This window comes from Poecilia formosa, unplaced genomic scaffold, assembly GCF_000485575.1.
Source record: "Poecilia formosa unplaced genomic scaffold, Poecilia_formosa-5.1.2 Scaffold150, whole genome shotgun sequence".
Classification (NCBI taxonomy): Eukaryota; Metazoa; Chordata; class Actinopteri; order Cyprinodontiformes; family Poeciliidae; genus Poecilia; species Poecilia formosa.
Window position 1 is genome coordinate 1466333 of NW_006800089.1, and position 62123 is coordinate 1528455.

Genomic DNA, 62123 nt, shown 5'->3' on the forward strand with positions numbered 1-62123 from the left:
AGAAAGCTGCGAATAATTAAGTCCTCCTCTAATGTAACAGCCTATTTTAGTAGCTCAAGCACTAAATATATCTTAACATCCACAGTGGAAACCGGACTGGCACCGCCACAGCAGCTAGCGTCCATGGTTTTCCCTTTTTCTGCCTTTGGGGCAACAGCCAATCAGCACCAAGGAAAGTGAATGACTTTATCAAGCAGGCATTTAAGCGACTCAAGCTCTATCTTTCTTTCAAATATTTTAGATAAGCGCTCCGAAATAAATCTGCAAATAATGAAATGCATATAGTCAGGGACCCACTGGAATCAGTTCCGATAGAATTTATCGCCATTCAGTAAAAAACTGTTCAGTTTATATTAAGATTTAATCAGACACAGTCCAGTCTAATCCAGTGGTATCAGATAATGTTAATTTGCACATAGTTGTCTAATTTGAACTGATTCTTCACATCAGGGCAATCCTAAATCAAAAACATGTCAGGGGCGACAGTGGGAAGGAACAACTCCATGGTAACAGGAATAAACCTCTAGCCCAACCAGATTCAGGACAGGAAGCCATCTTCCCTGAATAACAGGAAACTGAGATGACAGGAAAGAGACTCTGACCAAGTTTCCATTACAAATTTGAGAAAAACTTAGGCAATGTCGAAAAAACCCCGGAACTTCAGTGTTAATTAGGAAACATAAATAAAATCACACATGAACACGTTTGTTCACACAATAAGTCATTCCAAACACATGCGGTGCCATCATCCTCCACCCACTTCCTGCCGGCTTCTTCGTCATCATGGCAACGTCCGGTTGATGATCATGTGACTCGTGTGACACAAAAAAGTGTCTCCATTGCAGTTCTGCGAAATAAACCAATTTTGACACAACCAAAAAAATTTTTCGTCAAGCAAATTTACTTTAAAAATGTCAAATTGCGTCACTATATGATCAATGTGAATGAATGCATCTACATAAACAAACACTGCAGAAAGTATCCCGTCACTGAAAAACAGAAATGTTATGTAATTGTATTTAACCAAAACAAAAAAAGAAAAAGTTGAGCAACACTAGCTGCAGATTGCTACCCAATTAGTCCGCCCCACTTCTTATTCATCATGCAGACCCTATTTGATGTTCTTTTTCTTTTCCTTCTTCTTTTTTACGTTCCCACTCTGAATCTGAGTCATCTCCTTTCACACAGAAAGCAGCTCCTGCAGCGTGAAGCTGCCTGCTGGTGTCAGAGCGAGGGTGTGTTTGTTTAAAGCCCTGCATGGCGGGCTGAGAGGCTGTCGAGTCGACGCAGCGCAGGATACGGGACCGCAGAAGGCTGCAGCTGGAGGCGGCTCACAGGTGTAAAATGACGCTGGACGCACTAATTATTTTAATTATGCCCCTCGGCTATGGATTCTCTGAAAATACATTGGTACTTTGGACTGAGTCAACAGCTGCAAAGCTAAATGCTTGCCAAGAAGGGTTTAGGTGAGCGTGTGTTCAGCGAATCTAAACCGTGCCATGAAATGGAAAGCATAAACTAAACAACTAAGTTTAAACAGAAGATTTTGTCGTTAATTTGCAGGTTGGTTGCTCTATTTATGTTAGTTAGACGACAAACTACAGGAAGTCGTCATTTGCTTCACTTATGTATTTAGTGTTGTATTTTCACTTCAGTTGCATGAAAGGAGAACAACAAGCAGCTAATTTAAAACTTAGGAAAACGGATTAGGCTCAGACTACTTTCTGGAAAATGACTTTCACAGTTTGAGCTTCTAACTCAGAGGTGGAGGTGCACTAATCAGAATTTTGTCTGTAATTTCCTAAAGCGTTGACCTTCTCCTACTGACTTTAGGTCATTTTGATTTCCATTTGATAAAACACAAGAAAATGATTCAAAATATTTTCCTTCTAGCATTCAGAAATCACTAACAAGGATTTAAGCCTTTCACATGGGAGAGAAACAAAGGGTTTCTCTCTGGTAATTAAACATTCTAAAACAGCCGAAATAGTCGATTAAGAAGTTAGCATTTCAAATTAGCTTCTTCACATTTTGTCTCAGCAGTATGACGCTAATGCCAATCTTAATCGCTGCTAATCGCAACGGGAACTCTTAGATTTATGAAATGCTGCCAACATTTCCAAATTTCAGCACGGTTCATAAGAAAAACATGTCAAAAACTTCCTGTTACCTGCAAAAAGTCTTGCTTTCTCTCGCACTCCTGCAGCTTGAATAAACCGCAGATTGGTCTCAACGTAACGGAAAAACATGATTCCCTTTCCATTTCTTCTGCCTTTGTGTGAAACGGCTTACTGACACTGAAGTTATCATCGTCCACACTAAAGAGTGAAGTGAACAACACGGCTTGACAGAACTTAGTATGATTGGTCCATTCATTACAAACATATCTGATTTTGTTTTGCCATTTAATCAAGACAGTCTCAGAAAATGTTGTATAAAGTTGAGCTCCACATTTTTGTTTTTACACATCCAGTTTTCTTTGTCTGTTTTCCTCTCTGTGTAAATCAGAAGTTGCCTGGATAAGAGGAAGAAGAACACATTAAATTTCTGCAGGATTTTAGAAGTGAAATGTTGTATAAGTCAGCCTATGAATAATATATGAACAACCTCCGCTGTAAGCAAATAACTACGGAATATAGATGGGAAATCAAACCGAAACGTCTGACGCGTGAAAGTGTCACGGAATGAGACAGACAGAAAATAATCAAACGTTCAAAGTGGAAACTATTATTTACAGGTCATTTAACCCGCATTGGGTTAGCGGTTGTGTTTTATGTGCTTATGTGAGAATTCAGCAGCTTCTTGTGCCCACAAATAAATCAGTAAATAAACTTGTGTGACATTAGCTAATAGTTGCATAACAATATAAATGAAGTCATGATTATGAACCAATTTGAATTTATCCAATGCAAATGAGACCCTGTGCTAAACTGTAAAACCCTTAACAAGCCACATCTTTGAATGATTGGTTACAACACCGTATGTTAAACACCTGATGATTTTTGATTGGGTGAAATCCCATTTATGTTCTCCAGATCTGAAGGGTCACTTTGACCCCTCATTTAAAGTCACACGGCGCACAAGTTAAAAACTCCATTATGCGGCGCTGAGCCGTAGAAACAAAACCAATTCCTGTTGATCTGCTTCCTGTGGGAACAATAAAAGGTGCTCTTACTGTGGCTGGATGTCACATAGCAAACCTGAGAAACTTGGTTGCAAGGTCAAGTCCATACATGTTTATTAAAATGATTTTATTTTGTCCACAATACAAGTCACAGTTTTTTTATTTTCCAGTTCTCACTCTGGTCTTGGTTGTCTTACAGAACAGGAGTCGCACACTTCGTAGACTTTGTATCCCTTTGTCGTCCTTTTTTTTCTTCTTATCAAAAACTTTTTTTTCATGACGAACGCTAAAAAACATTTTGAATTTGATGCACTTTTTACCTCCCCACCTACAAACTTTGTGTATATGAACAGAGGAGCCTTCAATCGTTGTGGTTGAAAACAAAAAAATGGCCTTATGAGTTTACCCTACTTGCCGTGAAGAAAAGAAAAAACAATAGTCCTATTATTCTTGTTTTTGGATTTGCTTTTTCTTGTCTTATTTTATATTAAATTTATACATTTGTGTTGTATTTTGTACAAGTGTGTTCTAGTTATTGTTCACCCAAAACAAGTTGAAATGATAAGGGACAAATTTAAACATAATGTTCCAATGTGATATTGTTCCAAGACCGAACAAAAGGGTTCAAGCTCTAATTTATGTGAAAAAAAAGAATAGAGATGTTGAAATAATAATAATAATAATAATAATAATAATAATAACAATATAACCCTTACAGGGTTTTAAAAAAAAAGAAGAAACTGTACATTTTCAAGCTGTTTTTATTAGAACTTTCCATCATTTTCTCAGTAATGAGAAGTGGATATGGGTCGCTCTCCTTTTGACAACAATCAATCTGTTTTGCCGACATTAATGAGTGGGCGTGTCATGGTTGAGAAAAGACAAACGCTTTGTCTTGAATCTAATATTTTCCATTCAGGAGAGATTTTAATTTGTGACACAGCAAAAAAATAAATAAATAAAAAAGTGTTTTAAAAAGTGCATCTGCATTATTATTTGTCAGAGATTGCGGGCCAGATTTCAACCAGTATTAAATTGCAATCATAAAGATATGGCTTTATCTTAATTATTTTTAAGAAAAGTCAGTAATGACACCATAAAATGGACATTTGAGTAGAATGAAATGAGATACAATTGGAAACTTTTGTTTTAATTCAGAAAGTGAGTCTCAAAGGCCTTCATTCAAACTGCTCTGATCTAAAACTGAACTCTTCACGTATCGCAACGATTCGGGACACGCCTACCTTTCTAGTAAAACGCTGGGGGAAAAGGTCACTGGTGTCCAGTGTCAGTCCTGGCAGCATAGTAAACTCAAACCCTGAATATTACAGATTAATAAATGAAACACTCTCTAACTAGAGCACATTTTAACAGGAAGTAATGATGCATTTCTCAGTTAACCATCGTTAGTTAAGACACAGCTGTTTACCCCTCTGACCACAGATGTACCCAAAAAACTCCACGATTAGCGTTAGCATTAGCAGCTTCAGGTGGCCTGGGATCCTCCTGGCAGGACGCAAATCAACACGAGCGGCTTAACAGCTGACACCCAAACACACACATCATTAATGTTATTGGCCTGAAATAAACGAGTCAATACTTTGGCCTAAGGAATTGTTAGCATTCGTTACACCAGGACAATGTCGAAAATCCAAATAAACGTGAATTATGCCTTTAATGAATGGAGTTTGTGTGGGGTTTTATGTGTGTATTGATTAATCCATAAGAGCCTAAGTAAGCTTCAGAGCGGTCTGCCTGTCATGCTCTTACTTGCATTGTAGGAGTGGAGCAGAGCGATGAGACGCTGAAGGCAGTGTGGGAGATGCCGACACAGGTAGGCGCTGCTGAAGCTGCTTTCTCTGCTGGAAGACAAATAAATACAAACAACTTAATATCTCTGTAGAAAGAAAGGTACATTAACTGTATTGCAGGAAAAAAACATTTATGTTCCGTTTATTTAAAACTCACTTTTACAAGATTTTGATAATTATTTGACACCGACAGTTTCAGATTGTCATCTTGTCAAGATGGTTTGCCTCTGCAACATAACTGATAAATCTCTGTTTTTGTTTTGTTTGTTTTAGATGTTAGTCCCGAGATCATTCCTGCAGCTGCAATGTTTGTCATGTACGGAGCCCTCCAGGGGACATGAGGAATTATTTTTCTTTTGCGTTCCCTCGCAAAACTTTTGCGTTCGCTCGCAATAATCTACTAATCAGTTCATGCAGCATGATTGATTCTATAAGCCTTTTTTATGGTGGCCGCCATACTTTCTGCTTTAATACACGCTTATAAGGTTTTTCCATGGACTATTGAGTTATTATCGCGGGGTAATAGGTCATCTGATTGTGTCTCCATTGTGTTCTAGTCTGAATGGTTTAACTGCTTTCAGTGCCGTTCCATCTCAGCCTTAACAGACATAAACATGCAGTAAATAAATCAATTTTCAATCAGTTTTTTGCACCAAAGAGTTAATAATAATAAACACGTTTTCACTGAGGCTCTGTAAGAGCCATATGAATGAAATAAGTAATTATTGATATGACAGGAGCAGCGGCTTTGACACCTGGTGGTGGGCGTGTCGATGTGGGAGTGACGTCATCAAGTATGAATGGGAAGGTGACGCTGCTGGCTGTGTGTGTGTGAGGAAGCAGGTGAGCTGGGGGGTCAGTCCTCGCAAAGTTTGGAGCATGATAATAAAAATTAAATAAACCGATAATTGTGACAGAACAAAGGTTAGGAGTTGATTGATACAAGGACAGATGAGATTCCCAGAGTTAATCCAGTGCGGCCCTCTACCACCATTAGTTTGCTGTGTTTTATAATAATAAAACATGTTTATTATTATTAACTCTTTGGTGCAAAAAACTGATTGAAAATCGATTTATTTACTGCATGTTTATGTCTGTTAAGGCTCAGATGGAACGGCACAGAAAGCAGTTAAACCATTCAGACACGAACACAATAGAGACACAATCAGATGACTTATTACCCCGCGATAATAACTCAATAGTCCATGGAAAAACCTTATATAACCTTGTATTAAAGCAGAAAGTATGGCGGCCACCGTAAAAAGGCCGCCATACTTTTTACGGCCTTTCTAATGTACTACGGCCCCGTGTGTTATTCTGCGCAGTATCAATTATGCCGCATGAACTGATCAGTAGATTATTGCGAGGGAAAGCAAAAGAAAAAAAATTCCCCATGTCCCCTGGAGGGCTCCGTAGACATATACCACGGTGTTATTAGGGCCTGTGCAGATAGGGCGAAAAACTAACAAAAAAAGAGTACATTTCTGCCAAAAATGCAGAAATTTTGAGATTAATTTCAGAAATTTTCTAGAAAAATTTAGACATTTCTGAACTTGAAAAGTCAAAACATTTCAAGAAGAAAATGTAAAATTTTGAGAATGATCAGAAATTTTCTACAAGAAAATGTTGACTCAGAATTTGAGACCAATCAGACATTTTTGACTTTTAGAAATTTTCTGAGTTTCAAAAGTCAAATATTTTTGATTTTTCAAACTCAAATTTTGCGATTTATCTAAAAAAAAATTCCAGACAAAGCTTTGAGTTTTAAAAGTTGACAATTTTCTTATTTTCAGAGTGTCAAAAGTAGAAAAAAAAAAAGACTTTTCAAACGCAGAAACTTCTACGTTTTTTCTTCAAAATTTCTGTGATTATTCTCAAAATGTAGTTTTGGTTCAAGTTTACTCCTCCTTTTTTCTTTTCTGTCTAGAATGGCCCCAATATGCTCCCCAGGTAGCATGGTTGTGCACCATAAACTTGAGTAAGCGTTTTTCTTTTCTGAAATCGGCTCTAGTTGCCTTTATTTGGGAGAGCAAGCTATGAGAAAGAGGGAAGACATGCGGCGGGACTCAAACCTGTGATAACTGCGTCGAAGCCAAAGGATATTTGTTGTGCGTCCTACCCATGCACCACTGCATGCAGCGCCCATAAAGCATCTTTCTATGCTTGATCGTCTTCCTGCAGAGTCAGAATCGTGTCTGTTGTGTCAGCAGAACTAATCCATGTCGTTGACCAAATCTCTGGTGCTGACGATCCGTCACAGAGGCGAAGCTTAGCACTTCTCATTTCACCCCCGTGGTTTTAATATCCACCCAGGAGAATATGGCCTGACCAGTGAGGTTATTAAGATATGAACCATTAGCAGGTAATGTGTTGGGGAAATGGCTCATGACCTCCACCTTAGTGTTTAACATTTAAATGTACTTTATGACTTATGACAGACATTTAGAGAGAGAGAGAAATGGGGGGAATGAATGGAGGAAATGGCAGCAAAATGTCTTTTTGAATTACAGGTCGGATGGAGGTGAGTCAGGAGTTTCTTGGGCGAAATTAATTTTTAAAGCAGCGGCAAATTCGTCAGTTCATCAAGCAGTTTTATGGTACGAGTTAATGTACTACGGCCCCGTCTGTTATTCTGCGCAATTATTTGACCTTATTCAGACTTTCATGTCGACGTCATACGGAAGCGTAAGCTTGAGAAAATTAAGCGCACGTTGTGAAATATCAAGTTTAAAAGTGCCATTTCTTTTACGAAGGATGTGGAATTTGCATTGGGATGCCCTGATGGCACCATTTCAAAGATTAAAGTGATTTCTGTAATTATGGTTAAAAGTCCGTTTTATTCCTTTAACTCAAGACGATTTGCATAAGTTGTGCTCACAACATCCAAACCAGTGTTTTAAACCAACGATTGCTTTCAATACGGGGGAAGTGAAATGTTTATGGTATTCAACACTTAAAAAAACCCAGAGGTGCATTTCTGTTTTTGAGGAACTATAAAAAGTATTTAAAATCACTATTTTTATTTTAAAATAGTGATTTCACCTACTGTAAAGTTCTCAGCGTGCAGAAGGTTGGTGTAAAAGTAAATTGTATCTAGTTAAATAAAACATTTACAGCAAAAAAAAAAAAAAAAATAAAACAATAAAAAAGTGAGCATGACATTTTATTTCACAGATGTGTTGCCACTGCTTATTCTGTAGGATGCTGCGTAGTTGGACTGATTTTTTGGAAATATTTTATGCTATTGTGTTTTGATGCGCAACCATAGCAACAGGGTTTCATTTCCTTCCCTTCCTTTAAATCATGAGTTGCTTTTGAACCAAAATAAATGAAACACTGACCAAGATATTTGATATGTCTCCATGATTTTGGTCATCAAAATGTCACGTTTGTCTCTACATGGTATTTGTTTTTATGATGAAGCATTTCATAAAGCACTTTGAGCCGCTTTGTTACTGTAAAGTGCCACACAAATAAACTTGATTGACTATTTAATTTCCCTTTGGGATCAATAAAGCATTTTTGATTTTGAATTTGTCAAGTTTTATTGATTTTCCATCTAAGTCTCACCAGTCTGAGTAGAGGATGAAATAATTACCTCTTCTTTGTCTTAAAAGGTGGGATGAATATTATGTAAAATCTATTTGTTTTAGTTTTTGATTATGTTATAATGTGATTCCCTCATTCAAAACCGATTTATGATTTGGGTTCAAAGGGTTCAGCTGAGTTAACCAGGTCTAACCTACAATCAGCTGTCCTCCCTTTAGTGCGAATGATCATTTTACGCTCTAAAATGATCATAAACCAACATTTTTATCCAACACAGATGTGTCGACAGTTAAACGAATGCAATCATTTTTACCCACACATCTCACTTAGGTCTGCTTGAGCTCTTTATGCTGCGCTACTTTGAGCAAAGTGACTGTACGTCGTCGTCGTCACTGCGAGCGGCTTTTAATAGATTGCTGGAAACTGTGAGGCTGTGATTTCAAAGACAAAGATGCTGTGGGAAGAGATATTCACAGCTCCGATTGTTGCAAAAACATCTGTGGTTTTCGCCTTGTTTTATTAATTTATTTTTTTTAAGAACAAAATGTCTATGAATAGTAGTATGGGCAAGAGGACTTCAAACAAAATTTAAAACACAAGAACAACTCGCGCTTCTTAATGTATTCGGCATTTGAGCAAACAGTCTGGGTTTACGGCGCTCTGTAGCTTCTTTGATGATGTTATCGACTGTTTTTCCATCCTTAGAGGCTCCAAGTTGTTTTTTTAGGGCATCTCCCAGTAATGTGGGAGTGATTGGGGTAGACACTCATTGGGAATTGAAAAAAAATTAAATCCAGTTTGGGACTTGGTTTAACCTTCTGAATTACCTTAATTTCTTATGACAGATTCAAGAAGGTGCTAGAACCGTTCCTTGGACATTTCTGGTCTGTAATGATACAAGAGCGTCACGCTGTTTCTGCGGATTTGTCACCTGGACATTTAGGAGGAGATGATGAAGAGCTGGAGTTGTTGTCGGTCAGAGTGGTGACAGGAAGGTGAGTGATTTTCGGAGTTGACTCGTCTCAGCGCCGAGCGTTGGAGGGTGGACAGGCGGTGCAGATGAGCTGACAGGTAAGTTTGTCGTCCGGCTTTCCAGAGTGAAGAAGCTGCCAGGTGGGGATTAGGCGAGTAATCCTAGATGGCATTTTGCAACTTGTGTTTTTGAGGTTCCCTGTTGGAGTTTCTCACAAGAAAACTTAGTTGGAGGACACTTTACGTTGACCTTCATGTTGACCTCCACAGCTCCAATGGGTCATACTTGGGGACACGCATGTCACGTGGAAACTGTTCAGATCTGCTGTTTAGTGGTGGTAAGATGTAAACCTCAACGAGAAACGCCACAAATACCTGACAACAAACCCCGGGCCATGACAAATGGGTGATTAAATCTGTTTGTGAATGCATACTGGTACGCTAACATGGAAGAATCAACAAACTTTCAAAAGTAATTATTTTTTATGTCCATTTACAACCTAATTTTGAGGAACAAAAGACAGAATTTTGAAAGCCTGTAGGTTTAAGAGGAGGACTTAATAAATCCAGCTGCTTCCTGAAGGCGTGGACTCTGTTGAAGGTTTAAATTTTACCCAATCGCTAACGTTTGGCTGTTCATATTATAAAGTCACAATAATATGAAAATAAAGTCATAGTATTAAAAGACTAAAGTCACAATATTCTGACTTTATTCCCATTATTATGGCTTTATTCTGGTATGATTTTATTAGCTTAAAATCAAAATAACATGAGAATAAATTATAAATAAGTCGTATTAGAATAATAAAGTCATAGTATTATGACTTTATTCCTGAAAGAGTATTATATTATGACCATTCTTGATTTATTTCATTTTTATTCCAGTATGACTTTATTCTATTAATATTATTTTTCAGTTTTTTTTATTAGCATGGCCCTGGTCTCCAAAACTAAAACAGGCTTAGAGCAGAAAATTTGCACATTGATTCATTTTCACTGATTCTTCTGGGAGCTTAATGTGATTTCTAATGATGGAGGAGCCGGGACGTTCTCCTTCAGGCATGACTGGGAGTAACGGCGCCTCCAGTCACACCAGTTTACCTTCCTGAACAGCCGATGGCCCTCTGAGGCATCATTCCAGGAACTAGCCTGAGCCCAGCTTCCTTTTTGTCTGGGAGAGACAAACTTGTGAGAGAAATATCTGAACGAGGAAATGCAAACTCCCTGCTGAATGCTGAAAGGCCACAGCTTTGCCTATCATAGACACAAACACGCATATTGTAACAGCTGAGACAGACAGAACCGGAACATCGTCTTACCACAAACCAGCCACAGAAGAGTTAAAGCTGTGACAGTTTTATATGAGAGACATTCATTTCTGATGTAAAAACAATATAGTAAAAATACCATCAGCTAAGTTTTTTTAAAATTAAAAGAAAACATTGTCATGATATGTTGCCTTAATGCTTATGCTGCAATTCACTCTGGGTAGACAACATAAGCTAGCTCCTACAATGCTAGCTCCGTCCAGCGGTGACTCTTGCACAGTGAGTAACGTTCAGCTCTTTCAACCTTAACTCTAGCGCTGAAATAGAAGACAGTGGAGAAATGACAAGAGGAAATGAAGATGAGGAGATTCGTCCAAAAAGAAAGAAAACAAAAAACTGGTTTCTGCGCAGTTTCTAACTCGAACTGTTTACGGTTTTCACAGTTGTTGACTATGCGATGCGTTTATGATGTTAAACACTTTGAACTCCCATGTTGCTGTGATAACCTGTACCAATTTTATGGACTAATTTGGTGTGATTTCTTCATGTGTGTGGACAACTTGGGTTGTCGGAAACATTTAGTTTGAATTCCCTGTCAGGCGAATTTTTACAAACATATTTACAGAGAAAAACGTTCAATACCCAGTGCAAGTATCAGGGTCCAAAAACAAAGAGGAGGGAATCTGGAGAGAGAGGCCAGACAGGAAGGTGACAGGCCCCACCAACCGCACGCCGCCATCTTTGCACTCCTCCCACTTCGCCAGATCCGTCTCATTTACATTTTCTGACTGGAGCAAAAACACGAGGGCGTCTTTATAGTGATAATCCGTGATCTCCTTTCTGTCTCTATCCCGAGATGCTAAGTGCTCATTACAGAGACGTGTTGGCGCCGCGCACTTTCCAGAGATCACCCGTCAATCACGCAGCATGCTCCCGCTTCTGATAAGAAAGTTTGGCTTTCCGTAGGCGGTGCTGCATTCTGTGTCTTCTTCTCATTCGTTGGAGGGGGCTGTCACCGCTCCTGTTAACTACCTGCTGCAGAAGTTCTCCTGCAACTTTCACAACAATCTTGAAACAAAACTGCATCAGGATTTCTGGGATATAAAAAAAAAGAAACAAGAAACCACATGCTGGGAGAAAGTTTTCTCCATATGAACCAGATTTATATCACACCGTTGTGATTAGTTCCCGAGAAGTTTGCCAATAACTTTTGCACCTCTCTATCCCTCTCAGGTGTCATTCCAGTCTACGCTCGCTTCCATTTCGTTTTCGTTCGGCCTGCGTTTCGTTTCCCCGTCTGTATTCTGATCAAATATGAAGCAATAACTGAAGCTCACGAGTTCGCAGTGGGCTTGTTGTCTTGGTTCCACTCAATCTGTTCTCCAGTTCCAAGCCGTGGAGCTGGGTGAAAGAAATATTTCACCTTTAAATTGTAGATTTTTTTTTTTTTCATTCGACAATCTCTCCCCCCACACTGCCAAGAAATCTGGTGGGGGAAAAAATATCAATGTTTGTATTTTTCTCAGCTTTTGCTACTAACAGGTTATAAACAGTGTCATAAAGTGAAACAATATACATTTTTCTCTGTTGTACATGAAATATTTTGATGCATTTAGGACACAAGTTGGTTTACATTTCACCCATAAACATACTTTGCTAAATGCATACAGTGTAATAATGTTAAAATACAGATACTCCCTTATTTAGGTAAACAAGGGTTCAACAGATCAATAACAACAACAATAATGATAATAATAATAATACATTTTAATAACACACGTGACACAAGTTTCAAAGTTTCACAATCAATAAAAAAATGTATATATATATACATATATATATAAATTTAAATGATGTGGATATATATTTGTGTTTTTTTTTTCCAAAACCAACTGAATATTTTCAGAAAATGAACACAAACCCTGTAAATACTGAGTCAGCCAGGATGTCGACACTTATCCTGTGTGTGTTTGTCGAGAGCAGTCATGGTTCTGAAGTGGTAACAGCTGCTGGGAGGAAGGATCAGTGATGACGCTCCTCTGTGCACACATCGGACGCAGCTGCTCTCCAGTTCAACAAGTCGAGACGAAAACGTCTTGATAATGCAGCTCATCACTCACTGTGTCTCCAGTTAACTGTGTGGAGCCGTTAGTTACAGTAACAATGTTACAGTTCACAAAATGAAACATTAAAACGTGTCAATAACCTAAATAAACCACTTCTATAATGCAGTATTAGTGGTTTATTATATGATGGTGTATTACTGCCACACTATGATGGAAAAAACAACATCATAAGAACAAAGACATTATATTACGACTTCACTCTTGTAGCACTACGACTTTATTTCTGTTATATTGACTTTATTCTTGCAACACTGCGAATTGATTCTAGTAATATGACTTTATTCTAGTAATACTAATTAATAATTCATTCTCATAATTTCCTTTTTTTTTAGTGAGGCTCTAAGGCACAGAAACATTGATGTAGTGGAAAAAAAAGAAAAGGAAAAAGAAAATCAAGACACTTGTGCTGTTATTTTCTACTGCAGTACAACAGTGCTGTTTTATTTTGCTGCTAAGAATTCTTCCTCGGTTAAGTAATGGAAATAAAATGGTGTTTTTCCAGACATGGGGTTCCTGTAGATTAAATGAACTGACTCCAGATGCCACAGCCATCCTAAGACTTTCTCCCCCAGCCCCTAACGTTTGGTAGATAAAAGTATTATTCCTGCCAAGCAGCAAATATACTTTTTTTTTGACTTTGCAGTCAATATCCAGCCCGCCCGTGTCTCTGACTTTCTGCAGACTCAGTGTTGAATGTGAGGCAACATCAATACTCCTCTTCTTCTTCTTCTTCTTCGGCACGGCGGAAGTCAGCAGGAAGTGGTGAGCGGAGGCAGAGGTGGTGTCAAGCATATTCCACAGGATTCTGCACTTGGATATACTGCTAAAAATGTCCCCGAAGGGCCCGGGCAGAAATATGAGTTTTCAGGCAGTGGATTATTGTGTTGCTTGTTTACTCCGGTGTCACAGTAGATTCCAGTCTCCCTGCTTTCTCTAAATCTCAGAAAATCTATTAGATCAGGGTCTAAATACAGTCGTATTTTTCTTCTTCTTCTTCTGTTTTTTTTTTTTTTAAACCAATACATTTGGAGCTACAGCTAGCTCTGACCTGTCTGTGTTTCCCCATTTCAAACATTGACGTTAAGACAATGAGATTTGTAGGAGCCACTTTTTCACTGCAGGAAACACTTACAACCTCATTATAGTGAAACGAAAGCCAAAGGTGCCATAAGGGCCAGGAGTGGATGAGGGGGATATATCAGCTTATCATCGGCAATTTATCTGGAAATAGATTAGCTTTTTGGTAAACATCAATAGCACTCAGTGGAATAAATGGGCCAGTAGAAAGCAATGTGTGAAGAGATGGAGCCAAGAGTTTGCAGTGGTAACAGGTGTTATGTCAAAGTCGATTCCTGGAACACATTTCTGGGGTTATGAAATGATTAAAGTTGGATTTTCTTTACAGTGACTTTCAATACAGTAATCCCCTATCAGACTCAAACCACCTCACAGCCAAGGAGGCAGATCTGTACAACTAATACCTGATGATGCATATTCTCCACATACCATGGATCACACAGGAAGAACTTTGTGACCATACAGCAGCCTTATTTGTGATGCATTATGGCTAACATTGCTATTTTACATAGTAAATACCAAAAATGTGCCTCTATTGAAAATCTTTCCAACAGCAAAAATATATATTTTTTATAGATTTGTAGTTAAATTCAGAGGTTTGTATGGAGTCAGTAACACTGTTAGTAATAGTTTTGCATATAATGTAGAAAGATGTCATGTTGTAGCAAATCTGTAGAAAAGCAAGAAATGATAGAGGTGAAAAGTTATCTACAGTCGAGTATTAGGGCCATACTAAGAAAACAAACAAAAAATAATAAAATTATGGTAATAAAGTCATAGTATTATGACAATAAAGTCAAGAATAAAAATTTTACAAGAATAAAGTCAGATTACAAATATAAAGTCAAGTTAATTTGACAGTCCATATGAGAATAGTCATAAAATTATGAGATTAAAGTTGTAACATTATAACTTTTTTCTTGCAATATTTTCACATTCTCAGTTCAACTCAAGCTGAAAATATTTTTACGAGTTGGACGCTGTGAACTAATTTCATTGCTCCTTTCTATTCCAAACAACATACCAACCAAAAAAAAAAAATCAATTAAAGCTCCTGATATTGGTGGTAGAAATCTGATATTTTCCAAGTGTTGGTGATTTATATTTGAGGGACAACAAGGATGCAATTGTTGGTATTTGAGAGAAACAATTTTATTATTTCTGTTTAGATCGTTAGACAGTTTAGAACGTAGCTCATTTTTATTCCAGAACGGGGTAAAGGCAAAGTTTTGGGTTTTAAATCAAAACTGAGTTTCTCTACGACGTGCTGGTGTATTACTCCTTTAAGCCTGGAAATGTTCTTCAGGTGATAGAAGGCCGACTTTGTGACTATCTTCATGTGACTCTGAAGGCTCAGGTCTGAATTCATCAAAAGACGACACAACTTGTCACTGAATTAAAGTCCATTTCAGGTTGTGTTTCAAACCTCGATCACGGTCACAGCTCCTTTTTCCTGATCAAAGTCATCAAGTCTGGTGAAGCAATGGGATGAGATCAGTCCGCAACTTACCAGTACAAAGACCAGTTTCTAACTGGTACACTGCCAATCCCACCATCATGGAGTCAGTCTACTCTGCTCGGCTTCCTGTGGAGATTTTCCTTTATTGACCTCCGTCATGATGGTTATCTGCTACCTGAGTCAATTTCCTACATATTTCATTTCCATTGTGTGCGGTTAGAGCTCGCTAAATGTTTCATTCATGGCCCTGTCAACAGGGAGGCTCAATCACAGTTTATTTAAACAGATTAACCTCACCGGTGTGAGGCCAACAACTCAGATAGTATTTTTTTTATTTTTTTTTTCCCCACCGTTGTAAAAATTTGGCTGACAAATACTTTGTGTTCGTGTCAAACATGCAGAGGAGCGAACGAAAGGGCCGCGCGGAGCCGGAGGCACGCAGCCGTTCTGGTGAAAAACTGCCCTTTAATACGCCCCATGTCCTTCCCAGCAAACTCCCAACATGAGTGATCACTTACACATTACAGTTCAGGCCAAACTATCCATCACCGAGTCTCGGTGATGGATAAACCGGCCGAGGATCCGACGGTACGACGCTGCATTTGAGTCAGGATGAAATAAAGGCTCATAAGCCTCGTTTCTCTGCTTTTCATCAATAAAATGTTGCAAATCAAACGGCGTCACCTCCTGCTTTGGTCACCCTAAATTCACCGTTGTTTCCACAACAGCGGTTTCCCAACAACCACAGCTCACTTTCGTTTATTAATGTGATAATATAAGTTACCCCCTAATCCTTTAAAAATCGCTTCTCAAGCTTGAGCGGCAATTGTTAATTCTCCCCTATAACATATTTGCAGCTGATTAAATTTTACAATGGGCCAAGGCAAAGTGGATCTGGTCACACTGCTTAGGGGTTTTGGAGGGATGGGGGGGGTCCTTGTCAAGGATTCAATAAAGAAAACTAATCAAAGGGGTGACGCAAAGATGTAGCTATTTATCCAAATGGTGAAGACGTTTCTAGACGGAAATTAAAAGCTGAAAATATTCTCTGAAGTCGGCACTAAAATCTTAACTCAATCAAGCAGCTGCCGCTTTCTGCTGCGGGGAGGAGACAGATTAAAACGGGGATGACAGGCAACACTGTGCTGTGGGCCTCAGAGGTACAAAGACAACTAAATCATTTAGCAGATTAAAAATGAAAAGTAGTCTTTAAACAATGGCAGCTAGTTTGTTTTGGTTTTTTTCTCCCCGACTGGAAATTGCTTCAGGAATGAAAGTCGTTTATTAGAAAAAAAAAAAAGATGGTACACTGCAGAAAGTGATGCTACTTTAAGTGGATGGTTGTTATTTGTTGTTGTTGTTGTTGTTGTGCCTCGACTCAAACTGTTCATGTTTAAATAACCAAACAAGTAAAAACAAGTTTTGTAAAACTATGAATCTGAAAAAAAAGAGAAAGAAAAACTGCCAGGAAACATCATATCAGGGATTGAGGCTTTTTAATCTTTTAAATATGAAGTATGTGTTGTTGGTGAGGGGGCGGGGCAAGTTGGTCTCTGCAAACGTTTTCTTTTAGCCGTCAGAGTCTTGGGTTGGTTTTGGTTTGTTTCTGGGTTAATAGTTTTGATCATTTGTTTCCTGTATTTCTCCTCATGGTGCGTTCACACGAAGTGCATTTTGAGCGTCAGGCGCATCTGGTTTACATCCAAAGTCTATGTGGAGGAGCATGGGGGGCATGTCGCAGCGCAATTTGAAGCGGTGAAGGGTGTCCGACAAATCAGCCGGCAACAGAAAACAACAGCTAGAGCCATTTTGACGCATCTGACTCGCTCTCGACGCGACCCCACGTAGATTGTGAATGTAAATCAGACGCATCTGATGTGCCAAATACTAGGTGTGCAGCAAAATAAAAAAATCAAGTGTCTGCATTCAAAGTGCACACACGTCGAACTTGAAGAGTCGGGCACATTTTTGACGCGCGTTACGTGTTTGGTGAGAACGCACCATTAGGTGTTCTCATTTATTTTAAAGGTTTTGTTGGCTCTAGTGGCCTTTATCTGAAAGTAGTTTTGACAGGAAAGAGGGGGAAGACATGTGACAAATGCCACCAGACCGGGAATCGAACCCACGACCACGAGGACTAAGGCCTCAATGCATGGGGTGTGCCTTACCCCTGCGCCACCACAGCACCCTGTGTTCTCATTTTGCTTAGATCGGCCTTGCTTGTGTTTTACTTAAATCAACCTGTTATGAGTTATTTTAGTTCACGTTATTCATTTCCTGTGTTTAGTTATTATATTCATCTCTCTCTCCCTCTCCTCCCCTCCCTCCCTCTGCACCCAGTTACCAATCAGTGATCTGTTTTTTTACGAAGATTTAAAGATTTTCAAAGATCTAAAAAAAAGAAAACGTTTGCTCCGCCCCCTCGCCAACAAACGAACAAAATCAAACGAAAGTGATAGAATTTAATTGCGCTACTTTTGTGCGCTAAGTAGCGCTACTTAGCGCTACTTAGCGCTAAGTACAGCACAACAAGTTAGCAAGTTAGTTTGCTAACTTGCTGTCAGTCGACAGTTAGCAAACTAACTGTCGACTGACAGTTCGTTTGCTGTCAGTCGACAGCAAACTAACTTGCTGTCGACTGACAGCAAGTTAGTTTGATTTTGTAAATGTCGGTACTAGTTGACCTTTGATGACCTCTAAAGGCAGCTGGAAATGTATGAATGTCTTTAAAATGCCAGCGGCACAAATGAAAAATCTTGGCTGCACAAATGTAGCGCAAACGTTTGAAACCAGTTCCATCGAACTGGAAGACTCAGACAACGGATGAACAGTCATTGAGACTTAAAATCCCACCTCTGAGACACTTCATGATCCCCTAACTCCACGAGGAGACCAAGGCGGCGGGATGACGGAAATCAGTTGAGACGGCTGAAACATGTGACACATGGCACACCGTTACCATGGCATCATGCGTCACCATTTCTGATGCGCGGCAGTTAGCATGTTGCACGCTTCAAAGGAGGCAAAGAGAAAGTCAAAGGATAGAAAGGAATGAGAAACAAAGTAAATGACTTTTTAAAGAATGTGGCACTTGGTGTCTAAGAAGGATAATGTTTTAATTCAGAGTGCAGAGAGGGATTTTGAACTTGTTTTCTTGTAAATAACTGATTCAGTTCAGTATTTTTTTTATTTTCGGAGCTGGTGGTATATTTTTATTCTTACGTGTGTCAGAATAAGAATCAGCTTTGCTGGCCTGGATTCCGTGGACAAACAAGGAATTTGACTTCCGTTTCACGCACTCACAGCATCTATACATTGAGCATAGATATATATATTTCAGGGAAAAGAAAAAACAAGGTGTGCATGCAGTTGGGAAAAATAAGTATTCGATAAACAGCCAATTTTTCAATTTTTCTCACTATGTTTATTTGGGAGTGATGCGTCTTTACTTTGAGTTATTGTTGACTCTTGGTCATGACACAAAAGAGATTGTTGGATTGTTTTTTTTGAAGATTTTAATTGATAATTTAAAATTTTAGACAAGGTTACATCGGAATTGCCTGTTTTTCACTGTCTTATGAATTATACAATAGTGGAGGAGGAGTGGTTCAGCCTAAATATTTAGAATTTCCTTCTCACAATGTTGAAGTCATGTCAGTAAACCATTTCCAATAGAAAGCTAGAATGAAAATCAATAGTTAGTTTTTACCCAATTAATGCAGCTCATTTATTTAGAGCTGGTCTCAAATTGTAACACCAGCAAGAATTCTTCAGAAGTTCTAAACATAAGAAAACAAAGTCATGATTTAAATGATTCTACTATATATTTCACTTTTCTTTTTTGTTTTCTTTTTGTTTTTACAGATCTGTACCGATCTGGTTTTATTACTTCAAAATTTTATGGCCTAAATGGAGCGAATTTAGATTGAAGAGAGGCTAGAACAGCTTGTTAGACCCTTTGGCCTCAGTTCATCTGAAACTGACAAAGCAGAACTTCATCAGCTGGAAAAAAGACACGAGGTTAATTTTAATTATCATTTTTAGTCTGTAAAATAGGAAGTCTGCACAGCTGTCACCGATAACCATGGCAACCATTACTGCAGGGGTTACTGCTTGAGCAGTAACCACTACTTGTTACTCGTTTCTGATATTACAACGTCAAACTTCATGGAGCTTTTTTTTTTGTTTTTAGGATTTTGTGTGATAAACATTTCAGCATGATTTCTTATTTTACTACCACTTTATGTGGCTTTTTGGAGGCCTTAACATGTTCAGAAACTCACCACACTTCACCCAAAATTGTCTCCCGTGTGAACTTATCGGGAAGTGTTCAAAAATATACATAGAGGCAGCCATTTTGGGTCAAAGAGCAAATTTTGGCAATTTTTGATATTTACACACCTCAAACTTTAACAAATTTTGAGCTTTCGGCTTAATCTTCGGTCAGAGGGGGGATTAAAAGTTATCAAAACCTTAAATTTTTGAGCATGTTTAGGGGGCATGGTGAAGCGGCTAACTTGGCATACTCTCCAAACCAACTGATCAATTAAAATGACCAGAGACACAGAATGTGAACACTGATTTTGCTGAGTACATTTGAATGAATCAGAATTTTATTTATAGAATTAAGAAATCTGTAGTTAAATTCATTTCTTAACTGAATGAAACATATACATTTTAAAATGTATGTACATTCATTGAACACATTTTTAAACAAAAGTGTACTTTTTAGTTACACAGGAAAATGACACATTTATGCCAAATGTTTTCAACTTAAGAATTTCCATTTCTTACTAGTTTTGCATTATCTCTGTCATTATGTTATGGATTAGGTTTTCTTCATCTTAAGCAATATTGATTATGCTAGAAATTTGTTTGAAATTTGAGTAGCTCCATAGATATCAGAGCAAAGGAGGAAAATACAGATGCATGTCACACTTCAAATTTTCAGTTCCACTGCCACCTCAGATCCCTATAAAATAATTCTTAAATGCTGCAGTGAACCTCAGCAGAAGACGGAGTCGACTCCAACTCGGAAAACTAGCAGGTACGTTTTTTTTTTCCCAGGTTTCGAATCCTCTTAGGATATTACTATTAAATGTGCTAAAACTAAACGTGAGTAGACTCAGAGATTCAGGTAATGGAGAAAGGATGAGTAGAAAGAGGCTGCACAACAGCACGACTGCTCTAATAATGGGCTTTTGAGGATTTACCTCTGCTGCCCCAGATGTGTGCAGATCACAGTTCTTCAGACACTTTCTGCCAGAGTGACTTACTGAAACCTCAGGAAGTCAACACTCCCAGCGTGCACTGGGTGTGTGTGTGGACAGTAATAAAGTACATTTACTTGAGTACTGTTCCAAAGTACACTTTTTGAGTACCTTGACTATTTTTTGGGGGAACTTGTGACATTCGACTCCACTACATATTTATGAACATTGTCGTTACTTGTTCCTTTTGGCTCAGCGGAGCTTTGTGGTCTGCTGTTCCAGTTTTCTTTACTGAAATGCAATTGGCCAGTTGGTATGCTCCCCACAAAAAGGGGAACCAATCACAGTCGCCGCTCACACATGGGGATTTAGAGTGATGTCATTGTAAACGTGACTGAAGTTAACCAGCTTCCTCAAGTAGACTTTACTCAGTTAACTTTGACTCAAAGTAACCTTTGAGAAAACTCGGGTTTACTTGAGTCAACTCAAATTAACTTGACTTGAGTCAAGTAAACATTGAGATTACTCAACCTAAAACGAGTTTACTCAGGGTAAGTCAAAATAACCAGAGTTTACTCAAGTAAACTATGAGATTACACAAATGAACGGAGTAAACTCAGTCAAAATAACCTGAGTTTACTCAAGGAAACTGGGTTTGTTCAAGTAAACTGAGTATACCCAAGTTCACTTACGTGTGCTTAAGTGAACTTGACTCAAATTAACATTGTTAACTTGAAGTAAACTTTGAGATTACTCAGATAAACTGTGAGGAAACCAAGTTTTAATGAGTAATCTCAGGTTACCTTGACTCAAGTTAACTTGAACAAACTTTTGACTGGGTAACTTTTACTTGTATCCAAATAAAATCTGACCACCACTGGCTACAAGATCCAAAGAAACCAGAGATTTCCGATTTCGGTTTGTGTCACAAGGCGAGGATGATGAAGGAGGTGAAGAGGGAGAAAAGAGGAGATGGCAGGAGGAAGAGATGGATGGCTCAGTGTGATGTCTCTTAGGAGCTGAAGGAAAGAGAGAACCAGAAAGAGAGAAAGAGGAAAAAAAAAAGACGGAGATAAGGAGCGGAGGGAGGCAGGTTCAATGTCAGCTGCTGCTTGGAAGCAGAGAAAGGCCAGGCACATTTTGGCAATGAAGGCACCTGAAATCCATTCAAATTAAAACGTACAGCTGACACAAATAACGGCGCGGGAATACAAAGAGCGACTTAGCGGCGTGTGTGTGTGTGTTTGATGAGCCTGTGGAGAAAAAGAAAGAGAGGAGAGTTTCCTTTTGTAAGGTGCGGCCTGTAGATGTGAGTGTTTGTCTGGCAGTTTGCCTGTTTGCTGGAATAAACGTCCCCCTGCTCAACTGTGGATGTGTGTGTGTGTGTGTGTGTGTGTGCGCGTGTGCGGAAGTCTGCATCCAGACATTTGCTTTGCCCGCGTGTGAGAGCATGAGGCGGGGGGTAAACGAGCATCAGGGAGCTGGGAGCTAAGAGAGTTTTGGGAAAGGTCGTGAGGCGCAGTGGCTTGGCATTGTGGCATATTTCATTTATAAGCTCACTGGGGCATAGCTGCGCTGCAGGGAAAATGAAGCCATAACTCCTCGGTTTGCACCGAAACGGCGCCGTGTGTTGCATTAGCGAGGTGAATCCAGGCCTCCCTCAGCCTGCGTGTTTAAAAAGTCGTGTTGTTCTGCGAGATTTTCACCAGAAAACACTTTGTCCCACTTGTTTAACTCGTGTTTATGAGCTGCATTTGAGGGAAGACGGGATGAGGTTAAGAAAAAATAATGGATAAGCACCAAATGTAATGACTGCAATGACATGCTTTTGATTTTTACAGCTCAGTATTAGCCAAATATTGGGCTACACATACAAATTTAAATAAGTGCAAATGTTCACCAGAAACACATTAGCACTGATACCATTAGCTGTGACCATAAAATCACGTAAATTGGAATTACGGAAATAAATTTGCTCAGTGGAAACAGGGCAATTTCGGAAATATATATGTTTTTTGATAAAAAGTTTTACCGCTCTAGGAAGAGGTGGATTTTCCACTTTATTGAAGTCATTGCATTTCACCAAACTGCAATGGAAACAACAATACAAGTCACATCAACAGCTGGGCGTTACTACTGGCGGGAACAACAAAGAAGAAGACAGGAAGTAGTTGGAGGATGATGATGCGGCTTGTTTTCTTCACGACTTACGGCGTGAACAGACTCGTTCACGTGTGATTTGAACTGCGTTTCTTGTTTAATGGAAACAAAGCAATTGGTTAACTGTGTGTGTGTGTGTGTGTGTGTGTGTGTGTGTGTGTGTATGTGTTGTTGTTTTTTTAACTTTAGCGGAATATCAACAAAGTTTTGTGAACATTTGTAATGGAAGCAGACTGTCAATGTCAAGGTCATTACATTCCTCTAAGGAACACATATTAATTGTCTACCCATATTCCAATAAAAATTGTGGCTAATATATCTTAAGGTTCTGTTATTTCAGTCTAATTTACTTCCTTTGAATCTGTTAGATATATTTTTACATAAACCTTGTTATATAAATACTGTTTTTTTTTCTTTTAATCTTTTCAGCATGCACATTTTAAAGCATGCAGACAAACTCTCCCAGAGTCTTGCCTGTAAAACACAGCTGCTTCTTCAGCGTGACCTTTAACCCCCTAAATTACTGCTGATTCATTGAGTTTTTCCTGTGTGTCAGTGGGACTGGGTCTCTGCCCCATCTTGGTACATTTGATGCGGTGCCTTAACCTTTGCATTTTCTAGGAACAGTGAATTACTAACAGCGGCTCTTGGGATCTTGTGTCGATAGAGATTTGGTGATACTTACTTCCTTACTTATGTTTTAAAAAGAGGAATAGCAGCAGGGTGCTGCTGTTAAAATGCACTCCATCATCATTAGCACACGTGTAACCACCTCCAGAAAAAAATCAGACGTTTTGGTGGTGTGTTGATTGGTGTGTGTCGGAAGGAAAAGCCATTTGGATTGCACTTAATGTAAATTTGGTAGCAGCTAGTGAAGGAACCTAGATCCATACACTTCAAAGAGCTGCACAAAGAAGAAATGTTTGAAAATAAAAAAAAATTCTAATGACATTTTACCCGAAATCTAGTTTTATTTTGATTGATTTTGTGGTTGAAGTTGACAAAAAGTATATTCTTACAGAAAAAAAACTAGGTTTTCATGAAATCTAAGATTTCAAAATATAAATGTCAAATTTATTCATATAGCATTTCGTAAACAGATTTTAAACTGCACCAAGTGCTCCGCAAAAAGGATAAGACGCTTGAACGAGCTGATGAATGTCATGGTTTTCAACCATGTGGTGTGGAAAAGAGTGAAAACACGTCCACATGGCCTTTTGTTGGGGATTTTCTGTGTTATTTTTTATTACTTTAGCTCCAGCATTGACGTGATTTTCTTGTCTGTGCTAAAAGTCTCCAAGTATCTGTGTTCCTGAGAACTGATCGTTCCCCTACACCCTTGGGAGAAATCGCTCTCAAGGGAAAGGGTTAGATGACCTGTGTGTGTAGATAGAGCTTGCCATCTGTCTTTGCCGTTTATCTTTTCTTACTTTTGTTTTCCCAAATAAAAGGCCTGCTCTAGCAGAGAGAAGGCAGAACGCTCTGTGAACGGCTTGGAGGAGCATTTTGCTGAGTCTTCTCCTTTTGCAAAAGTTCGGCCATAAAATTCATATACGTTGTCCTGTGGTTCTTTTATGTAGGTTTGGAAAGTACCTATCACCTTTCTTCCATTTTATTCAGTTGCCGAATAAATAAGTATATTTTTAAATTAAGTGGAATAATAGGAGCTACTGCAGTGTGTGCAGAGCATTGTTGTAAAAAACAAAGAATGGCTAACACTAACCGACTCGGTTCATAATATTCATCGTAAAGAATGACAGGACTTTACCCACAGTTAAAGTCCTATTGTGTAGGACTACAAATGACAATATTTTACACTTTCTTAATGATTATTTTATGCTTTTTTTATGCTTTACAAATCCATTCTTTTTTAAGTTCTCACTAACTTAGACTCAAGTCCAACTTCACCTCTCTAGTAGCAGTGTGTATCCTGGTCTGTATGGTGTCTCTTTCTGCATAGCAGAGCTAAATAAACTCGTGCAAGGATTGAGAATGATGACATTCATATCGTGATGGAGTTTAAATCTCAATGAAATGAAACAGTGGGGAAAAATGTTCAGACAGCTGATTTGAGAGACTGATAAAGTCGTAGAGAAAACAGCTGAAGATGGTTCTGTATTGAGTCATGGCGGTTTTTCACCAACGTCATAATAGACATGGAAACCTTTTCCCCCATGTCTGTATGTTTGGATTATTATTATTATTTAAATAAAGTTCTGAAACCTTTCGGCTCTTGCTAGGCATGATGCAAAAACAATAAAAATATTCCTCCTCCTCTTCTCCGATGGAACGACTCTCCAAACTTTTCAATAAAGTTGTGGTGTCATCACCTTTACCCAGACAGGGTGAGCTGACAGAAATGTAAAAATGAGCATGACTCCCCCCCCGCCCCCCACACCGCCGCACAGTCTGGGGAGGCAGAAGCTTGTCACTCTCTGAGACTCTGACACACCATTTCAACCCATTATCCACCTCCAGCGTGCAGCATGGTGTCATTTGGCGCTCATTTCCCGTATTTCTGTCAGGCCGGCCGGTTGTGTGACAATAATGGCCCGAACACCTGAACAGTATACATGTCATTGCTTGTTAACCAGGTATGAGGAGCATTAATGAGATCTCACCCTGAGTCTTATTTCCACCGGCTCCCAGACATCAGCAGAAAAGTTCATCTGGCTCAGCTTGAGCTCGGATGACAGAGGAACAGGACGCGCTCTCGTTTAACATATCTCACATTTCTTTCACCTTTAGCGCTGCTCAATACCGGCTGATGGCTGACCTTTAGCAGGAGAATGAGGAAGGCCTTTGACTGTAAGCCCCCCCCCCTCCCCCACTCCCACTCACACTCGAGCGGGGTGAAGCACACAGACACTTTTTCCTCTAAGGTCATAGCCCGAGGAAGTCAATAAGAGCTGTGAGCTTTTGTGTTTGCCAATACTCCTCGGCAAACGCTTACCGGTTGCTAGAGACAAACACGAGGAGGAGCCTCTCAAGCAAATTGATGGAGGAGGAGTACACACACACACACACACACACACACACACGCGCACATACCATACACGCATGCCTACGAGGGGATGGTGTCAGTTTTGACGTTAAGATGAAAACATAATGCAGCATTGTCTTCCCACAGCCTCTGAGCGACATGCTGGGGTGATTTAGCAGAAGGCCTCTGACACAGAGCCGTTGTTGCGGCAGGTTAAACATCGAGTCGCGCCGGCGGGTAAACAAAGGGGAAAACAGTCACATCAACACACATACACATGCACACAGAGGGAGAAAAAAAAGCTCTCAGAGGTGCTCATGCCACCCCAAAATCCTGCAGAGACGAACATTAAGTCATACAAACACCTTGAGTGTCAGCCTTGGCTGCGAAAGGCCGGGGAAGATGGATGGTCTCCAGCCCCGGCTGCTCAGGCAGTGATGAATGACCAGATAATTTCCAGGCCACACACACACACAAACCAGAACACAAACCTGCACAAGCACCTACACGGCATCGCACACTCAGATATATCTATATGAACACAGACTTGATTGCAAAAAAACAAGAAAATACAATTGTAGTGAAGAAAAAGAACCCATATTTTACACCTGCGCCCCTGCTGCACCGTACGGACGGAAAAGTATGCAATGTTTGAAATCATTTACAAATTCGAATTCAAAAATACTTTATTGATCCCAAAGGGAAAATAAATGTCATAACTCATTTAATTAAAAGAGTTGTTGTAGATGGTGATGGAAGGGAAAGACCTCCAGTAGCGGGGTGGTGCTCAAGAGGAGTACGGGAGACGTACCGTCAGACCATCAGTTCCCAAAACCCCACACGCACACACAAATTTTGTTAAAGAATGCATGGGGCCAATGGGACCATCTAACTAACCCTTCAGGTTTCTTAGAAGACCAGTGAACAGAGAAAGGAGTTAGGGGAAAGAAGCTGAAGGTAACTCTGGAGAAGCTGAAAACAGGCACAGCTCTTCTGGGAAGATGTGCAGACTGGACCCCTGTTGGCCCTGAAATTCATAAATGTGTATTTATGGAAGAGTAGCCATTAAGAAGAACTGGCCACAGTTCAAAATTTACCAAGAAACATTTTGGATGATACAGCAGAAAGTGGTGTAGTAAATAATAAAAAAAAAAAAGGCCAAACTCAAACTTATTCAAAAAACAATGTGTGCAGGAAAATAATCAATGTGGATCAGCCTCCATAAACCATCCCCACTGGAAAACATGGTGCTGCCAGCATCATGTCTTTCTTTAGCAGGAAATGGGAAGATGGATGAGGAAGAAAAGCTCATATTAGAGGCCATGACAGGCAGGACAACAATCCAAACCATACAAACAAACATGGTTAGAGACATAACTATTTCCAGATAAATTCTTCACCTACAGTGTCATATTGTCACCTTCATAAAATAATGGCCTCAGTCATTTTTTTGCCTAAGACATCTACTGGAAAGAAAGAGGTGGAGTTAGTATACATGGCTTCTCTCTGGATACCCCGTCCTTCACACACACTCCCACAAACTATTAGTAACAGGTGAGCTGGTCTCGCTAAATTACCTTTAAGTATGAATGTATTTAAATGTCTACTTCTCCTGAGGCTCTGGGTTTGCCTATGGGGGCAAATACTTTTTATATACACTGAAAAAAAAACACACACACAGGCACACACACACAAAGACAAGCATCAAATTCCTTCACCAAGGAATGTTTGGCTTTTCAAACCATCCAAGCCACAAATAGATCTAAAACTGATGCCTAATAAAAAACAAACTGTATTGATGACCAACATTGTGACAAACTATCACCTCCACAAATCATGTGAGATGGCGTTCAAACACAATCAACATTTAAGTACACAACATGGAACCGCTGCCTTATCTAAGGTAATCACACTCTATGAGATGAAACCTTTGGCTGAGTCCACAGGCAGCTGCAATTACCCATTCTGGGGTTATTTTATTTCCTGCTTCCCGTCTCCCTTGGCGTTGTGGAATGAGTTCTGATAAACGACATAATTAAAGCTCATGCTGTGCTGCTCCTTCACGTTTCCAATCATCCTCAGAAGCCACTTCTTCAGAGCACCAGTGGGACTCCCCAGCTGTGCCAGATTGACAAATTTGGTCGCTGTAATCCAGACCCCCCTAGACACTATGGCAACCAGTAACACCTGTGGGTGCTCCGCCCTTTGATTACAGATCCTTAAAGGGACAGCATTATGTAAAATTGACTCTTCTGAGCTTCTCGTCATGTTGTAATTTTACTCCCTCATCAAAAACGTACCTGGAGTTTTGTTTTGATTCTTTCATGCATGTTTGGCAAAATCTTTAATCTCCCGTGGCAACCATTTGGGGGAGTGCCTAAACGCTTGCTCTCACCGAGCGCCATCTTCTCCATGTAGCTCCTCCTCTATTTCCAAGTCAAGTTTCCACCCTCACAGAGCACCAACCCTCGACTCCTTCAGACTAGCCAGCAGCAATTAGCAAACATCTGCAGAACTGCTCATCTCATGAGCATCGTTAGAGAAGGTACTTCTCAGTGAAATGTTGGTGAAAAAGTTGGTAAAGAGTTAACAGAGGAGCCATGTTGTGATGGTTTCCTGAGGGCGGAGTTTCAGAAAGAGCAGGAGCTTTTTAAAGAGATGGAGGCCCAATTTCTAAATTATGAAGTCATAACTATTTTAAGCCTTATTTATGTTTTATATCAACTGAAGACGACATAGTTACTTGATTTTGGTATAAAATGAAACAATGTATCTGGAAAATACACAACACATTCCCCCCTTTAAAGATATCTCAAACTTTACAAGGTTAAAATATTTGATCAATTTAGTTGAAACAAATTGTTTTGTTAAAAGCTGCTTCTGATGAACATTATAAATCTGTGTAATAATATATAAAGTAGGTTTCAGCCAGTATGTCCTACATTATTGGAAATCTTCATTTAGTGCACACACATATTCTATGTCCTCCACTCGCCGCCTGCCAGCAACAACTATTAGATGAATTCATCTTCAGTGGGAGTTAAAGGCAGGAACGCTCACCCTAACCAGACGAAATGGCTCGCAAAGTGAGCACCAATCCTAAACGCTCTCGGTTTTCAGCAGTTTAATTGCAGAAAAAGAAGAAGAAAAAAAAAGGTGTGTTACCATGGAAACTAAGACCTAGCACTCATCCAGAGAGCAGAGCTGGGGAAAAAATAAAATAAAATAAAGATGCAGATAAAGTCAGAAGAAACAAGAAATAGGTGAGAAAAACAGAAAGGAGAACGGAGCAAAACAAATGACGGAGCGTCGTGATTAATCAGGTCAAACTGGAAATTTAAAGTCTAGATGGAGGCGTGAGACCTTCCTGCTGCAAAAAAAATCTGCCTTTTTTTTACTATCATTTCTTGCTTCATCAAAATTCCTTTTTGTCTCCCCTTCCGTCTCAGACAAGGTTCTTTCAACGTGCAAAACAAAATTCACAGCAGCCGCAGCCTCAGCCTGTTCCCGGCGCACGTGGAGGACTTAGCAGGATACTTGTGATTCTTTAATGAACCATCTGTCTCATCAGCTCAACATCTCATTTTTATTTATTTATTTTCTGAAGAGGTTTGACACTGACAGAGCTGGGTATCTCCATATGTTAACATACGGGCTTTTTTTTTTTTCCTTTTGCTTTTTTTTGGTTTCCTTGTGTCATCGAGAGTGACAGAAAGTAGTGAGCGTATGTGTGACTTAAAAGTTTCTTTCACAAGGAGCAAGTGAGATATTAAGGAAGGGAAATAACAGGATGCAGAATTATGGAATCATACGTGGAACATGAAAAAGAGAAATTAGTTTCTATACGCAGGGAAGAAGAATCCAATCCGCAGTGTAACCCCATATGACCGCTGGATACAGAGGAGACTTCTTTGACTCTTTGGACAAAAGGAAAACTTTACCTCTAGTTCCTGTTTTTCCTCTCGGTGCAGCTGACAAACAGCAGAGCTTCCAACCTGGTGTCTCTTGACGCTGTTGCCACTTCTGACTCTGGATGAATTCAGTTTGAATTCATCCAGAGTCAGTAGATCTGGAGGTCTGGGGTTAAAACCTCTGATGAATATCAAATATTTGCTCTGCTAATTAATTCAAACTACAACCAATTTTTTATCTTTACAAGTTTGTTCATGGATTAGCCTGCATGAGACCCACGTCCATTACTGGACACATCCCTGTCCTCTGCACCAGACATCTATAACTCATTCATATGCCCCATTTTTCTGAAAGTAGTGTGTGTTTTTCTTTCTCCTTCCACACACACTGTGGATGTTTAACCCTCAGGAGCCGCTGAATTCGGTGAGACTTTGAAACCGATGCTAAGCTGAGATGGAATAGCAGAAAAAAAAAGGTGGCAAAGAAAATATAGTTGACTGCCTTATGGAGATAGTTTTAATATATTTCTCTGGAATATCGAAGATTTCATAAAACTTTGTAGTAATCTTGCAATCAGAAGGCACGGACACAATTAGACAATTTGAACAAAAGTTGAGAGAGCGTCGTTATCCACAGTGAAGGAAGTTCTGTGGCAGCCTGGGCTGAAAGGCCGCTCAGAGAGGAAGAAGCCGTTACCCAGAAAGCATTGTGTAAAGACAGATTGCAGTTTGTGAAAACACAAATATCTTCATTTGTGAAAACAAAAGTTGTGACGTGATGATACTGCAACTGAATGGCTCGTCCATTATGACCATCATTACGTTTGAATGAAAAACAGGAAAATTTAGCAAAGTTGCTCAAGGAAAACAGTCAATATATTAAAACGGTCAACTCAAAGCCCTGGTCTCAGCCCTGCAGTGTGATGGAGCTGAACAGGTGTGAAAGAAAGACGGACAACAAATCAGCCTCAGTTCTGTCTGGAGGAACGGGACAAAACTTCAACCAGCTGTTGAGAAATGTTTGTGGATGGAGATTATAATGTTTGACCAAAGTCACACAGTTTGAAAAGCAGTTCTACACGATTTGAAGAAATTTCCGTCAAATTTTCTATTTATTTTGACCGGACAAAATAAATAGACAGAAATAATTTTGGCAATCTCAATTGACCTAAAATAGAAACAAAAATAGTTGAATTTAATTTTATACCGTGAGGAAAAAAAAGTTTAATAATAATAATAAAAATAACACATTTTATTTATACAGCACTTTTCTAAAAACTTAAAGATGCTTTAAATAACAAATAGTTACACATAAGGAGATAAAACAAAACCATAAAAGGAGAAAAAAAAGTTTTCCAAGCATCCGTGTCAAAGCAGCTTTCTCCCCAAGAGTCCCCTACTCTGCTCCTTCAGACTAGTCAGCAGCAATTAGCAAACACTTGGTGGAACTAGACTCATCTGAGCTCATTACAGGAGCCACTTCTTAATGAAACACTGGCAAAAACTTTGTGAAAGGGTTAATAGAGGAGCGACATCATGGTGACTTCCTGAAGGCGGAGTTTCAGAAAAAATAAAGAGTTTGTTAAAAAAGCAGAGGCCTAAATTTAAGGTTTTAATATATATATATATACTATTTTAATAAAAACTGAAAGTAACAGTTACATGATTGTGCCATAGAATGGCACTTTGTGCCTGGAAATAAATAATACTGCCCCGTTAATCGAAGCGTCTTTACGTTTTCTGCAGAGATGAGAGAAAGAGGAACAAGAGTTCACTTTGGACAGCAAACTCCTGAAGCAATGCTTCATGTTCGCCAGCTGTTCAAGACGAGATCAAGTACAGATGTTGCAACCAGAGGTTGTGGTTTGAGGAAAAATAGCCTCACTCATGTCCCCGTCACAGATCACCTGCCCTTGACCCCTCCGCGCAGACAAGACCACACAGCTGGGTCAGCCGAGCGACCCCTCTGACCCCGACAGACAGCTCCTCGCCACCAAACATGCAAATAAGCCCACTGGCGCTGCCGGCATGTGTTTAGGTAGAAAATTCCAGTGACACCTCCATCTGTTCAGAACGGAGCGGCGGGAGAGCAGAGGGAGGTGTAGGAAGACCGAGACTGGGGGCTGGAGGGGAGACAGGTGAAAGTTAACCAGTGATGGGTGTCAGATCAGCCATCATACAAGGAAACAAAGAAAATGGCTTCAGAAAGTGAAGGACGCACAGGTGGACACGCAAGACACGTTCATGGTTTGGGAATTGAAAGCCCTATGCGGACGAGGCGCAACATTTTACATCAACTTAACGTTAAAACTACTTTTCACCAAAAGTAGTTTTAACTTTTGCTTGAGTCACTGCTAACTCACTGTTCTTGGTACCTTTTCACCCAACGGATCAGCGACACCCTGCATGTTGAAGCTTCAGCAGGAAAGAAGATTCTGGAGTGGCCTAGTGGCCTTTAAATAGGTTGTTTTGTTGCCATCAAGGTGGCGTGGTCAGAGTTAGGACTGAATCCATCATTTGAAAACCACCTTGTGCATTTAGTCACCTTTTCTGTATCCAATGTGAACATTTCATGAATGATTTGGAGCCTTTTTGGTGTGACAAAAGCAAGGAAAGCAGATATCTGGAAGGGACCAAATACTTTTTTCATTTGTTTTTGCATTGTAAGTCTTGTACGTTTTCTTAACACTGTTTTTTACGCAATAATTGTACATCACTGCCAAAGCAGATCTACAAACTGCTTTGAAAAACTAATTATCAGGTGTGACTGTTGAACTAGATTTTATCACAAGATTTTCCAACTAATTACCACTTCCTTTTTTCTTTTGATGAATAACTTTACATTTTTAGCTGTGAAATTCAATTGAAAATGTAACTAAGATGCATGTACCAAAGAATCTGTCAGCTCTGCTTTATTGAACTTGCTGCAGTAACAACCAAAGACAATGTATTTCCTTCAATGTATGATTTAGTGTAATTAGCTAATACTACAACACCGATGGATCACACTGACTTTATAGACTCGTAATGTGACAGCACGTATGCAAGATCGTGCAAAAAAAAACAAAAAACTGCTCACCGATTAGCCAACCATTGACTTTACTGTCAAGGTGTCAATATAAATCAGCTAAATCTTAAATGTGCGTCTGATATCTGAAAGAAAAAGGGACAAGGTGCTTTGCTACCAATTGTCAACACTACAACGTCAGTGAAACGTTTTAATTTAAAAAAATAGCGACGAGCAGGGAAGTAGGTCAGCTATGCCAGTTTGACTTTGGCAACCCTAACATGTAGATGTGCTGCAGGATTTGATGTGTTTAAAAAGAAAATAAGGCGACCTACACATCAAATTTGACAGGTCATCAGCAGAGCTGGTGTTCAAATGAGCTAATCTACCCCTGCTGTGTGCAGACGATTATTTATTAATAGCTGCAAAATAAACCTCAAGCCTGAAAACACATAATACTGTAACAGACTGAATGTTCTGTACTTTGTGTGGGAAATGTTTTTCAGTGTTAAACCCTGGTGTTAGTGGAGCTGTTGTCAGCCAGTTGCTATGGCAAAGGGTCAGTGTGTAGCGTAGCCGACACAAAGATTGAGAAAAAAGTCATTTTTTTTTCTGAATTATTTTCCTTTTGCTGTGACACACTGCACTAAACTGATAATACAACTTCAGGTTTCATTTTGCTAACTTGTCCTGCCGTGGCAGTGCAGCTACAGATGGTAAGTAAAAGAATCGTCTTTTTGACCTCAAACGTTGAGAGCAGAAGCAAAGTTTCCAGATGTAAACAATAACATCCAGAGGTTGGCTGTGTGTTAACGAAACGGCAGGAGAGACTTCTGAAAAAGACGGAAAAGTTCCTTCTGTGTCACTGGGAAGGCTTTGATCCAATCGAATCAAGCGTCTCTGCTGATCAGACGATCAGCCTCTCAGCTTCTCTTGGAAAGTTTTGGAGAGGAATCAGAGGACTTCCTGCTCCTGTGTCATTAATGATTGAAATCCAGAAATGGCTTCTTTTTTTCACCCCCCCCACCCCAGACTCTCATGAATAACGATGAAAAACTTATCTCTGTGGCTTCAGACTGAATATTCATCCTAACAAGGCTCCCCTTTTGGGTCTTATCTCAATGTGCAGATCTGCAGCTCAAACATGGCTGCTCTCTCCCTCTGTGATTTTTTTTTCTTCTTTTTTCTGGCCGATATTCGCCTCCATCTAGGTCAGCAGCACCCCACTCTGTACAATCTGACAACCTGATAACGCGATGAGACCATTAGCGCTGCAGGCTTGCGGCCCGGGGCGCAGCCGGCTCAGGCGTACCTGCGCCAGCCGCGGGGCCCCGAGTGCTCGTCTCTGGGAGATTAATGATCCCCGCAGCCGCACGGCGCGGACCACTCCTTGAGTGTGAAATACACCTCATGTGCCTGGCTGGAGCTCTGATTTATTCCCGCCTGCGTGCTTGTCCTCGATGTCTGCGGGGTGTGTGTGGAGTGTGGATGTGTGAGGAGTGGAGGGGGGGGCTTGTCTTTGTTTTACTGCCGGCGTGTAAATGAGCTCTCATTGTGCTTTGCTTGATTTTTTATTTGTCCTGTTAATCGGAACAAAATCAAACCGATGTCGTGGTAAATTATGGAAATGCATTGCCGGCTTAATCAGGCGAGAGAGAGAGAGAAAGAGAGAGAGAGAGAGAGCGAACACGCAGAATTATTTGCATCTGACGGGAAATATGAATAAACGAGCGGCACCGTCACATTGATGCCACTTTACAGATTTGTGTTAATTTCCTTGTTGTCGTAGTGATGTGTGAGAGTTGACCATTAGAATCTATTTATTTCATTTCTTTTAACTATAGTCAATCACAGTTCAGCTTGGCAGGGGTTTATTATGTGAAATAGACTTTTGCGAGCTTCACGTCATACTATGATATTCTGTCATCCGAAACAAACATGGAGTGTTGCCTGCATGTTTGAGAAATCCTTTAATCTCCATGGTAACCATTTCAGGGTGCCAAAACATTTATTCTCACCAAGCGCCGCTCTTCAAGCCGAGCTTCTACCTGACAGCACCTCTCCACCATGACTCTCCCACTCCTTCAGACTAGCCAGAAGCAATTAGCAAACACCTTGTGGAACTGCAAGTCTGCTGACCTCATTACAGGAGCTACTTCTCAGTGAAACGCGGGTAAAAATGTCATGGGGTTAGCAGAGGAGCCTTGTTGTGATGACTTCCTGAAGGCAGAATTTCAGAAAGAGTTTCTTAAAGAGACAGAGGCCCAATTTGAAGGCGCTAAATAATGACATATATTGATATAAACAGCATTTCTATAATGACTGAAGGAAAACTGCCTGATAAATACACAATCCTGCCCCACATAAGTGTTGTTACAATTGTGAGTATTGCTTCCTGGTTTTTATTCTTTATTTGAAGAACAGTTTTGTTCAGTTGGAGCAGGTGAAGGCGTTTTGGTTCATTTTGGATTTCGGTGCCCAGTCTGCCGGGTGGGGAGGGGCTTTTGGTCGGGGTTGGTGGGGTGTGTGGTGTTTTGTGGAGTGGGGGTGTGTAGCCATGCTTGGGCACCTCCTGGTTTGCAGTGTGGGGCTGGAGGAGTTCCCAGTCATTGGGGCCCTCTATGTTGGCCTTTCCTGCTTTTTCCTGAGGCTGCAGCCTCCAGCCTGCAGGGCGGTGGAGCGTTAACTGAACATGACCGCATCGCTTTGCACACAGGATTGTGAATGTCTGGAAAGCTGATTGTGCTTCTGTATATAAATGTGAGAATCACAGAAAAATAAATCTGACTAAAATGAAAGGAAAGGGGAAAAAAATACCAGTTAGTGGGATTAAAGTGAACAGGAGAGAAAATAAAGAAATGTAAATAAACTGGTAAAATACAGTTGCATGCTAACATACTATGCTAACTGGTGAATCATAAACTATATTCAAAATTTTCTGACATAAATAAATGCAAACTTGTTAACGTTCTAAGTGTGAATTCAGGTAAAATGTCTACAAGTTGATGAACTATAAATATTACATTCATCCTGTGGGAAGTGACCTCAGTGCTACTTCCTGTTAAGAACAAAATGGCACAAGACAGATTTAAGTCCGACTGAAATCCTCCAGCTCCTTTTTGGAAGTGGTGACATGGTCTTTTAAGATTTCTCTATTCATATTTTACTGGTGGGGGAAATTATAACATGAGAGAAAAAAAAAAACAAACGAAACAAAAACACAGCATTCCTAAAAATGGAAGCCCATGAGGGGCGATTAGACAACAAAGCGGGCCTCATTAACAAATTACTAGAGGCTGTTCTACATATTCACAGAATGTGCAGCATTCTTCAGGAACATTCGCTTGAATAAAACATTACATCATCTTAAAAAGAATCATGGCTGGAACACAATAAAGAGCTGAGGTGTCAGTCGTCAAACTCCTAATGTGCATATTGACACATTTCAGCCTTAAACTTCATTCTGTTTGATTTGAATGGTGTGTGACAGATCAACAGTGCAAAGTAAAAGTGAGAATCTGTGTTGCTTGCATTTGAATTCACCTCTTTATTGAGATACCCCTAAAAAGAAAACCTGTGTGACCAAAGAAAGTCACCAGTAGGAAACCAGCTGTTTTGTGAAGGCCAAATACATCCGTCTCAGAGCAAACACCATCAAAAAGGCTAAGACATCAAAAAATGTCAACGTGTGCAAAGCTGGTGGTTTGATTGACAACCGGTTCCAACTCGTTTGTAGCCGCAGTTTTACAGAACTAGAGGACTATGCTGACTATACTATATAGACTATACTGCTAAAACCTTGATTCTGTTTAAGGACATCAGCCAGCCAAATCTTGAATTACGTAAAACTGAAGAAAACATTTGTGTTACTATTTTGGCAACTTCTCAACAAAAGTTCCTTCATATGCAACAACGGCTGCAACACAAATGGATCAAAAGCTCTGGAGATTCCTGAATGCTCATGTTAGCAAATGTTTAACTCAAGAACTTCCTTCTTAGCTGTATTTGTTAGGTTAATTGTGTTTTTTACACCTGATAGTCCAATAGACTGGGTTGACTTGGGAACCAAACTGCAACATTTGTTCCACTTTCAGCCGGTGCGGTTCACTTTCATGCTGCACTGAGTCAAATAATCCTGGTGTTCCCCTCCTCGCCTGTGGGGGCGCTGCACCAAGAACCACAGAAGGAAACTACTCAAAAACTGTTATGCTCTTAATACAGCTGACCTCTTCTAAAATGCAATGCAACAATCTTTACAGTTGCACTCCGCAGCCATCACCCCCAGAGTGTCCTCTACAAACTGCTTAGCACCCGTTTAAATCAACAGGCAGCAGCAAACGCCTGGAGAGACGGATAGTGTTGCTTATTGGGGCTCTGTTGGCAGTTTGTCTGGGTTACAGGAAAGCAAAAAGGATAGCTGCTGCTAATGACCTTGGATGTACAAAAAAGAAAAAAAAAAAAAACAGTGTGTGCTTGTACATCATTAGTTAGGGAGACATGTTTAACTGCACACGACTCCACCTGTGGTGGTGTGTGACGGCCGTACAGGAAGGCGGAGTGTGCAGTCCTCTGGACCCGGCCGCATGCAGGATGTAGCCGACCTCGTCTTGCCGTTGCTCTCTCCCGCTGCGGATAAATGATGGGGAATCTGCAGGCAGGCCAACCTCACTGAGGTGATGCATGGAGCTGCCTTCGCGACCTTTCGTTCAGGTACACAGCTGCACCCAATTAGGGGACGAGTCCATTCGTTCCCGTGACTTAAGTCTGGATCTTTACTGCAAGTCTTTATCAGTGCGAGTCTGCAATAAACGTGCAGGTTCTTTAAAGATGACACAATCTCTTTCTAGTAGACAGACTGCTTTTACCAGTTAAAAGTAGATTACATAGTGTGTAAATACATGCCAATTTTCCACATGTTGACCACCTCACACAGTTCAGATTTTCTTTTTTGTTTTGTTTTTTTGCATGGTCATCCATGCTTGTAATTAAATGCGACCACAGTCAGACCTCTGTGAACGGTTTGCGACCCGCATGCGCAGAAGAACTTTAACGTCACACAACAAAATCTATTTATGGTAATAACGGATAATACGCCGTGAATGGATGGATTTTAAACGTTTATTCAGCAATGGGAGCCGACAGCATCGTCACAAAATCAGAACAAGATGAAGGAAGTTAATAGAACGAAAGCACAATGACTTTTTGTACCGACTGCAACTTTTGTAGAGAAGTGTGTTTGGACTTGTAGTCGGAAGTAAGAGTGGTGGGATTGTGATGCGATGCGCTTCAGTTGATTTCTTTCATAAGCTCATAATTATAATTTTCAGACATGTTTTACATTAAAGTTTGCAGCGTCTGGCTTCTGCTGGTACAGAATTACGACACAAGTGTCACGTCAATGACATAAAAGTTGCATAAAATGAGATGTGAGAGTTCAGACTGCAGCCGCTTTGAAAACATTCAGACCAGATATGAAAGTGGCAAAAATGTGAATTGTCTGAAGGGGCCGGAAAATATCGGAAGTGGGCGAGTCAGACTGAGGTGACACAGGTCACGTCCTGGGACAAAATAGTGGATTTGGTTCATATTTTATGTAGCTATGTTGCTAGTGCAAAAATATTTGCACATTTAGCTGGAGGTGGGCATTTATCGTATCGTTTATCATTTATCATGAACATTTGCTATCAGAGTTTTGATTTATTATCTTGATAAATTTTAATTGATGTTAATAAAGACGAACAAAAAACTGACATTGGAAATGTTATTCTGTTTTATTCATATCAGTATATTTGAATGATTGATTACTTATTAAATATAGTTACTGTGTGGAGTTTAGTAAATCACGCTACTTCAAGCGAGTGTCGTCCTGAAGAAGCCAATTTCAAATTTGAATGTTTTTCGAGAACAGGATTTGTGGCCCTAGAGTCACATTTACCGAAAATAGTTTTCCACCATCATTTTTATCGTTATCACAACAGTATAACAACAAAATATCGTGATAAAACTCAAAATCCATATCGCCCACCGCTACATTCAGCTCAAAGCGTCATGATTCGTCACAGTGGCTCAGTCACTGTAACTATAATGTTTCTGATTTGTATTTGTTAGAAAATGAAAACCACATATTCACCATTTCGGTGTTTTTCTCTGCAAATGCTTACAAAATACACCGTTTCTGGTTGCAACAATGTAAAAATGTGAAAAGGATTGATAGATTTGAAAGTTGTTTTGTTTTTTTTTACAAGGCAATGTAAAGGTTAAACAGTTGACAGAACCTAAAAGTGAGTAAAGTGATCAGCGTCTCCGAGATCATGCTGGGACCCCTGATGTGTGACGAGACGCCCCTGCCTGGGAAGCCAGCTGTTTTCTCACCGCAGACCTGCTGGTCTTCTCCGCTTCCTAATTTATCCTTTAGCTGCTGAAGCAGAAAATATATTTAAATGTTAACTTCACGCGAGTGTGAGGGGGAAGAAGCTCCAAAAACGCTGCTGGTTTCATAAATGGCGGCAATTAAAGACAAAAAGGCAGGTGGCGTTTCAGCCAACAGGACTACGGCGTGCGGGGAGCAGCAAGTGAGACCGACTGGGAAAATTAGGCATCGGGACTCGAGGTTAAAAAAGTAAAAACAAAAACAAAACAAAACGTAGAAGTGCGATCAACAAAGAAACAGAAAAATAAGTAAACTAACGAAGGTGAGAAGGTTTTGCAGCACAAACTCTCTCTGCTCCTAATTACGACACTGGGACATTTTCAGCCCTTCTCTCTGTGACATGAATGTTTTCCTTCCGTCTTTCCAGCTTTTAGAAAACTGTGCCACTTTATTTCAAACGGCTGCTCAGGGTTCTGGGAAGAGCTTCAAAACTCATTAAGCAACTCAACAGCAGAATCAGTGCAACCTGGGCAACGTTACTGAAGGTGAAGATGCTTTCTCACTTTTTAAAATAAAGTTTAAAAAAACAACAACACTGGAAATCACACATTTATCCTCCTTGCTGGTTTCTTTTTTAAGTAGCAGACGGAGATTTAATATTAGGAACAATCACTGAATTCCAAACCCTTTACCGGAATGGGAAAATGTAAATGTGTAAACATCCTAAAATGATGATTTATTTTAGTCTAACCTGTAAAGGGGCAGTATTCAGGACTGTGATGGCAACAAATTTCGCTGGATGATAAATTGTCCCAGATGTTATCGCAATAAACAATGATATTGTTTTGAGATCATTTTCAGGTACTTTATTGGTAATGGCATAATAATCCAAGAACACATTCTCAAATATCAATAAACCTTAAATGCTACTGAACATTTAACGCTGGAAATGGAAGACATTTTAGATGTCCAAAAATGAATAAAAAACAGAAACAACAAACAGAAATGAATTATGAAGTGTGTATAAACAAAACTGACCAAAGCAACAGACTGAAAACTTCTGTCATGCAATTTTTGGTAGAAAAACAGAGAGAAAAGACAAAAATAACAAATTATGCAAATGGAAATGATTGAGTTTGTTTTAATTTATCATGTGACTAATTGATTTATTGCTTACTGTGACAGGAAAAGCGGTATTATGTATTTTCTAGGCATATTGTGCTATAAAAATGGCACAATCAAGTAACTGTTACCTTCAGTTGTTAAAAAGTATTATATCTATAAAATATGACTTAAACTAAAGTCGACTTCGTCATTTAACAACTTGAAATTGGGCCCTGTCTCTTTAAGAAGCTCTTACTTTTTCTAAAACTCCGCCTTCAGGACGTCATCACAAAATGGCTCCTCTGTTAACCCTTTAAGAATGTTTTTACCAGCGTTTTCACTGACTGATGCTAGTTGGAAGCAACAGTCAGTGAAAACATGGCTTTCAGGAAGCCATGTTGTGATGACTTCCTGAAGGCGGGGTTTCACAAAGAGCAGAAGCTTCTTAAAGAGACAGTGGGTCAATGTCAAGGCATTGAATTACAAAGTCAAATTTCTTTCAAGTCATATTTGATATGTAAAGCATTTTTCCAACAACTGAAGTCAACAATGATTGTGCTATAACATAAATATAAAATGTGGCTGTAAAACTCATGAGTGCCCCTTTAAAAGCCTGAGTGACAGAAAAAAAAGCAAAAAATAAAAGAAACCTGTGATGGGGACAAGTGCTTTTACATTGCACTGTAACTGATGACTAATCCTCCTCGGTTTTTATGCTGGTCTGATGCTCCAGCCATTAGCAGCGTTCTTATTTCTGACCGCCCTGCCAGCTCAGTGTAACCTCTGCAGACCCCCCGCCTCTCCTTGCTCTCTTTATCCTCCTCCGCCCCCCGCGTGGAGCACAGCTGCCTTCCATCACCTTTCCAGGCCAAGTCCACTCAGCGTCTCGTTCTCTCCATTATTCACTAATCCCGACCCCACTGTGCAGAGGCCACTGTACATTCTGATAAAAGCTCCCGCTGCCTGGAAACGGATAATCAATGGAAATATTCTGTCAAAAAGAAAGGGCCCTCCGCGGTGTGAGCAAACACTCTGAACGGCCGTGTAAAGCAAACACACAAACACCACCTTCAACAGACACGTCTAAGGACTTGATCGTAATCGATGTAATTATGCCTTGATTTGTTGTTGTCACGTTTTTTCTCTGGCGTACAAAGTTGAATGCTTTGAGCTGATGGCGCCTCGGTTCAACAGGAAAACTTGGGAAGAACAGAAGTAAAATAAAAATAAAAGAAGTAAATTCACTGTGACATAATGGCAAGAATCAATATGACTTTTCCCTGCTAAATGGAAGATAATGGTATCACAATGGAGGCGTGTGGAGCTCGTCTGCTCGGCCGGCCCTGATTGATCTGTTACTGCAAGAGTCACTTTGGGGCCACCGATGGTGTCTGGACACATTAGCTTCACGCCATGTGTTAGCTGGCGCACACACACACGCACACGCACACACACACACACGCACATTTTGGGTTCATTGTCTGCCTTCAAAAAAAAAAACAGATGTCATTCCTTAACACAGTCATAAACACCTACATGCCTGGGTATTCAGGTCTGTGAAGGTCAGCACTTAAGGGGGCAGCATTATGGGAAATCAACTTTTTTTGAGCTTTGCATCATGTCATAATTATATTCCCTCGTCCAAAGCATACCTGGAGTGGTGCTTTGATTCTTCCTTCCTTTCCTTGAATCTCCCATGGCAACCATTCAGCTGTACAAAATGACAAAATGCCTGGGTGAACCTAGCTCCGCCTTCAAGGACGAAGCTCCTCCTAAGACTTGCAGTTTCAAAGCCTAGCTTCTGCATTACAGTTCACTAAATGTTCTGTCTCCCCCACTCAGCTCCTTCAGACTAGCCAACAGCAATTAGCAAACACCTGGTAGAACTGCGCATCTGCTGAGCTCATTATAGGAGCTACTGCTCAGTCCAGGGCTCCGACAAACGTTTGTAAAATGCTTAGTGGAGGTTTGATTGGTGTGATGACTTCCTGAAGGAGGAGTTTCAGAAAGAGCAGGAGCTTCTTAAAGAGACAAAGGACTAATTTCAAGGTGAAAAATTGCTAAGTCTATTTTTATGTTATGTTTGATATATGTAGCATTTTCATAACTGAAGGTAACACTTACTGTAAAATATATAATACTGTCCCTTTAAATTCTTCTAATGCCTGTTGATGTTGAACTAGACATCTTGGTCTTCTTTCAGCATTTGTTATTATTCATATACATGAACTGAGCTGTGGTAGAAAATATTTTCAAACTTATCTAATGTAACTCATATTAAAATTTAGATAGCTTTAAAAGCCCTAATGGTCGATTTATGTGTAGCGTTCAAGTCCACCCTGTTTCTCTTAAAGCTGCTGTGTTACAGTTTAATCAAGTTCAGTTCAGTTTATCTGTACAGCTAATTCGAGCAACAAGGTACTTTAAAATACCTTACATCATGAAAACATCAAAAGCTTTATAAAAACATCAATCACCAACTGTGTAACAAATGTTACATTTTATCAAGTGCCATCATCAAAATCATCAATACAAATTGAATGCTCCATTTATTTTGGTTCAAGTGCAACTCTGTGGGGTTTCAGCTTTGAAGGAACTCAGTGTTTGAGCTGTTTGGAAGTTTTCTGGAAGTTTGTTCCAAATTTAGAACAAGCTTCTTGTTAATAAATACGAGGAAAATGGATTTTGTGTGAACATCAACTTTACATAAATCTTCAAATCGTGGCTCACTTTTGGTGGACTCTAGCTCTGAATGGTGAATGTACACAGAGACCAACGGTGTTGCGTTCACAGCGTCACGCGGTATCGTAACTGTTTGATTTCATTTTTTTGCAGTGTGACGGCGGTTCCAGAAAGCATTGCAACCTTCTAGAAAACATACAGAGCTAAGCTAAGGGTCAGAAGCTCACGTGCATTCAGCATCGTGCTAAAATCACACCGCCATCCAGTGGCCTGACGCGACTGTTACACTCGAAGTATGTTGGTGGTGCAGTCAAAACGTGGAACCTTTTCCCCTCCAACGTCTGAAAAAAAACGTCAGTTTCCAGGCAGCAGTCACGTGTAAATGTAGCCACGTTTTCTGATTCTACATTTTAGCCATTCCACTTTCTGTGTCACTTGTCATTCTGTTGATTCTGCCAAGATTTGCGAATGGAGAGCTGCAGAGAGAAAGCTGCAAGTCGGGAAAACAGAAGGAATGGACCGGGACCAAAAACATGGCCTTTTCCTCGTGGCCACCATGATTTCATATATATACTATACTGTATATGTATATACATGATATGCAAAAGGAACATGACGCACCAGAGAATATATGGGCACCAGATGGTGAATCTAATTGCTAAAATGGTCAAAGAATTGGATGAAAAAAGGAAACTCATCACTGCAGTAAAAACCAGACCTTGACATTTTCTCTCTTTATGGCCACATACCGTCAGCTGATTGTTATAGAAGACTTGTTATTATTATCAAGGTACCAGAGAACCTAGTGTCGACTCCGTGCTGAAAAGTGAGTCGACTTCAGGCAGTCTGTGCGTTTCCCTCTACGTGTCACCAAACAACCGAGGCCCCTAAGTTCATCGCAGTCGTCGCCCGCCCACGTCGTTTCTGGGAGCTTACAGGGATTCTTGCTTTGCGCGCGCTGACAAGTTGCTCTCATTAGAGGCAGAAATCCAATCAAGTGCGCATTCAGAGGCGCGCTCAGTCGCAGCAGCGTGTGTTCTCAGCGGTAAATTGTGCTTTATGACAAAAAAAAAAAAAGGTCTGCACTGTGCTTTTCTACCTCAATGAAGTTACCATTAATAAAAGGCCATTTTTCCCCGTTCTGTTCATTCTTCAGCTTGATTGACACTTTTATTCTCTTTGCGGCTCGCCTTCGTAACAAATTGGGGGGATGTATTTATAGCTTCACAGGAGCTTGAATTTCTAGGTTGATTTTGATGTGAGGAGCCTGCTTGATATCACGCTGCGTAGAGGCAGAAACCTAATTAAAAAATCGGGGAGTAAAAAAAAAAGTGGTACATGTATCCTACTTCAGACAGCAGGGGATATTAAGAACCGGAGCGGAACCGGTTTCCCCATCGACGAGACGCTGGTACTGTAGAGCCTGGATCACACGTCGACTTCTGCTACCTAACCAGAATGTTGTGTAAGCAAGACTCAGAGTCCCACGCCAAATCACAGCCACAAACTCCTGCAGGTTTTAATTGGAATGTATGTTACAAAGTGGTGCATAAATGTGAATTCAACAGGAAAACGATTCTAGGTTTTTATTCTTTTTTTTTTTTACATAAAAAATCTGAAGTGTCATGTGGATTTGTATTTACCCACCCATGGTTTTCTAAAACTAGTAGAAAAAGATTTTTTTTATACAGCTTAAAGAGATGATTGATGCTTCATTCTTTCATATTCTCTCCCATCTGATTCACACTTTAGGAGTTTGCCTCCTTAGAACATGTAATATTGTTTTATTTGATCATTTGATGTGATGAACAAAATAACATTTACATTTACTGTTGTGTTTCTGCGCTGAAGAACATCATGAAATAATGTTTTCAGCATTTGCTGCGTCTCACTTAAAAACACCTGATTGGTTCTCAGGAGCTAACTTCTATAAAAAGAAAAATGTCATGTTTTAAAAAAATATATTGTCACTGTGTCCTGATTTTATAACATGAAAGAGATAATTTCAGAAAAAAAAGAAAAATCAAGTTCCTCTACCTCTTCTCTGTGGTCCTACTGCCATCTGCTCTCGATCAGAAAACCAATCAGATCCAGGGGGGAGGGTCTTACTGCGGTCAATCATCCTGGTGAAAAGGTTTTAACTGTACAGCAACTCAGCTGGTGACCACCCCACTTTTTTATATTGGTTTTGGCCCAATTTAGTGATTTTGATTTGTACTTTATGAAATAATTACTGGTAATAAATAACTACAATAATAATAATACTAATGATCCACGTGTATTTATAATAAAATACTAGAATAATATGACACTTGCATCTCCAATTATATTACAATTTTAACATTTATAAGAATACATTTTAGGAATTTTTAATATATTATGGCACTGTTGGCTTTCCATACATGTTAGTTGCTCTAAATATTAGCTTACTACTACAAGCAACACAACATCTATTTAGGTTAGCAGCTCCAAACGTCATGGGTTGAGCCAGTTAAACTTCAATATCAGTTCATAAATTTTAGATTTATAAAATTATTTGAGAATCATGTATCCTTAAAGTTTGTGGTTGTAACTTGACAAAGTGTGAAAACTTCTGCAAGACACAGTAAAAACAAACAAAGGAGTCTCTAAAGATCACTATCAAAATGTATATTTTCATTGAAAAGATTTTTAGAGCTATCAGGGCAACATGTTTTTTTGGGGGGTTTTTTTGGAAACGTCCTTGTCTCCTGTGTGATAAACACACCCCGGGATAGTAAAGTCGTTTGCTTTTTATTCACACTTTTGTCTCATTTCAAACATGACCTGGACAGCGCTTCTGAGATCCAGAGGCAAAAAAAGGTGGAGGACGACGTAATAACGGAAACAAAAAGATGCGGCCTCGTCTCGGGTTACGGGACGGGCTTTGAAAAAGTCCCCCTCTTTTGTCTTCACCTTCATTAATTCACCGACGCCGATAAGTGAAGGAAGGAGCGAAGACGACAGAGGAAGGACATTGCTCAGAGAGAACAAAGGGGAAAAGCCCGTCGTCCGTCGCGAGAATAGGAGGTAAACAACTTTTCAACACATAAATATTTAAATGTTTCATTAGCGGCTGCCTCATGAGGAGGCTAAGGCGAGCTCGGGGATTTAGCTCCGGCAGCCGGCACAAAGTCAAACCCAGTCAAAGACAAATCCATTCTGTCAATAAGAACAAGCAGTCTGTGGAGCTGGTGAATAATAGATACGGGTGTGTGAATAAATGATTCATGTCCAACTCAGAATAAAGGCATCACATATTTTAGAATATGCTTGATTAACCCATTGAGGTCTGGAATTCTGGGAAATCCTAATGGAGTCGACCGAACGAACGTTTTGAGTCATTTACCGATTCAGACATTCGGGGGAGTCTTGCATCTTTTAGACAGCGGAGTTGAACACGCATCAAATCAACATGAGCGTTATTTTAATATCTCTATTTCTATCGTTGCTTCTGATGAATGGATTAAAACCTCGACTTTTATCCTAATGGCTACATAAGTGAGCAAGATTGTGAATTTTACAACTGAAATATGTGAAGCACACAAAGTGCCATGAAGAAGAATCCAAACTAAACTGACTGTAAACACATAATAATGTCTCGGAGAATAACGGCTCTCCAAAGACCCGACTGCTACAAGACTTGAAGATTTAAAAAATTCAGTAAATTTGATCGTGTCTGACAACAGAAAGTCGACTAAAGCATCCACCAGTCTGGAAGGAGGTCAACCGAACATTTCCAAAGGTTTGGGAATCCAGTGAGAGCCGTGAAACATGGAGCAAAGGCAGCCGTAACCAGTAGAGGTAGGGCAACAAATAAGAGGGAATAAACGATTCATCAAGGAGTTTAGAAAAAAAAACCAAACATATAAAGCAATTCAAAGGTTGATATAAGCCTGGCGGGCTGCCAGGCTTTACTTGGGGCAAAAGGCAGATTGATATGTTCCAGGAGGGAAACAGGAATCAAACCCACAACTGTTAGACATTCTGCCCCCTAACAGAAGGTTAGCCACCTAGCTAACTAGTGGCTAAACACTAGCCACCAGGCTAACCTAGTGTTTAGCCTCGTGGCTAAACACTAGGTTTCTTATACATCAGTAACAGTGATAGCAAAGACAGGTTAAAGAGTCTTTTTGGTGAAACAGTTGGAAGCACAATGCCAACACATTATGGTCAGTATCTGAACACACAGGGAGACTGAGGACAGATGTCTCTTTTTATTCACAGGAACTCGTTAACCACTTCCTGTCTTCACTGGTATACGGCAAATAAAGTGACAAGATACGAATAAAAGCTTAAAACATTTTGGACCAATGTTTTAAGCCTTTAAGCTAAATATAAATGTTTTTTAATAAAAACATTTATATTTATTTAAATTATATTTTTATTCATGTTTGCCTTTTTTTCTTTTTTTTTTTTTAGATTTTTAAGACTAGATAGTTGGTGTTTAGGTATTGTTAATAATGTCTTCCAATAACACATAATTACCTAGCCATACGTTCAAATTTTCTGTCAAATTAAAAAATTTTTTAACCTAAAACCACAATGGGCTGCTGGATGACCGCCCCAGAGCCAAGCCTCTAGCCTTAGAAAGTTTTTGGGGGAAACCCTGCAATGCAGTCCTCACCTGCCTCAGTAAAGGTTAAAGTTAGTGATTTAAATACTAAAAAAGTCTTTGGGGGAAAAAGAGCTTTACGACCAAAACTGCTGCTGCCCAAAAGAAAAAAGAAAGATCGTCTAACCTTTGTTAAATAAACACCATCCTGATGATCCAGCGACTAATAATTAGCATAACTATTTATTAGTTTCGGGGTATAATTAGTGTTTATGACCCAGGTTTGAATGGTTTTATTTCCCCATTTAATAAATGAGCTCATCCAGGACTGAAGACCCCCGACGCAGGAAAACGCTCCAAATGTGGAAATTTATAGAATACTGGGATGTGTGCAGAGTTGGGGAGCACACATCCCAATGTAGCACACAGCTACCATTTACTTGAGGAACTTTTTTTTAAAAATTTACTACACTTTGACTTTTGCTTCATAGTAATTTTATCATAAAGTATCACTGCTCTTACTTGAGTAAAGTTTCTCCATTCTCTCCCCACTGAATGAAAAACAATCATGTTTTAACCAAACAATCACCAGACACAGATACAGACACACACCTGCAGTTTCTGTTAGTTTCATATGTTTTAAAAAGTTTATGTTGCCTGATTTTACTTGTATGAATTATTGTCATTTTCCTCCTTAAAATACCAAACTTTCCACCTAACTTTATATTTTGGACCATCTGATTATGTTATTTTTAAATATCAAATTGTTGATAATTTGATCAGTTACTGTGTACGTGAGTAGACTTTTTTTTATCTTACTTGAATAATTTTTTGAACGGATACTCTATTACTTCAGTAAAAATATGTTGACGCTGTGCTCCTCTTACACCTCTGGTTACATGTAAAACCTTAAAATTCAGTTTTGGTTTCCTCAAGTGAAACACAAGAGAAATCTCAGTTTTTTTCTGTTTCACATCCAGGAACTTAGTTGTACAACTTGTCGAACTCTCCCCCCGAGGTAAAACATGTTTTTCACATATTACATATTCTGCTATAATTATTTACACCTGTGCTTCTTGTTGTCATCTCATGTGCAACATTTAACAAATAATCTTTTCCCATCTCACTTCGTCTCCATGTACGATTTATTTTTTCACGAGCCGGAAATCCAATGACTTTAAAACCATCCGGTCCACATTTGTGTTTGATAAGACTGGAAATTATTTTTTCTCATCAGTCCTTCATAATGAGAAATTAAAAAAAGGGGAAAAAAAGGAAGGTGTGTGAAGACTTTCATAAATTACTTTAAATTAAAAATAGAAAAAGCTTTTTGGCATTTGAATAGGTCCTCAGAGATTTTTGTGGTGCGACGCAGCGTTGAGCTCCGCTGAATCCTTCATCAATCAGTAGCCCTTGAACTGCTTCTGCAACTTGATTAGAGTCCGCATGTGCTGCGCTGAATTAATTAGACGTAATTATGGAAGGCACAGGCTCGTCTTCAGAAGTTCTTGCTGATTATAGCGAGTGTCGGAACGACGGGCCAACGGGTGGAGGAAGTAACGTCGAGGTGGAGTTCTGTTGAGTCCCGGATTTTGGATTGGAAAACCTGAACCTGACAGATAATAAATCCCCCAAAATGTGTTGGTGTGTATAGTTGTCGTTCAACGACAGAAGAAGACTCAAATTTTTAAAGAATGGTTTGGTCAGATTGTGTCACAGTTTTAAAGCCGCCAGGTTACACTGAGGGTTTTGTTCTTTGTTTGTTTTATGGATCAATAGTTGATTCTTACCTCAATTGATGACTGTAGATTGCCCTTTAGGTGTAAGTCGGTGTGTGTGTGTGTGTGTGTGTGTGCGTGTGTGTGTGTGTGTGTTGTTTATCGTGTGTGTCTCTGTGTTACCCTGTGATGGACTGGCGACCTCCCCAGGGTGTACTCAGCCTCTCGCCCCGTTATCAGACCCCTCCGCAACCCTGCAAGGACAAGCAGGTACAGACAATGAATGGATCAATGTTCTTAACCCTTTCATGCATAGTGGTCACTACAGTGGGCAGCTATCTAAAAGACATTTTCTTGTGCTTCTTGGGATTTTTATGTTATAATTGGACACAGACCACTGAAGTGGACACTAATGCATCATAAAATACACCAACTACTGGCCATCAGCTGCAAATGCAAGAAATTATTTTTGTTAAATCCAATATGGCCGACAGAAAAAAAAAAAGCATGCCAACCAACCCAGTCCCTCCTTCTACTGTAGACGACTCTTACAGGTAAAAAAACAAAACATTGTGACATCAGATCACCCCTAAAGAACAATACTACTGATGTATTTTTCAAATAACTTTATATTTGGAGAAAATTACAATTGATCACCTAAAAAAAAAATGTACAAAATTTTTTTCCTACCTTTTTTTTATGGCTTAACAAAATAAAAATAAAAATTGGAAAAAAGAAATCCTGACACAACAGATCATAATTCATGCAATCAGGGTTAAAGAGGAGCTTGTGACCAGGATAATTCACAGGCGACCTATGTTTATTTTGAGTTGGTGGTTGTAGAATCAACAACCAAAAAAAAAGTGTGAGAAGGGAAGTTTTACCCAAGTTTCCGATTGTTCTGCAACGTCTTAAAAATGGGGAAAAATCCCTTCGGCACCAACTTTTTTTAAAATCAGGGTTAAAAGTGGCCTTAATGGTAGTTTTCCATCAATATCTCCATTCCTTTTGATTGAACTGTTTAGAACATTCCTGTAGGTGCCATTTTTGCCAAGTAAGAGTTTTTATTGTGGAATACTGAACAGTCATGAACTGTGAGTGGGACCTCTCCTCCGTGCTGAAGATGCTGTTCTGTTGGGATGTCCTGTACGGTTTGTTGAAGGAGGTCTAATGGAGTCCTTAGTCAGGATCAGAATGGAACCTTGATCACCCAATGGAGTCAATCAGCAACTCAAGCATAAAATAAAAACCAGATGACAGTCGTGGCTTTGAAGGGGATTCAGAATAAGTAACCATAGCTCTCTACATAACCAGAACATAATCGCAACCCTAGGCCAAAGCCTAAATGTTGCCATGGTAACTGAAAGTCGCAACATTTGAGCGGTCATTGGATTGCTTCTTTAAAAATGCAGCGTACCATCACCTGCCGTCCTCGCGCGCTCACCAAGACGGAGCGGCGCTGAGTGTCCCTCGCTGCTAATTCGCATGCAGATTAAACATCGCTACCCGGAGTGACGAAACGGATCTCGACAACTTCAACGGCAACATAACAAGTCAGTGCAGTCGGAATGACGGCGACGATGTGAGAGATGCAGATGCAGCGGTCATAATAGATCCAAACACTGACTCACAAAGTGTTTGGAAATACAAGAGCCTTAAATCAGAGCGATTAAATAAAACCGACTGTGTGAAGGTTTGGATTATACCAAGAACAAACAGTACTGATCTACGCTCATCTGCCTACAAATGTGTTCCTGCTTCCTTCCTTTAAATGGATCCCTGTTTTGTTCTCCAAATGAGACAGAACGCAGTCGCTGCTGCGTCAGGATGTTGCTGCATAAATCTGAAATGAAACAGCTCAGAGTGCAGCATTTGCTGCTGCAAGTTGAATGCTAAAGATCGTGGATCAGCCTCCCTGTCCGCAGCATCCACAGCAGCCGGTTCGCCTGGACCAATCGCTCCTCTCGTCTCAAAGCTTCCGTCACGGTTTCTCAGAGTAAACAACGCATGTTGGAAGTGTCTCGTTATCTGGTTGTTTGGCAGGAGAAGCGGTGCTAAAAAGTAAACCTCAAACTTGCGAGATGGAAAGCAGAGCTGTGAAATTTAATTTTCCTGTGCTGTTTTCTTGTAAACGTCGACAAAAGGAAGGCTGGGACTAAAGCACGTGTGGCTTACATCACAAATTGGATTTCACAACCAAAACTTTTATGATTGAAAGTCACTCAAAAAAAATATATGTAATTAGTCACATTCAATAGAACAGAATATGCTTTTTGATTAAGCTCATTTGTCAGATTCACAGCACCTTTTGAAAGTTACCTTTCAGCTGATATTGAGCATAGTTTTCATTAAACCCATATTTCTGTATTAAATTTTTCCATTTTATTGATCTGAAGTTATATTGTAATTTTAAAGTGGAAAATTATAATTAACAGAAGTAAAAAGTGGATAATACCACCTTTTGAGTAATAATCTATATGATGCGTCTCACTAAGCAATTAATATTCTAATTATGCATTTTCCAGACCCATTAGTGTCATTTTATAGAACAATCAGGTAACCATGTTAACTTAAGTTGTTATAAAAAAAAATACTACATATATCAAGGATGACTTAAAAGAAATCCGAGTTTGTAATTTAACACTTTGAAATTGGGCCTCTGTCTCTTTAAGAAGCTCCTGCTCTTTCTGAAACTCCGCCTTCAGGAAGTCATCACAACACGACTCCTCTATTTACCCTTTAACAATGTTTTTACCAACGTTTCACTGAGAAGCAGCTCCTGTAATGAGCTCAGTAGATGCTCAGTTCCATCAGGTGTTTGCTAATTTACTGCTGGCTAGTCTGAAGGAGCTGAGTGAGGACATCAAAGGGGAGGGAGCAAAAGAAAAAGCTTGGAAACTTGAAAATTGTAGCTCAGAGGAGGAGCTTTGTACTCAAAGGCAGAGCTGAGTTGACCCAAATGTTTTGCACAACTGAATGGTTGCCACGGGAGATTAAAGGATTTATCAAAGATGCAAAAAAAACCCAAAACAAAATAAGGCAACACACCAGGTGTGTTTTTGAAGAGGGAATAACATAACATGATTTGAAGCTCAAAAATGTTGATTTTACATAACACCACCCCTTTAGTATTCAAAATCAGAGACATGTTGCCAGAGCAAATGAAGAAAAAATAAAAAATAAAACCCCACCAATTTGTAATAAAATAATTACTTTGATTTTTTTTTGCAAAATACGCAAGTTCAAGTCATGAAGAAACCATCATATGGTTTATTAAGTAGCAGTTCCAGAAGTTTTAAAAAGGAAAACTCTGAATTCAGCTTGTTTACAGACAGAATCTGAGCCTGTTTCAGGATGTGGGCGGAAACTCGAAGCTGATTAACACACCGGGCTTTATTGGCTATTCATGCGCTTTTATTATTGCTTTTGGGCAGTAAGGTGCAGGTTTGAAGTAAACATATGTCTCTCATTAACATCTCCAACACATCACTCAGGCAGAAGGAAAAAAAAAAAAAGATACTTTGGAGAAGACAAGATCCACCAGAAACGAAAATGACACCAGGACTTCTTCAGTGATCGAAGGAATTCGTGTCTGCAGGAATACTTCTCAGTTTTGTGAGTCTGAGTGGCTTGCAGCGCTAGACGCAACAACATGGTTACCAGATGGATGAGCACCACACAGAGTAGCTGCATCTAGTAGCTGTAACACCCAAAATAAAATAATTAAACGTCGGACTAGTTTTCAGGCTGAAAGGAAACTTTGTCTAACATGTTATATTCATCGCCATCTTTTGCTGGTCCGGGAGAATCCTGAGCCGTTTCCCGACAAGAAACAAAACCACTCCAGTGGTTCAGTTCCACTAAAATTCAGAGGTCACGTACGACTCGGTGACAGAAGCTCACAGCTAGACAAGCCAAACCAAAGCTCACTCCCAGTTGTTCATGCTGTTGCTGCTCCCCCGCCAGCAGCCTGGCTGGACCATGAATTCTGCAGCATCAGAGACGCACAGAGAGGCGGAAGTGAAACATTTACTGAGAGCTGTGTACTTTCATAGACAGCTGAAACGAAATACGTACATAAAATGAAAAAAAAAAGAGCATTACGGATGAGGGAACAACAACATGATTTGAAGCTCAAAATCATATTACTCTGAGTTTTGTTTGAATTTGCCAGATGAGGATTTGAATTTCCAACCTCCATTATTCCATTGTTGGATTTTACTTTTCACTTCCAAACTGAGACGTTTTCCAAACCTGCAGCAAAACTGATTGTGCACATGAACGGTATAAAAGAAGAAGAAGAAAAACAAATCAGAAGCCAAACTAATGCCGAGGTGGGACTGGAGCGTCGTTAGCTCATCCTCTCACCTTTTAAAGGAAAGCTAACAGGAATATTTCCCCTTCCTGAAAGGAAACTACCAGCCTCTGTTGGCTCACGGTTTTCAGTGCATCAGCTCCTCTCCCATCGTTCCTGGTAGCTAACGCTTCTCAGAGTAATTTACAGAATCAGCCCGTCTATATGATAAATGATTGATCGTGGTCATTAGCGAGGTGGAACGCTAAGCTCTCTGCTGCGCTCCAAGCTAATTGTGGCCTGCAGCTTCTTAGTGATTCTCGCCGCACTTTCACTTTTCCTCCCGACTCTCAGAGCCGCTCGCTGAAATGACCCCGGCATTCCAGGCTTCCCCTGCGCCTCTAATAACAATCATCTGTTATCCTCCCGAGCGAGAAGAGAGGAGAGGAGAGATTGTCTCTGTTGGACACGAGTCGTCGCCGCAGCAATCGCAATCAGGTCTTAATCCGAGTTCAAACACATGGAAGGAATCTAATTTACAGGGACAAAACGTCTTCGGATTGCGGGGATTATGACTGAGAGCGTTTTGGTGGTGTTGTGTTGGGAGCGCGCTAATGCTCGCTGTTATTAGAGAAAATACAGAATCACTAACATTTTACCTTCATCTTGCTCCCAACATCTACTGTCGGCTTCGATTAGTTTGGTTTACAGGAAATAAACCAATTTAGCTTTTTATTTTCCAATTATTCTGTCATTTTTTTGTGTGTGGATGGAAATGAAAGATTACCGAGTTGTGAACAAAAAGCCGCAGTTTGATGTCATAAGAGATACTCAAGTCAAAGCCTGATCACATCAGCTCTGGAATAGTGTCTTTAACTCATGTTTTATGGTTTTTATTTCCTCTTTGACTTTATTTCTTAATGTTCCTAATAGGTCTGTCGCAATAAACGATAAATCAGTTAATCGCACGATGAGTTAAAACAAACTCAATAAAGTCCATTTGCATGAGTTAACTTTATTTTCAACTAGCTTTCTTTTTTCTTTTTTTTTTTTGGGGGGGGGGGGCGGGTCAGTCAAAAAATTAAATATTCACTAAAACACTTCAGTCATGACTCACACTGCTGTACCATAAACAAGCCTTTTATATTCACTCGAAAATGTTAATTTGCCAAATAGAAATTCAAGAAAATCGAAATCTTTTGTTCCAGTTGGAGTTTGAAACAAAGCAAATATTTCATAATATTGTGATGGTTATTGGTGCTCTGTTTTCCCTGAGCTAATAATCTTCTTTTCTTATCAAGCCGTGTGTCAAAAGGACCAGCGGGACTCTGAACCTTTGGCCAGATTGTCCAGCTCAGAGTGTCATAACTCTCCTCTTACTATTATCCCTGTGACTCCGACTTGTTATGCTTATGGGTCCTCACCTGGATTTTATTTAAGAATTTATTTTAGTTTTGTTTTGTTTTTTTCCTTTCTGTTTTTGTTGCACTTAAAGGTTTATATCGTCACAAAAGGAAAAGCTTTTTACATTTTTAGGAGTGTTTTTTTTCCCTGAAATTCAAGAAGAGATGAGAAACAAAGTCACTAGCTGCGTTTCCTTTGACCGTATAATTGCACAATTTGACATTTCGAAAATAAGTTTGCTTAATAGAAACGTGGCAATTTGGAGCAAAACCTTTTGTTTCTTGCTAAAACGTTTTGGCGCCGGGATGACGTGGTTTTTAGGCTGAAATTGTTTTATTTTGCAAAACTGCAACGGAAACACGTTTTTCCCCATCACACGAGTCACATGATCAATAACAGGATGTCGCTACTGGTGGAAACCACGAAGGAGAAAACAACAGGAAGTGCAACATACACCAAGACAGCCTTTGCTTATTAGGTGTGGGCATTCACAGTACCTAAAACCTGTGTGTAGGAACCAAAAGATCCCTGACCGTCGGATCTGTTCAGTGAACCGTACACACCCTGTTCTCCCAGGTCCTCGGGGGAAACTGTTGTGAAAGTTTTAAACATGTTCCTGCTCCAACAAACCTGAACAAAACAGCTGAATTACCTTCTCGCCCCAGTATCGAGTTATTGACCGGTCCATTTAAACTGGCTCCGCATTTAAAGTTTGGACAAACGCAGCCCCCAGAGTACTGGACTCGGGGTCGGCCAGCATGCAGAACGAGCTGAAACTTGGCCGTTCCAAAGTCGGCATAGGAACGAGGCCGCTCAGAACGGGAGCGAAAACTCTGCTGGAGAGACGGACGAACGCTTTCTCTCACTGTCCAGCCACATTCCAACTCCAAGCTTTCATGATTGCAGGTTTTTGCTGAGGTAATTGACATGGGGGAACCAACTGCAGTTTTTTTTTTTTTTGGCTGATTCTCAATTAGTGATCTTTAAAAAAGCCTGACCTGCTGAATCTGATTTTGGTCTATACCAGTTTCTTTTTGCCTGAAATGTTGCTAAATATAACAAGAAAGTTGAGATGGCAACAGTGGGGTGACTATTGTCAACTGAAATTGTGCAGATGTGACCTGTTGGGCCGGTCAGTCAGTCAAACCAAGTCACAGAAGACGGTGGTTCATTTTTAGGTAACACAGTTGGAAAAGATCGACTTTACATGCGAGTATCAGCCGACCACTGATCTCCCAAAATGAAGGAAATCATCACTGATAAATCACCAATACAACTGACCTCCATCAACTTATTTTACTTTCAGAACCTCAAACTGGAGGGCATTTTATTAAGATTCTTGAGCTAGGCCAACAGAAAGCAAACTAAAGTTGGGATGAAATACCAATCAATTTGTTGCTCAATAATAATTGAAAATTGTATCTTTTTAATCAAACAATGTACATAATCACAATACTCTGACCTATTTGAATTCTGCACCTAAAAATGAATTAAATGTGAACAAACTAGAACTGCTGTAACTAATAAAAACTAAACTAAAACTAAACGATATCAAACCAACAGCAAATAAAAACAAGCACTCTCTAAAATTGAATTAGACAAAGGAAAAGTTACTGTAGCATAAAACTAAATTATAATGAAAAGCCCAAAACTATTACAACCCTGACAGAGTACACATGGATACCAAGCCAGACGTTTTAATTCGTCTCCTTTTCCTTCCACCCAGCAGCTACGTAATGTGGCAAAATGAGAAAAAGTTCAAGGCGTCTGAATATTTGCAAGGCGGCAGAGTTAGACCTACTTGCTCAGGCACGCTTCCGTCAGAGAATAATGCAAGCAGCAAAATGTCGGAGAGAGAAACGTGCAAATGTGAAGATTAGAGCGCATGAAACGTGTTAATAGCCTCATTTGCACCTGTTTATATTCATGTATCTGATGAAACAAAAGCAGCTTTGTCCCCAACAGCACAGGCATCTGAAATTCGCTCGCTGTCATGTGCGACCTTCAGCCGCCTGCCTCTTCCTCAGGAGGAGACGGGTCAGCAGTGAGACGAGTCGCAAAGGTGAGGCGACTTCTTCCCGCTCTCTCATTCACAAAAACACAAAAAGTATTTTCGGTCCAGCTTCTAGTGCAAAATATCTTAGTAAACATGTACAATAAGGCTCCATTCATGGATGGCTAATAAGTAGTTCATAGATGTTAACTTGTCTATAAACACTTCCTTAATCATTAGTTACTGTTTATTTCACATTAATTAATGGTAATAAGGAGACAAAATCTATTGGTTTCATGTTAAATGGTGTCAAATCTTTTCGCCAGTACATTTTGTCTAGAGTTGTTATACTAAACATTTCAGACCATCTTGTTGCACTGGAAAAAACAAAATCGAGTAGTTTTGGTCTAGATTCAACTGTAAAATATCTTACACTTGAAATAAGACAAAAATAACTTACAAGTTACTTTTCTGCAAAACACAAGTCAATAATTCGTTGATACAGATGAAAAAGAAGCACTTTCACTTATGGGAAAAGTGTTTAGTTATAAGTGAGACAACCTGCCAATGGAACTAGCACTTCTTTTTCATTTATATCAAAGAATTATTGCTGAAACGTTTCCTATGAGTTAGTTTTGTCTTATTTCAGTGTAATATTTGCACCAGAAACTAGACTGAAACTACTTGGTAAGATTTTGTGCTTTTGCAGTGTGAGCACAATTAGCATTTGAAAGCTTAATTTGTTAGCATATTGTCACCTTCTCGCTCTTAATTAATGCGTAACAAACAGTTATAAATTTTTAAACATGTTTATGGATGACATACAGCATGTCTACAGCTCCACTGGCAGATTATTTCACTTATAACAAGACATTTTTCAGATACTGTAAGTGAAATAATCTACCAGATGATCTGGTATTTTCTCATCAATATTTAGCAGTTATTGACTTGAAACAAGCTCCTGGATTTTTTTTCTAAAACGTTGTTTGTAAGTTAGTTTTGTCCCATTTCAATTGCACTAAGGTATTCACAGAAGACATGATTTGGTAAGATTTTGGAGTTTTTTTGCAGTGTGTCCCATGGAAACTCAACCGTATCCACCGTTAGCAGAAACGCGCTCATGGCGGCGCGCCCACTTGCTAAAGATTGAAAACCCTTGATCGTTCAGAACCCCGTGGAGAGCTCTCAGCGCTGTGGATCTGCATACAGACGGTTCCCTTGCCAACCGTGACAAGCGCACACACACAACCGCACACACACACACGCATGCAAACATAGAGTGGTACCTAATAAATTGTGTTCAGCCACTGCCCTGCTGTGCCCTGTGGGTCAGTGTGTGGAGTAAAGAGCCATTAATCATATTGATGGGATGTGTGCGGCGCATTAGCGCCGTGAGTGTGTGTGTATAAATTTTGAAGTATTTGGGTGGGTGTGAGGTTTAGCGTGTCGTTAATGTGGGACGTTAAGGTGCGGTATCTCCTGCTGTCTGTGTCTCTCCTCTGCGGTGGGTTTCATGTCTGTGGTAAAGGCTGATGGACCTCTGCCTGCCCTCAGGCCTGCTGTAGCTCTTCACTACGGCTTTATTACTTTTTCCTCTCCAGCTTCGTTTCGACTTTTCTTCCTACTTTTATGACACTTTTTGTTCAGGTAATTCATTTCCCTCACTGATTCCCTCCCTGCAACCACTCCCCACTGGGTTGTTTTTTTTGTTTTTTTTTCTTTTCATTTCCCTCGCCCGTTAATCTGGCTCTTCCTCCCCTCATGCATCATCTATGGGCTTGCGGCTCGTCGGGTCGCCTGGCTCCTGCAACGGGAGACGGGCGGGCCGGATTGCACGGCGTCACGTTAATTCGCTGCGGCTAACTGTTGGCGCATCCGAGAAGAAATCGATGCGCCGACTTCGACCTCTGTCTCCGTGGCGTCGTCAAGAAAAAGAAGAAGAAAAAAAAAAACACCGGTTGCCCTTTCATGGTTTCTTATGTCGACTCGGACATTAATGTCAGCTGATGTCCTTCCATCCACATAGAATTCAGCCTTACAAAACATTTTTTAAAAAGATGCGCTTTGACAAACACAAAAGCATTTTTTAAAAAGATGCGCTTTGACAAACACAAAAGCAACATTTGCTACAGTGAATATTCAGAAACATCCAGGTGGATGTCTGTGGTCCTACTGCCATCTGCAGAAATACACCACAGCTGGTCAGAAACAACCAATCAGAGCCAGGAGGAGGGTCTTAGCACACCCGGTTCACACTGTTAGCTCTCTGCTACGCTTCCCCACAACACAGCCTGCCTTCAATGCTAGTTAGCTAGTTAGCATGGCCACTGAAGATGGCAGGTAAACAGTATTACCTCTAGACTGACTTTGTTTTTTATCGCCATTAGCACAGCCGAAGCAAACCAACAATCTTGAGCAGTGCATACAAGGGCTTCATTGACAGCAGTAAGACCCTCCTCCTCACTTTGATTGGTGGTTTCCCCCCCCCAGATGTGGTGTCTTTCTGCAGCTGGCAGTAGAAGGCAGAGAAGCTTCATTTTTTCACAGATTATCTCTGTGAAAAAGAGATGTTACTCTATCCGATAGAGTAACAACACAGTGGCAGTTTTAACAAATATCTAAAAAAAAAAAAAAAACATTTTCATTAAGGATAAATACTGCAGCTTTAACTCTAAACATTTAATTATTATTATTTTATTTTTTTTTACAATGATTTCTAACAGCTCCGCACCTTTAGCAATCAGATGTTCCACTGCCAGTTCATTGTTTTCAGCACCACAGACAACCTAGCATATCCTTTGGGACACACTGAGTTTTTGTGACTTTCACTTCGAGGTGCAGCAGCTTCTTCAGCGTCGCTGCATGTGGTTTTATTCCTTGAAGGCTGCGGCCTCTATCAGGAGGGAAGAGAAGCAATTAGTTGACCTGGCAGCCAAGTGGATCGGATTCCTAGCCAATCACGTGTGATTTGTTGGTGTATAAAAGACGGCGCTTTTACATTTAGCTTGACAGAATTTCAGTATTGTGTGGTTTGATTAAATTAACGTTTGATTCACATGGGATTTCAGCCTGCCTCAGCTGGTTTTGTGTTTAGTCCTAATTATCCATGCAAAGTGACTGAGTGGAAGTGGCCACTCAGATGCCGTCCACTACAAAAACACTAAACCCTCTAGTTTTTATTTTAAAATATCTTGAAATAATGCAAAACTAACTTACAAGTAACTAAGATATAGGATACAGGAGATTGTTTTAAGTCAATAATTCCTTGATATTGATGAAAAATGACTAGATCCACTGGCAGATTACTTCACTCATCACCAGATATTTTTTCCCACGTTATTGGGAAAAAATCTCTTGCATGTTCTTGTTTACTTCTGGAAATTCTGCGTGTGCACAACGCTGGAGGGGAATAATTTGTTATGTAGACACGTTCCAACATGTCAATAAGTGAAATAATCAGCCAATGGAATTAGTACTTTTATCAAAATTAAGTAACTACTGACTTAAAATAAGCTCCTATGTATTGTTGAAAAGTTACTTGTAAGTTAGCTTTGTCTTACTTCAACTGTACCAAGATATGTGCAGTAGAAACTAGATCAAAAATATTTGGTAAGATTTATGTTTTTGTGGTGCACGGCCTACCCAGGCTAGGTAACACCAACACCAACCGGCTGCTGTTAGAGCGTCCCTTATTTATCTATTTTTCAGACTACAAGGTTTCTCTGTTACACTGCAGCCTTTCTCTGATCAACATTTTTCCGCTCCTTCTGAGATTTTTTTCTTTTCCCTCTCTTTCATTATGTGAAATCGTCAGACGCCGTCGCACCTTAGAGGATGGGAAAATTTAGTTTTCCTGCCCACGAATGATCAAGGGGAACCAAACGACGCCGACGTCCGACTTCCCTCTCATCTTGTCCCCGTCGGTCGGAATCAAAGCGGCGAAACGCTCGCGCTGACAGACACTCATTATGCACGGAAGAAAATCAGGAGAATGAGTCTCCATTGTGATCCTGACGGAGGAGTTTCTAAGCAGAATTGAGGGGGGAAAAATAAAACTAATTATGATCTGAGATGAGGAACAAAAACAAAAAGAGAAGTATGGTTTTGTCCCCGAGTCAATCTGTCACTGCGGGGTTTTGTATCAGGAATCTTTGTCCTTCAGCAGAGGTCGCAAGAAGAAATGTTTTGATGAAGTAAACGTCAAACAGCAACGCTGCCCCCATCAGCGAGGCTCTTCGCCGAGCGTTTCCTCACCGAGGCGTCGAGCTGGATGACAGGCCGGCGTGGCTTTTTGTTTGGTTTGTCCCCCCATGTGGAAGGAAGCGGAATGGAGGCAGATGCCAGATGAGGACTTGAGCTCGCTTCCTAATGCCATTCTGTTTGAAGCAAATTAAAGCATTTCTTTTCAACATTTTTCATTCTGATGAAATATTTAAGGCAAACAAGACTGTGAGGAGAGTAATTAAAACGGAGCCTAGCACGCAGAATGATTTTTATTTATTTTTTTCTTCTTCTTCTGCATCGCCTTTCGTCTCATTGTCTGTGATCAAGAATCTTCTCTTGTACTTCAAGAACACGGGGAATGTTTTCACCAGACTGGAAACTTGCCGAGGCAGATTCAGACATCCTGGCTAATTAACATATTGATTGGCATCAAAAGAGCTGGTGTCATAATCGGGACAATTAGCGCACATAGCCTCTGATTCGGCTTCTCAAGACGACATGAAGGGTGGCGAAGGTTTCTGAGTTCCCATCTATCTCTGATAGATTACATTACCGCATTCCTGTTCGCCTGAGTAGCTAGTTTGACTGATGGTTTTAGTAATGATTTGTGGAAGAACCCTTATTTACTGTAAAATAAACAAATAAATAAAAAGTGCTCCATCATCAGTGGCTGTGCTAACTAGCTAAACATTGCATTATGAGGAAGGTACATGTCTAACTACTGGTAACCATGGAGAAAATATCCTACCATCTATTAGCCTAGCATGTACGAAAAGAAAGATTAGCCTCTAAACTTTCGTACACTTTTAATTCTGCTTTGGCATGAAAGGAAATGTTGTTTATGACAGATGATATAAATCATGTGGTGTGAATTCAAGCAAAGTTGGCAATTGGTTTAAGCCAACAGGAAGGAGAAAATATGAGTCGGTTTCTAAGCTAGCTGTTTTAAATTTTTGAAAACATAGTTGTGATTTACAAAATAACGCGTAGGTGTTAGACTGCTCCAACAGTTAAGGCAGTCTGTGAACAACCACTAGGTTTGCTACTTCCACAGACATCTTAGCTCGACTTGGACAAGTAGATGGCTAAAGTGGCAAAAACAAT

The 62123-nt window shown here is 39.9% G+C and overlaps 1 long non-coding RNA gene across 1 annotated transcript; it reads right to left on the reverse strand.

Moving 5' to 3' along the window:
• Positions 1 to 34705: 34705 nt before the first annotated feature.
• LOC107837546 (uncharacterized) lies at positions 34706 to 55295 on the reverse strand. The gene is made up of 3 exons (XR_001663563.1): positions 54984 to 55295; positions 47820 to 47825; positions 34706 to 34715 (listed from the first exon to the last, which is right to left on the reverse strand). It is a non-coding gene; the product is annotated as an uncharacterized LOC107837546 (long non-coding RNA).
• Between the last annotated feature and the right edge of the window lie 6828 nt (positions 55296 to 62123).